Genomic DNA, 72,089 nt, shown 5'->3' with positions numbered 1-72,089 from the left:
ACTTTAAATAAAAGAGTACATAATTAGCATAATAGAAAGTATCTTGATGATAAATGTGTACTCCTAATGAGATTAGAATTTAAATATGACATGGTCAAATGGTTAAGCTATTTACAATTTTTCTTAACTCATACTAAAATTTAAAATCACATAACCATTTTTTTCTATTTCTTGAATATTTCACTAAGTTATTCTTTGTCTAAAACATAATCACAAAAGGGTTGTGTTTTTTTAATTTGCAAAGAACTAAAAAAAGATGTTTCTTACTTAGTTTCTTAGATTTTAATTTTAGTGGCAGAAATCTTAAACATTGATTTTGATTACTTTTTTTTAAAAGAGTAGGTTATTTTTTTAACATACAGATAGGATTTAAAATGACAGTGGGTGATATCTGGTGTTCTTTTCTCCCTCTGTTTCTGACACAAAATTCAAATTCATGTTTCGGCAGTACAGGATGTTCTTCAGTGCACATCCTTTGAGCCTTCAAAATTTGATTTGACTGTGTGGTCTGACGATAGCATGTTGAGATAAGTACATTGTGATAGTAATCTGTGCGTCTGAGCCCTAATGAACATCTGCTTTCTAGGGCGCCACAACAGCACCTTTCTTTGTTTTTTCTTCTTTGCTTCTTTGATTCGAACCTTGTTAAACCCTGCAAATGGGGTCTTTTTCGGGTTTGTTTTTCAGTATGCAAATGCTCCTTCCTCCCTTTATGGGAAAAAAAAAACAACCCTGTATTTTAAATATGAATGAATGCACTGGGAATTTAAAAGGAGTATGGAGGATGCACACGCTTACAGTTCTAATGTTAGCAACTCAGACATATACTGAAATCATATAGTTAAGATCATATAGATGGAACTACCTGACCAGTTTAATTGGATTCAGTAAACACTTACTGAGCAGGCATTGTATTAGGCCCTGGAAGGTACAAATATGTAATAAAGACATAGTTTGTGTCATTGTGGAACTCAGTGGGATAATTTTATTTGTTTATTTAAAATTTCTATTGAGGCAGAACATACATACAATATAGTACAGAAATTTTAAATATATAAATTGATATACTCAGGTAACAGCCACTCAGGTGACAATATAATGTGTCCAACATCTGGAAAGCACCCTCATTTTTACCTACCAAAGGTGACTAACTAGTCTGACTTCCATCTTTGTAGATTGGTTTTGCTTATTCTTGTTCTTTATAAAGATGAAATTATATACTTTGTATCCTTTTGTGTCTGGACTCTTTATCTGATCATTATTTTGGTTTGATTCATTGCTGTTGTTATGTGTGCAGTTGTTGGTTCTTTTTTTTAATGCTTTGTAGTATTCCATCACAGAATATACTGTATCACAATTTATTTATCTGTTCTATTATTAATGGGCATTTGGATTATTTCAATTTGGGGCTATTATGAATAAAATTGCTGTAATTATCTTATTAATATCATGTGTTCAACATATATACTTACTCCCAAGAGGGGAATTTGTAGGTCATAATGTATGTGTTTGTTCAGCTTTGGTAAATATTACCAGTTTTCTACTCCTGCCAGCAAATCATGAGAAATCTAATTGCTCTGTATCCTCACTAAAACTTGGTTATGATCAGTCTTTTAACTTTACCCCTTCTGGTGGGTGGTATCTCATATGGTTTTAACTTGCATTTTCCTGATGACTAATGATGTTGGGCACCTTTTCATATATTTATTGGCCAATTGGATATCCTCTTTTGAGAAATCTCTTTCAAGTTTTTTGCTCATGTTTTAAAAATCACAATTTTATTGAGATATAATTTACATCCCGTACAACTCAACTTTTTGCTCACTTTTTAAATTGGGTTGTCTTTTTCATTGATTTGTAGGCTTTTAAATATATTTTGGATACAGTCCTTCATCAGACATATGTGTGAGAGTATCCTCTAACTTTCAATTTTCCCTTTCATTCTTTTATTGAGATCTGTTAATAAATAGATGTTCTTAATTTTAATGAAGTCCATTTAGTCATCTTTTATGATCATTGCTTTTTGTGTCTGTTTAAGAAATCTTTGTTTATTTGAAGGTCATGAAGATATTTTTCAACATTTCCTCCTAGAAGCTGTATTTATCTTTCGCATTTAGGGCTGCAATCCATTTCTGATTAATTTTTGTGTTTGATGTGGATAGGGTCAAGATTTGTTGTTGTTTTATCCCCATATGGATATCTAATTGATCCAGTACCATTTATTGAAAAGACATTTTCCCCCTTTGAATTTCATTGTTGCCTTTGTTGAAAATCAGGTAATCACATTTGTGTGGTTCTTCTTTTGGATACTCGTTTGTTCCATATATATCCTTGTGCCAATGCTACTACTGTCTTACTTCCCGTAGCAATGCAGTAAGTATGTATTCTTCAAAGTGGTCTTCACTGTCTGGGTCCTTTGCTGTCTTAATTGCTGTAACAATACAGTAAATATGTATTCTTCAAAATGGTCTTAACTATTCTAGGTCCTTTGCATTTCCTTATAAATTTTAGCATCAGTTTGTCAATTTCCACAAAAAAGAAATTTATTAAGATTTTTATTGAAATGATATTAAATATATACATCAGTTTTGGGAGAATTGACAGTCTTAACACTGATGAGTCTTCCAGACTTTTAGTAGGGTATATCTCTTATTCATTTGTGAACTTACCACTTTTAAATAATTGATAATAAAACACAATGAAAAGTTACTATTGTTTTAAATACTTGTTTTGTAAATATATCCAGTGATTTCTTCAAGATCTGCAGTATGGTAGTTGGCATAGATTCTGTGAAGAAAATAATTCTTTTGAAGAGAGAGAATATTTATTATCAGAGATCAAAATTAATTTTGAAAAGTAACTTGCCCCTGAAACTTATTAGCCTTTAAGAACAGATGACATTCTTTTTGATTTTTCTTGAATGCATTTCAAGATATAAAACTGGTTCCCCTTGATACTCTTTATTCACTTTTTGAGGTTTTGTTTATTTGATGTTGTTGTGATACCCCATTGCCCTGTCTTATATATTTATAAACATAATAATAAATTGAAAATTAATTTTGTTTGGAGGATTTTCTGTCATCCCTTATGATTTTTTAATATGCCCCTGGTATTGTAAAAGCAAAGATTGAGAGTTGCTGCTTAGATACTAACTTCTAAGCAATAGAACATGCTGCTCTAAGGGCCTCAGTTCCTTCAAACTTTTTCTTAGATGTTCCAAAAATCTTATATATGTATTTTTTCATGCTTTATATTGAAGGTTTTAAGCTTTGATTATTGCCATATTCAGGCAGCCAAAAACAACTACATAGAACCTTCAAAGCTTATTAGTTCTGGCTAGGTTAGCCTAGGTTGAGTAGGAGGTTGAATAGATGACTTCTGAAGTTCCTTTCAACTCTAAATTTTATGATTCTGGGAATTTATAACATCCAAGAATCACAGAATGTTAGAATTGGAAGGAACTTTGAGATCATCTGGTCTAAGCCACTCGTGTTACAGATGAGGAAGGCTACCCAGAGTGAAGAGACAGAAGTAGAGCTCTGGAGAGGCAGAGTAAGGGGAAAGGGCAGGGGGCGGGAGCTGGAGAGGGCCGGGGCCTAACGTCACATGGCTGGTCAATGCCGTGGCCTGCAGAAGAACAGAGAAGGGAGACCACACAGGAGCCTCAACAGTCCTTCCAGGAAACGGATCACAGAGGTTGGATGGGATGTGAATGGGGCCTGTGGCACCAGCTGGTGTCTAAACAGGAATCAGTAGTGGTCACTCTGTCTGAGGTCACCCAGGAGTCAGGGCTGGCCAGGCTTCTGCGCTTCCTGCCACTAGCACGGCCGCTTCTCTTGATTTGCCAGAACAGTGTCCAGAGCTGATTCTGCTTTGCTCTCATGTTTCTAACCCGTTGGGGGTTAGCTACGTAGCCCATGGTTGGGCCCCACTCATCCTTCATACTCCTGGCCTATGCGTGGCCCTGTTCTGTTTCTGGATTCCTCCTTTACCACATTCCTGACCCTCTCCCTTTTTCAGCATGCCTGGAGCTTTCCTACATTGGCAGGATAGGCTCCAGACTACTTCATTCTTGCTAAACTTTCTCGATCCTGCCATGACTACCTGCTGTAACCTGTTTGGTCAACAACAACAATAACAAAACCCAGCAAGGTTCTGATTAAATACCACCTCTATCTGTTGATGCCAACCCTCTTGTTCACCATTCTGATGGGAACCACTTTCTCCCTAATGCCAAGCACTTCACACTGTCTCTGTTTTTTTTCCTGAGATATCTGAACACAGTTGGCAGGTGGGCAGCACTCAACATACAATTAGGATTTAGGAGCTCTGTTTTAGTCAATTATGTGGATAATCTTGGAAAAACAAAATGCACAGTAGGTGGCATCAACAAGCCTGTTGTACTATTTGGGCACAGCTTTTCTCTCATGCTGTTTAGATCATACACTCATTAAGTCCACTAGCTGAAAATGTCACAACTGGCTATGTGCCATGCATTAGGGAACTCAAATACAGGAGAAATGGGGATATATTAAGCAAATAAGAGAGAATGATTTTTCCACGATTTACAAAAAGATTCAACAGTGCAAATGCCTCCTTAGTTTATTTACATATTTTAAAGATTATTACAGATCACTAACTCTTTGACAGAAAGCATAATTTAAAGTTAAGCCATCATCCAAATGCTGGCAAGGATGTGGAGAAAGAGAAATCCTCGTATACTGCTGGCAGGAATATAAATTAGTGCAACCGCTATGGAGAACAGTATGGAAGTTCCTCAAAAAACTGAAAATAGAACTACCATATGACTCAGCAATCCCACTGCTGGGTATATATCTAAAGGAGGGGAAATCGATATATCAAAAAGATATATGTATTCCCATGTTTATTGTAGCACTATTCACAGTTGCCAAGATTTGAAATCAACCTAAGTGTCCATCGATGGATGAATGGATAAAGAAATTGTGATGTAAATATGCATAATGGAATATTATATAGCCACAAGAAAGAATGAAATCCTGCCATTTGCAACAACATGGATGGAAATGGAGAACATTATGTTAAGTGAAATAAGCCAAGCACAGAAAGATAAATCTCATATGTTCTCACTCCTATGTGGGAGTTAAATATTAAAACAATTGATCTCGTGGAGACAGAGAGTAGAATGATGGCTACCAGAAACTGGGAAGGGTAGTGGGCAGGGGATGGTGGAGATAAAGTGGAGATGGTTAAGGGGTACAAAAATATAGTTAAATAGATAGAATGAATAATATTTGATAGCACAACATAGTGACTATAATCAATAATAAGTTAGGGTATGCTTTAAAAATAAGTAAAAGAGTGGAATTGGAATGTTTCTAACCCAAAGAAATGATAAATGCCTGAGGTGATGGATATCTCAGTTACCCTGATTTAATTAATTCACATTGTATGCCTGTATCAAAACATATGTACTCTATAAAGATATACAGCTATTATGGACCTATAATACTTAAAAAGAAAAAGGAAAAAAAATGAAGTTAGGCCATCAGGAACCATAGCATATTAAAGATTAATTAGATATTAAGAGAAATGGTTTGCGAAGTTTCTTCAGTCCATTGGAACAAATGAGTTTATTTTATTATATTTGATTTACACCCAACTTCTTAGGATAGTGTGATTGAGTAAAAGCAAGGTGCAACTGTAGCTAGCTTTGTTTGTGTTTGTGTTTATTTATTTCTAACTGTTTCAAGGATCCTCTTTCCTGCTTGGCTCAAATCTTTCCCTTCTGTAAGTATGTGTGACCATAACTGGTGAACTCTGGAAGCTGTGGGATACACAGAAGGAAAGGACTATTGACAATTTAAAATCGTGTTATCTGTAAGAAAACCAAGTTGTGAGTGGACCATTATTATTTGACAAGTGTCATAGACTTGTGGGGAACCTTTTCATGTTGGAAGTCTGTGTTAATTTAGATATAATCAAATAAGGCCACATTCAAGAAACTTTAATTAGGTACACTTAAAAATGTACATTATTTTATAAAAATCTAACTACTATATACTTAATTTCAAAAAATGAAAACTATTAATTTTAAAGTTACTAACCTTTTAATGACTTCGTTATGTCTGCTTTTTGTTGGAAAGCATTTGAATATTTGGTTGTAACATGTAGGTCTGCAGTTTCAGTTGATCCTCTAGATGGGTATCAGTCATTTGTGACCCCAAGGGCGTCTTGATTTGGGTTAGATAGGAGAATGTAGATTCACAGCAATAAATGGTTGAAAAGCAAGAAAGCATTTTATGGGCATGTTGCTGAAGGTGCGGGTATTCTACTGCATTTTTCCGTATTTCAGTTGAACTTTCTTAGCATCAAACAATGACTTTAAAATGTCATCTACCGAGAGCTCAATCAATTCCATTTATAGTTCTTAGGGGCCTTGGTGAAATCAACTAGGTGAGGCTGAAATGCTAATTTGAGTGTGATGTCATGATGCTCAAAGTCAGTAAACATTTCATTGTATTCTCCAATTAATAAGTCTATAACAGCTGCATATTTTTCAAATGATTTGTATATATCATCCTGCTCATCAGTGACCTTTGCTAACTGGGGAAAATGTTTATCCAAAATTTCCTGTTGAAGAAGAAGTGTTTTGAAAAAAGATCTTGGATTTTTGCCACATACCATATATAGACCTTGCAAAGAGATATTCGAGATGTTTTGATTTGACATGGTATCACACAGAAATGCTGCATTCCTATAGAAATCTTTCAATAATTCACATTGCTCATTCTGTTCTTCATAAAATTTAACTATGTGTTCTCACAGAGATAAAATTTTGGCTAACACCTCTCCCTGTGATAGCCAATGCCTGTTAGAATGATACCTCATCTTTCAACTTTGGCATGTTATAAAACTGAAGATGCCGTGTTGCATTTGCATGAATATAGTTAACAATACTTACAACTTGTTGCAAAGTGTCACTTAAAATAGTAGCTTTTAGCACAGAGATTTTGCTGATGCAAGATACAGTGAAAAGAAATGAGAGCATCTGGATCTGTTAATACTGTGCAATAAACCCTTCATGTTTTCCTGTCTTGGAAGGTGCACTGTTTGTATATACACTCACTAAATTTACCAAATCCAGTCCAACTTCATGACATTTATATTGAAAGTTGTTGAAAACAATCTATTCCCCGTGTTCTGTTTGTAAGAGTTCCCAAAGCGAGTAACTCTTTACAGTAAAGACAATCTTCTGTTGTGACCCTAATGAAGTATAAAATCTGCGCCGAGTCGGTAGTATCAGTTGATTCATCCAAAGAGATTGAATAATATATATTTTCCTTTTGAAGTATTGCATGAAGTTGTTCTGTAAAGTTGAAGGCTAATTCATGCTGCTGATCAGTTATAGTACTGCTTGAAAGAGGCAGTTGTTGGTACTTTGAAACATTATCAGGGTCTCAGCATCCTACAACTTCAACAATGCATACTTTCACAATTTTCCTGGTCTTATTGCTGCCTAAAAGAATTGTCTTTGCTTTTCATCTTTTAATTTCTGCAATACAATCTTTTGCACCTCTCCCTCTAATTTAAAATATTTATGGTTCTTATGAGTGTTATAATGCTGATGAGCATTGAATTTCTTTAATGTTGATATTGCAATATCACAAAGCTAGCAAATCATTTTATCTTTACTAGAAACAACATAATATTGCAATTCCCAATCCTTATTAAAATATCTATTTTCTTCCTTCAGCATTCTCATGGTCTTCTTTGACATGATGGGCTGTTCAGCACACAGAATTTAAAAATACTGTCAAGCAGTGCAACTACTCACGAATTCCACTTCAAACAAAAACATAGTGCACCAATGTCAAAAGCTGATAACAGACTGGTGTTTTAGACCCCTTTAAACTCTCGCCAACCAGCCTCGTGTGGTAATGGCACCAGTCAGACAGGGGAAGTTAGAACTAAATCATGAGTGTAGCAGCCGTCAATTTAGGACCGATGGCTTACTAATGTTCTAATTGTGCCAGTCAATCTGGGATAATTATTTTGTTGAAACTTATTTTATTCTTTGGTATTTTACATACATTCATCTAAAAAAATGAAATAAAACTATAAAAGACAAATAAAAATGTGTTAATAAAAATAAAAAGATTTGTTCTGTAAAATTTGGATTCAGTCAAAAGGCTGCACTTAAGAACCTAGAAGGCTGCAGGTTCCCCACTCCTGGTCATAGTCAAGGGGGTTTTCAGTGAGGGGGTGTGGTAAAGAGTAGGGAGAGGCATGCCTTTGTAGACAATTTAGGGTGCCTTTTTTACAGAGCAATTGACTGCTTGGACCAGAAGTTTCTCTCTTTTGAGACAGAGGGAATCATTTTAAACAACATGTTGATTCAAAACATTTTGCTGTTAATAATATTTGTGTGTAAATAAATTGTTCCAAATCTCTTCCAAAATACAACAGTAGCCTTGTATTTGGATATCCTTTGCTTATTTAATTTTCAACAGGGAAAGATGGGTATGCTGGATACTTCAGAAGTCATATGCATTATTTGTCTAAGTTAAAAATGTACGTATCCAATCAGAAAGATTTAAAGTCCAAGAGGAAAGTGAGGGTTCAGATAAGCACATGAGCAATTATCATCCTTAGAAATACAAGGAACTTTCTTTCTGATACAAGTTTACTTCTTAAAATAAAAGTTTCTGGTTTTAGTACCTTTCATCTAACTTTCTCAACATATTATGAAGCTTTTGAGCATAGTTTACCTGCATTTTTAAGAATAGGCAGGCAAATCGAAGCCGATATAATATATAAAATTCTGTGTTGGTTGTGTACTCACTCTTAGGCAGCCTGTAAAATCTCATTCTTAGGATGTCTAAAAAATGGAGACATTAGAGTTTACTAATTTGATTTTTCTTTTTCTTATTATATTGTAACTTTCACTAAGTGGCATTTCATTTAGACTATAATGTATAATAAATTTACATTTAATGTTAGAGGGAAAAAGACTGAGAAAGAAAATATTAGGAAAGAAAAACCATAATCTAAAATTATATGTGTGTTTAGTATCATTTTAATAGAGCATTTTGTTACAGTAATTTGTGTACATGTGGGCCTCCTTCACAACAATATAAGATCCTTAAAGATAAGAAGTATATTTTGTTCAGTTTTGTGCCTATTATAATGCCTTGCACATAGTAGGGACTTAATATTTATGGAATTGAATCCATATCTTTTGTTTACTAAAATGATGAAGAGGAATCTGAGGCACAGACAGAATTCTTCAGGGATGAAATGTTTCTGCTTCAAATGCATACATGATCAGGATAAAAATGGGCTTTTGGTCTAAATTACCTCAGTAATGTTCTCAATTTTGATGTTTATTATTAGACTTGATCATAGTGTCCTCTAAGGTGATCACTACTATTAAGCTAATTTATCATTGCCATATAAGCACTAAGTGAAGTACAGAAGCAAAATAGCCAATGACTATCTTAAATTAAATGTGATGAATATAATGTGTATAGAAATGGGGGGCCCATTTCTACTTTATTAGTATAATTTCAAAAGTAACAGAGATGGGCATTATTACTGAAAAACAATTAAATTTTAAAAAGCAAAATAAAAGGCTACATTTCTAAAAATGGCATTTCTTAGGATTAGCTGGAGGTCTCTAAGGGCCTAGAACTGTGTGTAACAAGAATATGTGATTATATTGGTCAGGGTTCTGATAAGAAACACGTGGCACACTCAAGCTTGGTATTTAAGGAATGTTTACTAAAGAGGAGTGTTTACAAATGTGTTGATAGGACTTAGGGAAACCCAAAAGAGATAATGACATATTTTGAGGCCAGCAAACAATGGGGCACGTTCATTCCGAAAAGTCTGAAGTAGCAAAGGGTGGGAATACTTACCTGCCCTGGAGGGGAGCCCTGAGAAGGAGCAATGACTTTCAGCCAGGGACAGGGCCAGCCCACCTTGCCCAGACATCACTCACTCTCTTCCCACCCTTAGATCTCCTGCCAGTGCCCCCAAGTGGAGCCAGTAGGGACCCCAGGGAGGACGATCCCACTGGTGCAGGGCTCGGAGTTGGCCTCCCAGGACACAGAACCCAGTGGAGACATTGAGAGGCCCAGAGAGGTGTGGAGGAGAGAGGAGTCAACATTCTGTTGACTAAATGAATGGCTGCTTGCTACTTTTCTTAGTGGATAGTGTTGTTTCTTTCAGTTAACTGTGCTAGTCATTACATTCTTAAAAGTCTGCTATTATTATCCAAATGGATGAGATCAGCAGTATTTATTGAGTGTCTACTACATGCAAAGCATTTTAACAGGCCTGCTGCTATCAATGGTGGAAATTTTCTAAGAAAATTAGCTGCTGGTGGAGTTATACCTTGCTTTCCATAATAAACACCTGAAACAACCAAACAAGGGTTGACATTAAGTACTTTGAGGTGACATTATAAAGTAATCCAAAGCACCTCATTTTAAGTGAATTTGAAGCTTACTATATAAAGCAATCCTCTAATGGAGCTCTGTCCAGTAGAACTTTCTGGGATGATGGAAATGTTCTGTATTGATACCGTCTGATACAGTGGCCACTTGCCTCATGGGCCTATTAAACCCTGGAAATTTGGCTAGTGCAACTAAGAAACTGAATTTTTAGTTTTTAGCCACATGTTTCTAGTGGCTCTTACATTGGACAGTGTAGCTATAGTAATTTAAGTAAACATACGCTCCCTGATTTAATGGTTTTATTAATCCAATTTGATAGAAAAAGATAGGTCTTATAGTTCTCAATTTTCAGATTGCTTCCTTCATCTATAGGAACCCTGCAAATAATGGTGACCAGAACGTAAAGGAAAAAGAAATCAAAAGTGACTGGGGTGGGGCAGCTCCTAAGGTTTTGGCAAATGAAAACAAAGCAAAAAAACCCATACAAGAATGGTTTTATGTTATATGGTATATGCTTTACAAATGTAGGTTATACCTATTTGGGCTGAATTATAGTGAAAAATAGACCACTGTGTCCAGGTACATCACTTAAAAAGCTATTTCAATTAAAAAAAAACAAAAACAAATTCAGGCTGGTGTGGTGGCTCACCCCTGTAATCCTAGCACTCTGGGAGGCCGAGGCACCCAGGAGTTGGAGGTTGCAGTGAGCTATGATGACGCCACTGCTCTAGCCAGGGCGACAGAACGAGGCTCTGTCTCAAACAAACAAACAAATTTACTTCTATGATGTCATTATTCTAGATATGTGATCCTTAACACATTGACTGCCATGTGAGTTGTATTTAACTCAGGCTAATTTTGAGCCCGGAGCTTCATGAAGCAAAACACTGCAGTCGGTTCGTGAAAATCTTGCTGATGTTCTTATTGTTACAATTAATATTGACAATATCTAAAAATATGGATTGCGTTGCATATAACTCACACACAGAATACAATAAAAAGTAACAAATTAAAAAGGATTGTTTTGTTTTAATAAAACACAGTGGTCTCAGGGAAAAAAACTATTTTTTCTAGTGTGGCAGTCAATGTGTTAATTACCACACTAGTTGCTTCCCAGGGTAGGCAGTCGAATGCAAAGATGATATTCAAAGAATGAAGATAATTGGCCACAATTCTTGGGCTGGAAATTTAAAAAAAAACAAATGAAGATGAGAAATCTGCTATGTACACAGCTAGATGAAAATATGACTGATATATACTAAAGGTATATTTATCTTCCCTTCAAGGTTTTGATATTAAATGGCTTCATTTTATTTTTTATTTGATTTCTTGGGTTTATTGATGCATATATACACATATGTAGAAATATATTCAGCTTTATGATAACATGTCTTCAAGTCTTATCTGAGAGTTCTCTTGGTCCTTTTCATGACACTTTTTCTTCTTCATAGCTTGTCTGCAGAAATCTGCACTATCCTAAGTCCAGAATCCAAAAAAACCAATCACTTGAGGCTCATAATTATTCCATAAGGAGAAACAGATTATTACATCATAAATATGACATATTCCCTGCAATGCAACTGAAAATACTTTGTGGGACATTGAGTTCATGGATATTTATTTCCAGTTATTCTACGCAAGCCTACCTTTTGCCTGCCTCTTCTGCATCATGCCTTATTTGATCTATCTTTAGTAGGACATAAGAATTATATCTGAGACTTTGACTTTTAAAAGGAAAAAATTCTAAACTCATTATGACAAATTTTAAAAATGACCCTTGCTGTACACATTCAAGAATGTTTTTATTTTGTTTGTTGTGGTAAAATTTGCCATTTTAACCATTTTTGCATGTGCAATTCGGTAGCATTAAGTGCATGTACACTGTTATGCAACTATCACCATTCAAGAATGTTTTTTAATCCTTAATATTGAGAGATGATGTTTCTAGTTTCATGGAGATTTTTTTCTCTTCCAAAAAGAACAAAAAAATCCCATGAATCCCCATTTGTTTGTATCAGCAAAGAATCATCTGCTAAAAGCCTATCATGACATTGTAAAGTGGTATTAAATTAGTAGAGCTATTGTGAACTTGTTCATCAACATATATAAAAAAGAACTTGTTGAAAAGAATTTTTTTCTTTCTTTTCTTTTTCTTTTTAAAAGAGATGCGGTCTCGCTCTGTCACCCAGGCTGGAGTGCAGTGGCACAATCATAGCTCATTGCAGCCTCTGTCTCCTGGGCTCAAACTATTCTCCTGCCTCAGTCTCCCAAGTAGCTGGGACTACAGGGGCACACCACTACACCTGCTAAATTTTAAAAACTTTTTGTAGAGATGGGGTCTCAGTATGTTGTTCAAACTGGTCTCAAACTCCTGAGCTCAAGTGATCCTCCTACCTTGGCCTCCCAAAGTGCTGGGATTACAGACATGAGCCCCCTCACCCAGCCCCCAAATAGCTTTTAAAATGAAAATGTCACTGTAAATAGGAAAATGATATTATTTTGCTTCTTTCTATTTCAGTTCTGAGGGAGTTTTGTCAGAAATCCAACCAACACTATAGACCAACGATATGGTATGCTGAAGAAAGATTGTGGTTGTTAGTTTAGGGTATGTCACACTTTGCGACTCACCTTCCTTTAATGGATTTTTCAAGTTCATGTAATAATATCTAGACTTAAGCTTACATTCTTTTGTTCATTTAATTGAGTTCTTTAGATGATAATAACATAACAATGAAATTTTTAACTTTTATATGCTAAAATGTATAATTAGCTCATAATGCTTTATGAAAATAGAAAAGATAAAACCAGCTTTCTTCCACAACATAGATCCATCTTCCTGTTGTCATAGTAACCAGGTAAACACTAATAAAACCAAATGGGCACCAAAAAGTTTTTCACATAAATTGTTTTGAAAATTATTCATAGGACCTTTGAAAAAATAGATTATCTGAGTAGAGGAAGAAAACACTCCAGTAATGGAAGAGAAGTAGTCCAACTTCATTTGAACATAGAAAGAGAGTAGAGGGAGGGTGGAAATCTGTGTTGCTGAGAAAAAGAGTTTTCAGAGCAGACTGTTCTGGTATTTTATACCAATTATGTGCAGCTATTGCTTTGAATAAATTTTGCTGCCCTGCTGAGATTTCCTTTTTACAAATCCTGGAGCAATTATAAGATGGAAGTCTGGAATGTATAAACAATGTCCTTTGAACAATAAATGAGCCTCATTCTTATAAAACTCAAGGATAGGAATGTACTACTTTTTATCCTATGGTTCCTTGCCTTTCCTTCCCCTAATCACAGCACAGAAATTAGTGTCTAAGAGTGTAAAAAACATCAATTTTTGCCTAAAAATACTTCTAAATGATAAATTTCATCAAATTAACAAAATCTATGTGTTGCTGCAGGATAACCAATGTACTTAAAAACTGTTCAATACAGCTATTGATTATATATTCCCATCCTATTCTATTCTATTTCTAACCTTAACACAAGAATCTGTAATGCATTACCTTTTTCTATAGACCTGAAAACAGAACACTGAACCAAGTCACTGTGTGTAGAGAAAAACGAAACCCTTAGAGCATAACATTGGGCTGAGTTTCCAAATGCCAACTTGTTTTATGTGACAAAGCAATCTGCACTAATTAAGGCCAACACTATATGCAATCCTAAAGAGAAGTCAATTGTCACTTAGAGTTAACTGTAAAAGCCTGAACTCCATTATTTTGCTGAACTTACAGACCTTATACAATGTTTACAATATGGTTTGGAGAGTTGCCTAACATTGGAATATATGCAATTGAACAACATAGTTGCACGGCCCTTTTATGTCAGCACTGCTAAAAGACTGCCATTATACATACTCATGATAGTCATTCTTGGAACTCTTAACATAAACAGGAATAGAGAACATTCATTTGTAATTCTATCTAAGTACGTGTGGGATTTTATTTTATTTTATTCACATAAACCCCCCTGGAAACTCAAGATAGCAATAATAAAGGGATCACTGAATGAAAATTATTTCTTTGACTGTCAAAGAATATAACACTTTTGTTTGCAACTGAGCCTAAGCACTCAGCTTATTTGGACTTTTATTTAAGCTTGAATAAACATGGGAGATTATATTTAAATTAATTACAAAGTGAGTTTTGTTTGTTTGAAAATAGCACCAGAAATTAATACAAAATGCACTTCCCGGTTCCCTCTTTCGGACATTTTCTAGAAATAGCAAACGCAGAGGCGACAGAATATTATAGGTTAAAATGAAACAAAACAGAGGCTGAATTTTAAGTTCACATCGTGTTTTGGAAAAGTTTGATTAGGCCAACTTAATATTATAGCTAGATGAGAAAGGTTCAGCCTTCCGCACTGGTAACAACGAGATGGAATGACACACATCTGAAGCAATGTTTTTTTTTTTAGGAAAGTGGAAATATTTAAGAGATTGATTTATAGTTCTAGCATTCAGAAATATAAATACATATTTTTAGTATGCACATTGGGTTTTCCCTGAAGTATTTTTTCCTACCACTTTCCCAGAGAAGTTTGGCTTTATAATTCTGAAAAATAGCTTACATTGTCACCAAAATAAAGCATAGCTATATGGACTGACACAAAAAGATGTGACTCGATATGGGGAGGAAGATTTGAGCTTAATTTAGGTGCCTGGATTCATTGACTCCAGCTGTTTTTGCCTCCAATTTCTAGTCTGTTGTCTGAAATTTGGGAATTTGTTAAGCATGTCTCTAGAAAGGTTTGAACTACTCGACACAAGAGTACCTGTTATGGCAAAAAAATAAATAAAAGACTATCAGCCTGATAAATGAAACATTTGCAGCATGATATTTGAATGACTGAGTGCTAGAGCACCTTAAAATATTAAAAAGTTACCTGAAATGTAATTTTTTGATTTAAAATAAATGTTTTCCTCCCTCTAACACTGGCCTGTAACTTGTAGTTTAGACCCCTCAATACAGATTTTTGTCCATTACTTTCTCTTATATTATAAACCCATCTCCCCACTTTCAAAATACCTAATGGGCCCCTACCTCTAATCAGAATATATAAAAGGTTATATGGAATTAGACCAAAGAATTTCTCAAACATAGTTTGTCTCTTCTTTTGGAAATGAGGGAGGGGCTTTTTGGAGTGTTAGTTGTGAGTTACAAGAGATCAACCAGCTGCTCCAAATATCCTTTAAATAGCCAATGGATCAATTATCTGAGTGTGATTAGACCATTCTTGGACTTATTTTTGTGTTTAGGATACTGGGAGCAATGTGATCCATACACATTTATGAAGTACTACTGGCTTCCCCCCCATCCCCAAGAAAATACATATTTCAAACATTTTTCTCTATTCCTCATTTTTCCATCATTTGAGGAATAAGTTCAGTTATGATTTTGTAAACTTTAAAAATCTCTTTTAAGTTAATAATTTTCCAGATTGAAGAATCCTAGTTTTAAAATTTATACTTACATAGAAATCTGTCCATGCTTTAAATCATTTTAGTAGTTCTTCGTTTTGTTGTTCTGGAAGATTTACAACTTCTTAGAGTGACCAGTTTAGATGCACTTGAATTTTGTACGTTGGTAACACTATATTTTCAGTTTTATTTCCAATAAGTGTCTTTTTTTCTCCATGCCTAGTGTTTATTGCCTTTTCGAGTTATGGTTCACACTGGGCTCCTACCTTTCAGAAATAGTCCAAGCTCATTCCCAAACACTGTTCCCATTGTAGCTGGTTGTTTAGTGGGCTGTTTTAGTCTTTTATGGATATTGAAGATCATGTCACTTTTCTGACTCACTTTTCCCATAGCTCATCCCCATCGGCTCCGTGTATCACTGTGATGAAAGGATTGAGTGTTACATGCAGATGTGGAGATTTCATTGCGGACTGCTTCCTTCCAATGCTATATAAAAATGTTAAATTAAGTAGCCATGGGTCTGAGAGAGACCATTCTTGGAACTGAAGGCAAGAATTATATTGTGATTCCTATGCTGATTTCTTGTTAAATTTTCTTACGTAATAACATTCATTGCACAGATACTCTTAACCAGGTACATGGTGGATTCAAAGGTCGAAAGGCATATCCCCACTCTGAGAGAGTATAGTACAACCTACTAGAGGAAATAGAATATAGTTAATAGACATCGACAGTCTAATGTGAGGGCCATGGATGGCATCAGGCAAGATATCTACAGAAAAACTGGAGAAACAGACCTCACTTCTATTCAGGGAAGATCAAAAAAGCTCTGTGGATGAAGGGATGTCCATCCTACACAGCTGTAGGAATCTCCTGGCAGGTATAGACCATGATATAATTAGAATTCCTCATGATAAGGGACACTGTTATTATAATAACAGCAATAACAACAATAGTAATGATAATGATTGCAGCTAAAATTTGCTGAGTACTTACCATGTGACCAGCACTGTTCCAAGGAATTTATATGTATGCAAATCATCATTGTTAAAATATACACTATTGTTAAGCATGAATGTATCTTATGTTAGAGTAAATAATAGGAAAAAAGGAAAAGGATAACAAATTGATGTGGTTGATAAAGAGGATAAATTTGTTCTATAAATATTGTCCCTTTTCATATAATCAGAAAAATACCTATGTACTATGCATTGTGGGAAATGAAAATGTTTTTTAATGACAACAATTGAAAAACTCTGTAATATGGTTAATCAACATATGCTAGAAAGTAAAGATAAATTGGGTTTACAGAATAATATTTGGGGTGTGTGATGTGGCGTTATTTCAAGCAGACTAACAGCTTGAATTTGGTTTTCTTTTACATCTACACTCGAACAACAGCCTCGTGGATTTAAAAATGTATCTGTGCAGTTTTGCCATCTTGACTATGGAGTATCATACTCAATGAAAATCCTGGTTATCAGCATTAGGCTTCAAATATTGTCAATGCAGGCCAAGCATCTTTTATTAAGAATCTTCCATATTGGTTGGGCACGGTGGCCCATGCCTGTAATCCTAGCACTCTGGGAGGCCAAGGGGGAGGATCGCTTGAACTCAGGAGTTCAAGACCAGTCTGAGCAAGAGCAAGACCCCGTCTCTATAAAAATAATAAATAAATTAATAAAAATTAAAAAAAAGGAATCTTCCATATCATCCCTCCTTTCAGAAATTTATAGCCCCCATTTTCATTGTTTTACATATTCACTATGAAGTGAACTTTTCATCTCTTTTATTTTATTTTTTTGTAATCTGTTAATCACTTGTGAAGTTACTTTCCTGAATGTGTATGTCCTGTAATTATATATGTTATCTTATGATAACTCTCTGGATCCCCAGAATAATTTCTGAGTTGATGTGCTTGTGTGGGAGTTAGTTATAGGGATACTGGTAATGTCGTGAGAGGAAACAGAAGGTCTGGATATAAATGCTGAGATTAGTGACTCCCTGAAGAAAAGGGTCTGTGTGGAGGAAGGCACCAAGAGGGACAACTAGAAACCTTTGAATAGTGATCTGGTGGAGTGTTGTCCAACAGTGAAGAAACTAGAACCTACTAGAGAAGCAATGAGTTTAGAAAACAGCTGGAAGCTCTCAAGGCCCTGCAACCCTGAGTTGGCCATGAGGGCAGGGGCCTTGGTGTTCAGACACCTTTTGTGGACAGAGTCCAAGGAAGCCTGGAGTCAAGCCTGTGGTGGCAGCAAGAACCCAAGGGGTGGGAAACAGGCCCAGGCAAGAAGCTCTGGGTCCTGTCCTGCCTTTCTGGCAGAGGACACTGGTTCGAGTCAAGTTTGAAAGGGAGGGTGAACTTGGAAAAGAGACTACAAATGCAGGGAAACAATGATCTAATGTGTAAACAAGAGCCAGGCCATGTGGAATTTGAGAGTGTTCCTATATTATGTCTAATTTGTGTGTAGTTTACTCCCTAAGATTCTTTTTTTTGCTTGTAAATAGTTACCAAGTCAACATTTTGTACTTTCTAAATGACTTTCTGAACCTGTGGTGCTGAAGGATCCAAGGTGAGGATAAGGATCTACAAGAAAGGTTCAAAGGCGTGAATTCAAATGGCTCTGTCTTGGGAGGAAAAACCTGTATTCTTTTAGATGATGGTGACAGAACATTTCCCAAGAAATGATATTACAGACTTTGTGTTCAAGGGTCCCCTGGGGCTGGCTTTTGGCATATGTGTATGTAGTACTTCTAAGACAGATAAATACTGACTCTGTCATAGGTACTAGCAGAACTAATGCTAACAAATAACTTTTTCAGTGAGCTGTTATTAAACTAGCTCCTGATAGTTTATGCAAGAGTTTGAATCTCTCTTGACCAAGAAAGAAATTAGATGTTCACTTTTCAAAGCTGAATTAATGGATAAAAGTTGCTTTAATGATGCCTTATATTATAGGGTTTTTCAAAAAAGCCTTAAAGATGAAGGTCCCTCAGACTTTCCTGCCTCAAATAGAAGTTAATCATATCTACTTAATCTATACATTTTATTATAACCAAATGGTCAAAATTACATATCCCATGTGCTGTATGTAATACTGTTAATTTGAACGAAAGCTAATCGAAATGATCAGAAAGTAGCTTGTATGTTTTTTGTTGAAATTAGAGGAATAAAGATAGATTTACTTCTATTAGAGCTAACGTCAATGCTAGACCATAAAAAAGCAGACCCAACATTGGGGCAGAGTGCATTTACCCATCTAACCATTTTGTAACTACTATACCCATATTGGCAAAAAGTTAAAAAACTAAGTCAGATAAAAGCATCAATCTATGTTCCCAGAGAGATTGTTTGTAAGCCACTTGTGAGCAGGGGTTATGCCTTCAGTTGACATGCAACCTCTGTTACTCATATGATGGATGTATACTAATACATACTTATTAAGTAAGCCAAACTCATATATAATATCAGCTTATTCTTTTAAGAAAACAACTGCTGCATTTCTTTAATTTTAATGCACACATTTCCCCCTATACTTTAGTATCCTCGAAATTGGGGTGCATGTTACAGTTGATGGCATGTTTCAGTGGGTCATCAGCCTGGATTAAAGTCGAATTCTTACAGAGGGGATTTGTGGCTTTGTGTTTGCTTGTGATAGCCACCTGGGGACACTACCAATCTAAGACCACTTGAAATTAAATTCTCTGCTTGTGGTTTTCTTGTGCCACACTGGTTGTGTGGATGCATTACCAGCTGGTAGTTGAAATTCTCAAGGGAGATTTTTTTTTCTTCAGCTGGTCACAAACTTGAGACACGCCTGTTTCCTTGCTATCTCTTTCAAGCGTAGTAAGTTTGTTTCTCATTAGCCCTTCCCCAGCAAATGTGACCCTTTGGTATCTCAGTTTTCTGTAGCAGTCTTCCATCAGATTACTCAGTTTGGAGCCTTTTTTATTTATTAGTGGTACATAGAATAGTGGTGTGTCCTACTGTTGGTGGCATTTTAGATTTGATGAAATAGAGTACTTGTTTGGGTTGCTGTTAACCGGTTGATCCATCACATTTGAAAGTCCAGACAGGTTACACTTGGTTGGCTGCTAGTGGGACCAGAAAGCTGATTTTGTATAGAAGATGATTATGGTGCCCTCATGGATTCAAAATTATGGGTAAGTCCAGGTGACAAATAATGTCTTAGCAATGCTATTTCTGCTAAACCCATTTGGAGTTTGGGAAACAAAGCCCACTGTAGTTCCTTTCATCACTGTTCCTTGCTGTGCCTGAGGTTCACTTTGAGATGGGACTCAAGTGATAAGCTTAGGAATCCAAGTGGTTAATCAAAAGTTCTGATTCTTACTGGCTCTCACTAAATATCCTTTCTTCTCCTTTATGGCTAGACTTCCACTTTGTACACCTACTGGTCAGCTGAGTCTGTTTTGCATTCTTCATAGTAATTAGCCCTCACCCATCTTTTTGATGTCACCTGCAAAGGAATGTCTTCCTGAATCACAGCCTTTATTGCTTACCATCCTGTGCATTTCTCTCCATCCACACTTTCGTAATGCTCTGTCCCCGGGTGACTCTCATCTTCTTAAGGAAAAGAGAGTGGAGGAGGAGAATTAACATTTATTACCCACTATTGTCAGGCACTTTATGAAATTGTTTTATCTAATCCTCACAACAACCTGTGGCAGATAATTATTATTATCCCATTTTTCATAAGAGGAGGCTGAGGTTCACGGAGGTGAAGCACCTGCCCAAGGCCATACCGCAGGTAAGGAGTCGAGCCAGGATTTGAAACCTCTGTCAGACTTCAAAGTCAAACTATTTTCACTCTACCTCACTGCTTGCCTTCAGGCAGAGCTTTGCCTAGCTTTTTGAGGTTTTTCTTTTTCTTTTTCTTTTTTTTTTTTTTAGCTTGTTTTAGGCACATTTAAGTGACTTAGTCACAATAAAGATTCAAAACACATAAAGAAGTCAACTAAAAGCAGATGCTGCATCCAGTTGCATCATAGGTATAGGCTCCGGAGCTTGAAATTTGGGCTTTAATTTTGTTTTGTTTGTATGTGTGTGTTGTATACATGTTGGCTTTTGGTCGTTGAGAAATGAGTACTTCAGATAAAAACAAAAGCTGAGGCCCTCCACTGTTCCAGTTCTGAAATTTAAAAATCTTAAAATTAGCCTGACATCTGCTTTGATGTCTCATTTTCACACGAACGTCTAATTTAGAGGGTTTTTTTCCTCTTTAACTAGAGTTTGGCAAAGCATTGATTGAAAGCAAACAATATTTTGTATTTACATTTAGTTATATTCTGAGGAGTCTCTAGAATGAAACACTACAATATAACTCATTGAATAAATTTAATGTCATAAAATAAAATGATTTTAGAAGCTTTGGTTTTTACAGGTATGCTAGACACAATGTACCTCACTTGGGATGGCAATAAATTGCAATAAAAGTATAATGAAACCCTTTGCGTGCGTATGTACCATAAGATAGTAATGATAGTAAGGCATAAACACATTTGAAGCTAACGAACATTTTCCTGGTAAGCGTTAGTATTATCACAACAAAGAGGCTTTGTGGAAACTAGATGACATTCATAATTACTATGTAAAGATTGAAATTCTAGAAACGTGTGTGTGAGAGAGAGAGGAGAGAGAGAGAGATGTGTGTGTCTATGGGGGTGTAGCCCTGCCAAGGCCGAATTTGTTTACCCAGGCTTTTGTTCCCTGTTACTTGATCACCCCTAAGCATATGCTTGGATTATCTGAATCAATTTTGTAATCTGATGGGCTCTACTAAGAGCTTTGATGACTGATGAGCACACTCAGGAAAAGGCACTAGAGAAATGAGAGGGTTTGGCCCCACAGTCCTCAGTCTTGGTTCCTGAGCCATGCTTGCTTAGAGTCTATGCTTGGATTCCTTACTCCTGATGTTGGTTGTAATCTGGTTCATATCTGACTTTTTCTTATCCACAGATCTGGTCCTTCTTTGAGAATGATACTCAGGGTAGCCTGCCTGCAGGGCTGAGGGCTGACACATGATGATTGACAAAACTGGAGCTTCTCTCACCTTCATCAAATAAAAAACTTGAACGAAAAATGTAGGATTGAATTCACAGTAGCCAAGATTTGGAATCAACTTAAGTGTCCATCAACAGATGCATGAGTAAAGAAACTGTGGTACATATACACAATGGAATATTATGCAGCCATAAAAAAGAATGAAATCCTGCCATTGGTAACACTATGGATGGAACTGGAGAACATTATGTTAAATAAAATAAGCCAAGCACATAAAGAAAAATCTCACATGTTCTCACTCGTATGTGGGAGCTGAACATTAAAACAATTGATCTCGTGGAGACAGAGTGGAATGATGATTACTAGAGGTTGGGAAGGGTAGCGGTGGGTGGGGGGGATAAAGTAAAGATGGTTAATGGGTGCAAAAAATATAGTGAGATAGAATGAATGACATTTGATAGCACAACAAAGTGACTATAATCAATGATAAGTTAGGGTATACTTTAAAATAAGTAAAAGAGTGGAATTGGAATGTTCCTAACACAAAGAAATGATAAATGCCTGAAGTGATGGATACCCCAATTACCCTGATTTAATTCACATTGTATGTATGTATTAAAACATCACAGGTATCCTATAAAGATATACAACTATTATGTACTCATAGTAATTAAAAGTTTAAAAAAATAAAAAAATTTAAAAAGCGGCAACAGCCTAAAAAACTCAAAAAAAAAAAAAAAAGCGGGATTGAGTTGGGAAGAAGCAATAATGTTGGAGTTAGCCAACGATACTGGGGACTGATGTTTTTCAGTAAAGCCGGCAATGTGTGTTTGTTGTGCAAAGATTAAACATGGCTACCTTAGAGAAAAAGAGGATGGACAAGAGTTTTAGTCTTGAATTTCTAGAGAACTGAGTCACAAAATGTTGGAAGTGCTGTTGAATTATAGTGACTATGCCAAAATCATGTTTCACTGTATGACATACTATTGTCGTTAATAGTGACAGGTTGGCCAATTAATCTGTCTGTTTGGAAAACTTTCAAAGAAAGATTAGCTTATTTGACTTTTTGTCATTATGATTATTTGATGATAATTCACTTTGGAACATCTTCAAAACTCATTTACATATATGCCCTTTAAAAAACTTTTGGCAAGAAGACAGTTAAAGACAAATATTGACAATTATGTTTTTGGAAGTACAGTAGCCTACTATTCAGTAAATAAGCACATTGCAGTTACTCTTGGGCAGTTTCAAACCTAATGAAAATCCTTATTTACTATATACAGAAACCTATATTGTGGAATATGAAAGGATTCCTAAATAGAAATTAGTCCATTTAGTGTGGGCCTTGGAAGTACAAGGATATTTTCTTACTCTTCGTATCCCAGGATTAATGACATGCTCAACGAATATTCATTGAATGCATAGGTACATGGGCAATTGAATAAATTTAAGAAAATGTGTGATAAATAAATAAAAATGTACTCAAATCTATACTATATTAATGAAAATGTAACATCCAAAAAGCTGCAGAGAATGATATAAAAGGTACCCCTATATCCACCTGAAAGTACGAGCAGATTAAAGCATTGGCCATATGTGCTTTACCTCCTTTTTTTCTTTTTAATAAAAGAAATAAAATACCTCCTTCCACAGAGGCACCTCTCATCATGAATTTCGAATCTACTCTTCATAGTCATACTTTTCCTATGTTTATGCATATTAATAAAACAATATGTAGCACTGTATTTTGTTTTTAGATTTACATTTATGATGGCATAATCTGTATCCTTCTGCAGTTCTGTTCACTCAATAGTTTTTGAGATATGTCTGTTGATATTAATAATATATATAAATCTATTTCATTTTATTCTTAGTTTTCTGTTTTTTAAATATATCATGATTTATCTGTCTGTTCATTTGTTGATGCATATGTAGGTTGCTGTTGGTTTTTTCAGTTACAGAAAGAAATGTTGAGGTGACCCTCCCTGCATGGGTCTCTTTGTGCACATGTGCGGGAGCCTCTTGGAGGCACGTGTCTGCAAGTGGCGTGGAGAGTCCTAGCACGGTGTGTGCTTCCTGAGGGGCTGTCATGATTTATCCTTTCACTAGTGTGCAGAATAGTACCTTTACTCCATATTTCTTATAAAGCGGCTTCAGTGTTAATAAAATAGGCAAAGTGGTATTTTTTTTTTTTAAGTTCTTAGTGGGTGGCTAACTGCTATTTAATTTTGCAAAATTCAGATTCTTTTCATAATGTTAGAGAAAGACAACACAATAAACAAAACACTTGCGAGTGAAAAAAGGGAACAGCCATGGAATAAAATAGGAGACAAAGTTAAAAAGGTTTTTTTGCCCTCCTTCGAGGTTGCTGTTGAACTCTCCAAAGTGCGTCTCATTCTGAAAGGGGTGGTGGCTAAACCTCCAGATGACAGTACTTGCTGAAAAGACTACATAATAATCATTTTTCAGCCCTAAATACTTAGTCTTGTATCTACTTGAACTGCTGTTTTTTGAGGAGGTATATTACAAAGTGAAAGTAGATATCTATTGAAAGGTTCTGGATTAAATAGTTTAAGTGATTAAGAATCAGCTTTTAGCCGGGCGCGGTGGCTCACGCCTGTAATCCTAGCTCTCTGGGAGGCTGTGGCGGGCGGATTGTTTGAGCTCAGGAGTTCGAGACCAGCCTGAGCAAGAGCGAGACCCCGTCTCTACTAAAATTAGAAAGAAATTAATTGGACAACTAAAAATATATAGAAAAAATTAGCCGGGCATGGTGGCACATGCCTGTAGTCCCAGCTACTCGGGAGGCTGAGGCAGGAGGATCGCTTGAGCCCAGGAGTTTGAGGTTGCTGTGAGCTAGGCTGACACCACGGCACTCTAGCCCGGGCAACACAGTGAGACTCTGTCTCAAAAAAAAAAAAAAAAAGAATCAGCTTTTACAGTTATTGGATTAACCATCCTGACCACTCTGAACATCCTTTTGAACCTCTTTTTTCTAGAACACATGTCATTTATTTTATGTGAAAACTACTGTTAGCAGAAATGAAACTCTGGTTTTGTTGTATGGGGGAAAAAAAGCATTATGACTAATTTTATGGATCACATTTTTTTCTTTCTTCTCCTGACGGGTTCCATTTTCTTCTCAGATCTGCAGGAAGAGCCCATTTTCCTTGCCATGCTTTTCCTTTAGTGTATAATATAAATAACAGATGTTATACTGCTTCTTTAACCTCATATCTCTTTCATTCATCTTACAGTTTGATTCTTCAACAGAAATACCCATCTAAATTTAGAAGTGATCTTGGCTAATATGATGTTGCATATCTTTAGCCCAAAGTCTATTTCTCTTGCCAAATATTCTTATTGTTGAGAGTATCTTTTCTACTTACTCAGTACTAGAATCTCCAAAAACAACTAGTTTTAAAGTCTTCCACCTGGGTACCACCCACTGCCCTTGTCATCAAAGTATCACCTTTTCCTCTTCCTTCAGCCCCTTCCTTTCTGCCCTAATCTGACCAACGTGGTATGTTAAGTTATAAGCCAAGAGAAGGTCTGCTGAGGGCTGCTACCTAGAAATCCAGGCAAAAGTCATATATGGGAGCAAAGGGCAGGGATCATGTTTTTGTTAGTTCATTATAGTACTTAGCACATTTGTGAACTCAGCAAACACTAAGCACAAACTCTTGTGTGTTCACTTGCCAGTTATCTGTGATAAATGGCACAAAACAGATTGGTTTTCCTCAGAACACATCATGCTGTCAGGCCACTTAAATACCATCCCCAGATTAATATAATGCACATCCAAGCTTAGGGCCCACTGGGCTAAGCAGAAGAGCTTAGAAAGTGAGTTGGTGGGGGAAGAGCATGTAAGGCTTCCCCTAGCTAAAAAGAGTAATAATGTTTGTGTTATCTGTTGTTCTTGGTCATCTGCTTAGCCACTTGCCTTCCGTTGTCATAGAAAACTGAATATTGATTGAAATTATTGAAACAAGAAAATGGCAATAATGATTCCATTCAGCTTCCTGCAAGCCTGAGGGATTCTTTATAGCTAAACAAACAGCCTCATGGCTAATGCCTAAAAGAAAAGAACTAGCAGGTCCAAGGGAAATTAAACTCTTTCTATGATCCCCTTTCTATCATTGTCTACTGGAAATTTGTATTTGTGAAAAATTTCTGAGTTGTTTGCTGTAGGCAAATACTTGTGCGAGCCTAATGGAGTATAGAGCAGTGAGAGTGGAGATGATTGCTCAGGGAGGAAGGCAGTGAGTGGCAGTGATGGATGTGAGCCAGGCTGGGGTGTCTCCTGCACACACTAAGCCAGACGGCCACCGTGGCTTTCCTTCCAGAGGTGATGAAGGTGCAGGCTGTGGCCCTCAGGGACTATTGGGCTGACTTTACAGAAATAAAGTGAAAGGGACAGGAAGTAACATCCTGACCCTCCACTTACTTGAATTGGAGTGAAATAAGTTCCAGAACTTCAGGCAAAGCCACAGCTGCACTGCCTCTCACTCTGATGCTTGTAATGCCAGCATTTACACTTTATTCTTTTTATCAGTGCATTATTAGCGATTTTTTAAAACACATTTTCTAAAACGGGTAATGTTAAGCTTTATTGCTTATTTAATTCTTATCGTAGTAGACTAGATGAAGAACAAAGAGGACAAGAGGATGCTGTGTGTCTTTAGAGGAGTTCCAACAGGGGCATGGGAGGGGGAAGGGGAGGGGGGGACAGTCATTCCTTAGGGAGCCTAGTGACCAGGGAGGAATGGAAGAAAAAACACCTCCCTCCTCCCTGCCTCACATATCCACTCAATGTGGTTGTTGAGTTAGTGAAATCAGAGTAAGTTGAGTAAAGGGCAGCATTAAAAGGGAACAAAGCAGCCAAAGAAGAAAATATGAAGAAGCAGCAGGTTATCTAATGTCCTATGTTGGAAACAGGAGCAGGCACAGCTGCGTAGTGGCAGTTCCAGAACCCCCTTTCCCTGGTAACTAGCTGGCAGTGGCCACACCCCACTGACTTGCGGCCATACCCCAGTACTCCTAAAGTGACTTTAGGTGAGACTGCTAGTCTCTCAGAACCACAGTGTCCTTATCTGCAAAACCGGGGAAACAATGCCTACTAACTGTTGCCAGGATTCAATAAATTGTCATTTGCAAAGCCCCTGGTTCGAGGCATGTGTGTGATCTGTGTTGATTCCCTTGCCTCATGGTGACATGCTAAGAGCTGAAGGCTCCCAGATCTGGCCACCACCCCTTCTCTTCCTGCTCCCTGACCTGGTGCCTTTTAGCATCATTAAGTGCCCTCAGCTTCCTATTCCTCACAGAAAAGTAGATGTCGCCCCAAATTTATGACCAGAAGCAGGGCATTCACCTTGATTGCCTGGCTTTAGATAAGGACAGAACAGTTGGGGGAGGATGGGCTCATCACCTGCTTCGGGGAGTGTCTACCTGCTGTGGGCTCAGAGGCTTGTTTTAACTTATCTACAAAGTTAATGGATTTAATTGTGTGTTAGGTTGTAATTAAGAATTCTTCCCAATTAAGGATGCTGGTGCAGGAAAAGCCATAAATCCTCCCATGGCTCAGCAAGCTTAGGCTTGAAGTAATGTGATGTGTAGAGGAAGTTCCTCTATCCTAATATATACTTTTGTGCACATTGGGTTCAATCAATATTGACAAACTGATCTCTTAGAAAGAAGATGTGTGCATTAGACCTCAGCTCATCTATTAAGTAAATCAGTGGCTATGTTGGAGTATTAGTGTCCGACACTATTCTGAAACATTACTTTCCAAATAATGGAAAAGCGCAATAAATTATTTATTGAGAACTTTGGTCATAAAATACCCCTGATCACAGGAGGCAATAAGATTAACCATGGAACTTGTGAAATAATATGTAATAGGTTAATAAGTGACTAGAAGAGGAAAACGTTTTTTAAATAGGTCAGAAACATAATGCTTATGTTGGTTCATAGTTCCGTTTGAAATTTTAAAAGATTAGCATATGTATCATTTTCAGTTATTTGAAATATGCTATTAAGAATTAAGGATTTAAAAGTTTCCCAAAACATATTTAATCTTTTAAGCATTTGTGCTATTAAAAAGATCATGGAGGATCAAGTAAAAGCATTTGAAATGTAAATCTTAGAAGCAGAAAGAATGGCAGTACTTTGTGTGGTGTCCTGTTTATTTTTCTAAGATGAAATTAAATGTCATGTACGTGGGAAGCCAACTAGAGTTTTTTCTAAAGGAAACAACAACTTAGTAACCCTAAGAAATAGTAGATACTTACAGGAAGTAGGAATAAATATGCCTGTGTTAGAAAGGAGACAAAGAAAGCTTGAATCTACATGAATAAGAACCATCTAAAGTGCCATAGACACACTATTAACAGGATTATTTGGAACATAAATGTGGACCAGCCCTAGGCCAATCTCAAAGCATAACTGTATCATAAAAAACAATTAGACCACATGGTGGGTATTAGGTCTTGTCTCCAAAGCAGTATCTTCAAGGTGCTGAACTAAGGAGCTGTTAGCTCCTTAGTTAGCTGATGCAGTTTTTGCTTGGCAATTGTGAATTGTGTCAAAAAGAAGTCAAGGCAGCATGTAAAGGCTATGTGAGTCTAAAGTGAATGCCATGTAAGGGCCTGCCCCATCCCATAAACCATTTCTCCACGGCTCTGCATGTAGTATACATTAATGGCCTTTGCATTTGAAAAGTTTTATAGAGATTTGTCTGTCTGTGTGTTCCGAAACCCAGGAGCCTAAGATGTGATGAACAATTCTTTTTATAGATCTAAGGAAGTCTTTTGGGGTGTGGTTGCCAGATGAAGACCTCTCTGGAGCCACTTTTTTTTTTTTTTTAAGAGACAGGATCTTGCTCTGTCACCCAGACTGGAGTGCAGTGGCGCAATCAGAGCTTACCGTAACCTCAAATTCCTGGGCTCAAGCCATCCTCCTGTTTCAGCATCATGAGTAGCTGAAACCACAGGCATGTGCCACCATACCTGGCTAATTTCTAAATTTTTTGTAGAGATGGGGGTCTCACTGTGTTGCCCAGGCTGCTCTCAAAGTCCTGACCTTCAGCTAACCTCTTGCCTTGACCTCCCAGAGTGCTGGGATTACATACATGAGCCAACATGTCTGGCCTGGATCCACTTTTTAAATATTGACAGTTCTAATGATCATTGTGAATGAATGAAGGTACATGTTAATCCAATTACAATCACCCAACCCAAGTAAATATCCAGGGTTGTATACTATCAAAAGACTTACCTCGGCCAGGTGTGGTGGCTCACGCCTGTAATCCTAGTGCTCTGGGAGGCCAAAGGCGAGCGGATTGTTTGAGTTCAGGAGTTCGAAACCAGCCTGAACAAGAGCGAGACCCCGTCTCTACCAAAAATAGAAAGAAATTAATCGGACAACTAAAAATATATAGAAAAAATTCGCTGGGCATGGTGGTGCATGCTTGTAGTCCCAGCTACTTGGGAGGCTGAGGCAGTAGGATTGCTTGAGCCCAGGAGTTTGAGGTTGCTGTGAGCTAGGCTGACGCCACGGCACTCTAGCCTGGGCAAAAGAGTGAGACTCTGTCTCGGGAAAAAAAAAAAAAAAGACTTACCTCTATCCCTGCCATTTAGCATAATATGTAGCACAGAGTATCTGTAATACAGACTATCTACTTAATAAATATTGGTTAAATAAATGGATGATTTCAGACAATCAGGCTGAAATAAAATTAAATTTCAATGGGAGCGATAAATGGATTTCTGAATAAAGTGATCATTAAAGCTTTTGTATAATAATATGTAAGAATTGATGCTAGCAATGTTTTTATTTAAAAAATTTTATGTTAATGAAACCAGTATTTCTTTGGATATTTATTTTATTCCTATGCACTAATCTGCCTTGAAAGTGGTTAGCTGTATGTACCCAAGAATGCCAGGACATCACCAAGAAGGGCACATAATGTATGACAGTGTGACATTCAGGCTGGCACCTATTAATGCATAGGCAGCACTGCCCAGCTGGTCACATATCATACGTTGCCTGTTTAGCAGTCTCTGGTCTATGCTTTAGATCCTTATAATATTATAAGACCATCTTCATGGTATTATAATTTCAATATGGATTTATGATATTATTTGATACTTACCACATAGTAAATACATAAAACAAATTGTGGCTATTTCTTGAAGCCATTAATTTTGCAAGAAATGGTTGTGTTTCCCTTCCCCCACCCCAACTGTGGCAGTGATGCTGAGGAATCAGAAAGACCATGTTCAAATCCCAGCTCTGCTACTTACCAGCTGTGAGAACCTAAGTTGCTTATTATTAATATTTCTGAACCTCAGTTTACTCCTCTGTAAAATGAGGCTACTACTGCTAACTCACAGAACTGTCAGTTGTCTAACCCTCTGGGATGCTACACAAAGTCTCTCGGATCTGGCTAGCTCAGGGTTGCTGGAAAGAAGCGCAAGCTTTTTTCGTTTTGCACAGTATCTCTGCTATCACTGTTGAGAAAATAGCCCACAGAGAAGAAGTATGGGTCAAAGTAGACTTTATACAATTGCGTTGAATTGCACTGATTGGAATTCAGCGGGCAGTGGGTGGCGCAAGAGGTGGTTGGAAATGCAGCTGAATTGGAGGAGGGGAGAGCAGACTGCTGCTGGAGCCCAGCACTCTGTCAGCGGCAAGTCAGAGTTGACAGCCTGGCAGTGAGGGAATAGACAGTCAAAAGTCAAAATGTAAGAAACAGGAGCAACTCAAAGAGCATTCCGCTTCCATGTGGTGTAGGAGCAAATCGTCCTTCCATATCTGAGTAGCTCTTGAGGCTGTTTTAAGGCAGAACATGATAGCTAATGTTTAAATTATGCTCAGTCTATTGTGAATTATTAAGAGAACTTTAAATTGTGCTCTAGATACTGTGTTTAAGAAAGAAGGAAAATCTAAAATGTGATTTAGGAAACTTTCCATTAAAAGGGGTAAGATAATCTATGTTGTATTTTATTTAAGGCTTGGATATCCAGATTAAAAATAAAAACAACAAAAAAACCTGCCTGCTATTCATTTGCAAAAGCTTCAGTCAGACAAAGCTGACCTCACATTCACATTCTAGCTTCCTGATACTGGATTTAGCAGCAGTTTCCTCATTTTTCAAATGGAAACAAAAATACTACTCACCCTGGAGCTGCTAAGAGGTTTAAATCAGGTAAACCATGGCAAGCACTTAGCACAGTACCTAACATGTAGTATGTGCTAAATACATTAGCTTTTATTATTGATGCTGTTGTGATCAATGCCACAACTACTGTTTTACCTTTTTAAGTTTTTGTTTTTGTTTTTGTTTTTCCCTGAAACCATTAGGTATGACTGCTTTTACATTGCCTGTAGATCCTTGTTCTCTATGCTTTGTTTGATCTCTATTTCCTTTTCTTTCACTGGTTGTCCAAACATTGTTTTTATAATGGGCAAGTCACTACCCATAAAAAGCTTGGGAAAGGAGTTTATATTACATTATATGTGATAGTTATAATTTTTCCCCACTCTCTTTTCTTGGCTTGGCTAGATGTTGGATATTTCCTTGGTGTCCTCTCCGTGCATGTTCACAATTTTCCTTCCCAAGTGGTAAATACCATCCATGTAGCCTTACTGCTTGCCAGCCGCAGTTGATAAACTCAAGTGTGCAAATATGTGCCTGTTAGTCTTTGTTCAATCTGCAACTGTATTTCTCTTCTTTCCTCTCACCCTTTCTGGTTGTAACATTTCTTTTGATTTAACAAAATATTACAAGAACATTGTTAAAAATGATACTACATTTTATCTACTATTTTTGTGACATAACTATAATGAGTGAATTTGTTCTCAACAAAGAAAAGGATTGTGACATTTCTAAACAAACAAAAATAACAACCTTTCCTGTGTTGTATATGCCATTCATAAAACATCAGCTCAGGAACAAAAGGCCAGATTTTCAGCTGAAGTTAGAATGAAAAATTTGAGTTTCAATCAACATCAGATACTTGTCTTTATTTTGACAAGAGGCTTTAAACTCTTTGGAATGACAGCTCTGGTTAAACATTTGATGTCACGTACAATGTGGCATTCTAGGAACCAGGATCTATACTATGTCTACCTGAAGTATACTTTTCAGAGAAACAAGAGCTACAGAGGTGGTTTGGGTTTAACTTTTAAGAATGATCAGAGACAAATATTTGACTGATGAATATAATATTTGACTGATGGATGTTCAAGTAACTGTCATTCTAAATATACTGAAAAATCAAATAAACAGAGAACTTTTCCATCTCACTGGTAATTTGACCTAAAAGAAATTTTAATTCTTCACTTCAGGGTGATATTTAAAAAATGTAATTCTGATCCTGTCACCCCTCTCCTCCTACATCCCACGTTGCCTAAAAGCTTTAATGGTTTACAGTTGCAGTCTCCACCACCTAGACTGCAGATCAGTCCCTGTGTTAGGGACCCTGCCAGAGCTCTGCTGCCCCTCCCCTTCCATGAAACTTGGGTGGGGGGAGGGGCACACAGCGGGAGGTGAGTGACAGGTGAGCAAGAGAAGCTTCATCTATGTTTACAGCCTACAGCTGCTCCCCATCACTTGCATCACCGCCTGAGCTCCAGTGCCCCCCACCCCCACCCTGTCTGTGGAAAAATTGTCTTCCATGAAACCAATCCCTGGTGCCAAAAAGGTTGGGGACCATTGGTTTACAGGGCCCTTAGAGGCAAGTGCAGTTTCTTTCAGAGAACCAGCACACCTTAGAGGAGCTGCAAGTTGACTCACCATGCCCCTCTTCCTCACCAGGTTCCAGACATACCGACCATCCTTCAGTTTCGCAAACACGCCCAGCTCCCTCCTGCCTCACGACCTTGCAGGACATTCTCCTTCCTTGGGAATGCTCTTTCTCTCATGCTTTACATGGCTAATTCCTCCTCAGCCTTCGCTTCTCATTGTCAGAGTTGCTTCCTTAGACAGGCTTTCTCTGGTTCCCCGATTTAAATCGGGACTTCAAAATTATCATCTTCCATGGTCCCTTTTTCTTTGCTATGTGTTACTTACTACAGTTTGTAACTATGCATCTCTTTGTGTGTTTCTTTAGTATCTTTGTCATCTTATTCATTGTATACCCAGTGCCTAGCACAGTGCAAATAAGCAAAATAAGCAATCAGTAACTGTGTTGACTTGATAAATACTCATGCAGCACTGCAAGAAATGAGTACATAATTGGAATGGTGTGTTGTTCTTGTGTCTTTTCCATGTCGAGTTTAAACAATCTATCTCTCATGAAATTTCCTGAAGGAAACCATTATATTATTATATTAATTTGAATGGCAACAACACAGACATTTATCGAGTTATGAGCTGGATGTAGCAACAAACAAAGGTAAAGTAGATAGAACTTCTACTTTGACAGAAGTCAATATAAGCAGAGAGATTAACATTTATCTGACTCTTTGAAGGGCGATACGAATAGTCCTGTGTAAGAGGTAGTTCCCAAAGGCTTGTGTTTTGGGGAGAGGCAGAGAGAATAGGAGGAATCTTCATAGAGGAGATAACATTGAAGCTCAGTGGGATGGGAAGGAGGAGTGAATCTTGCTAGGTGGAGGTTGGAAGGCTGCTCTTGGCATAAGAACGAAAATGAGCTAAGGCAGAGAGGCATCAAAGGATATGCTGTGTTCGGGAGATTGGTGAGAAGTTCTGTGAGGCTAGGGCAAGAGGAGTGGCAGGAAATGACACTGGAAAGATAGACTGGGCCTGGGTCCTGGATCATTTGGGTGATTTTGCCGAGGAACTTGCGTGTTATTTGGTAGGGATGGGAGGCCATGGAATGTTTCAAGCATGTGAGTGAGAGAGATCTGTGTTTAAGAAACACGATGCCGGAGTGGTGGAGAGGAGTCGTGAACTGAGTGGGAAGTGACGTAAGTGGGCAGTGACGAACAGCCAGACCTTGCAGACGTTAGGTGCTTATGGGGAGGGAAATGAGAGAATTTGGGCTATGCAGAAAATTATGAAAAAGAAAATAAAGATCATAATGTGGTATCCGGAAGGAAAAGCAGAGTCAAGGGGAAATGCTTTTGGGATGGTTAGGATGACGGGGGACTCGTAGAAAGGATCCAGAAGGATATTTTCTTATGGAGATCCCTTAGTTTCTTTCTTTTTTGCAGGCCCTAATTCTGTCCACTGAGAGTTGCCACAACCCTTTTGGCCTCAAGCCTTTTGCATGTATTTTTTCCTGGAATAGTTCCTCCTGCTCTTCCCCTCCCCTCCTTTTACCTGGCTAACTTTTATTCCTCATTCAGGCCAATAGTAACAGTAATAATAAGCATCACGATCATAATAATAACAGTAATTGCAGAAACACGTATTGATCCCTTACCTGATGTCTGTCACTGTGGTTAGTGCTTTCATTTGTTATCTATTTAGTTAATCCTTACGTGAGTCCCATGTGGTAGGTACGATTGTTACCTCATTCTACAGATGAAGATACTAGGGCATTACAAGGTTAAGTGACTTCAGCGAATGTAAATATCACAACTTATCACTTTCTTAGGGAAGCCTTCCCTGACCACTCATAGCCCCTGAGCAAGTTAGGAACCCCTGCAGGGTGATCTCATAGTTCCTAATTTCCCCTGGGAGACTTTAATCACATTAGTACTTGTTTGATGAAAGCTGATCTTCCCTGCTAGACTATAAGCCCCACAAGGGCAGCTGCTATGTCTGTCTTGTTCCCTGTTATATCCTCCAAGGAGTAGCTTTGTGATTACCTGGCACATAGTAGGGTGCTCAGTTAACTGACTACTTGACACTCGTGCTCACCACTCTTGTAGTGAGGTTGGTCTAGGCCTGCGACGCACTGACTTGTCAAAAGTACCCACAATGGAAGGGAATACAGTTTTGAGGTCCACATGCAAGGATTTGACAAACAAAGATTGAAAATATCTTTTAAAATAAATGAAAAATACCAATACAACAATAAAAAAATACAAATTAAAAACAATATAGCACAACAACTATTTACATAGCACTTACATTGTATTAGGCTCTGTAAGCAATCTAAAGATGATTTAAAGTATACAGGAGGATGTGCCTAGTATTAATACAAATACAATGCCATTTTATATAAGGAACTTGAGCATCTGCAGATTTTGGTGTCTTGGTAGGGGGCGGGGGTGGGTGGGTCCTGGAACCAATCTCCCACAGTTACCAAGGGACAGCTTTACTTGTTAGCCCGCTGTGACAGCCCTGGGACCTGGAGATGAGGACTGTGGGATTTCCTGGGGCTCAGAGGCCTCCAGATCAAACTGTATCTCTCTCTTTTCCATCACTTCTCAGTACCTGTAATTCCACAGAGACTTCTCATAACTGATCTGATTTTCTAGGCCTCAAACTAGATCACATCCCCATGGAGGTCTAGATGACAAGGACTCATGGTTGATACTCAAATTCTCTGAGCACTCTCCTTTAAGGGTTTCACGTTTGCTTTTATTCAGGTTCTATCCATCTACTTTTCACTGAACTTTTAAAGCTTTATAATTTGAAAAAAAATAGAGATTATAGAAGATGATTTTTCAAGATAATGCTGCATTAACAGTTTTATTTTTTTCTGCTTGGGTTGCATTTGGTAAAAAAAAAATTAATTATGCAAAAAACAAAAGTTTTATTTTTGTATTTTGTCTGATGCATTGGGTTTAAGTAGATTTGAAAATTACTAAAAAAGAACATAGGTTACTTTACTACCAAAATGATAAGTTATTGATGTTTACATTTTATCTCAAGTGTAGGTTACACTTGTACATTCTAAAACAGATATTTTTTGGATTAGTTTTGGACCTGTTGTTCCTTTATTCCATTTATCGAAGAAAATAAAAACTGTAAAGGAACTAGAAGGTGAACACTCTGATTTCATTAGGTTAAACTGGGGTATTTTGAATAACCAACATCCAAAGAGCAAAAATTAAAATTAGTTTAACATAAATAAATAGATTTAAGGATCCTGACTATTTTGTAACAGTTCATACAAAGAATCAAGAAAAGAGGCACATTATGATTTTTTTTCTGGTTTTAGAGATTTTAGTGTTTTAGCTTTTTTTCTTAAAAAATATCAGTCACAGTATTAAGATTTTTAAGTCAGGTCAACCCAACTTTCAAACTATTGGCTTGGGAGCTACTTCAGTCTTTATCTTTGTTTTCCTGTTTATTTATAGACTGGGAAAGGAAGACAGGCTTTCCTGCTTTTTCAGTTTCCTAATGATGATATCTCAGCTTGTAATGATTTAGTCCAAAGGAAGGAGGCATTCTATCTACATCTGCAACACAAACTGCTGCTGTTAAAAGCTGGATTAATGGTTTTCAAATCCAAGTAAAGTGATTTTCACCATTTCACTTTATTTAAAAATTAAGACAACTTTCTATAAAAAAATTCTTAGCCTAGAATGTATTAGAGCTGGTATTATGAAAAGAGTATAAGAATAGACAATATCATAAAAGGCTGTAAAGATAATTATTGTAAGCTTTAATAAAACTGTTGGCATTTTATGGCTAGTCCTGTTATCAAATTGTGTTACTTTTGGCATGCAATTAAAGTTAATACAGGCTATGACCTGATTAACCTATTTATAAAAATATTTTCCAGCATTTTACATTCATTCATTCAACAGACACTTTCTAAGAGTGCTGAGTGCTAAGGATTCAGTGACGAGTAAGACCCAGCTCATAGTTTCGGGAAAAGGAGATGGCTTCATTTTCTCCGTGCTTATCAAGGGCATCATTGAATTCACGGTAAGAGCTTCTGTAGCATCTCTTGACCCCCAGCGCTCAGAGGAGCCATGCTGCAGTGTCTCCTGATCTTCGGATCTTCAAGTACCATTTTAGCAATCTAGTTAGGAACAGTAGAAAAAAATGGACTGCGACTAATTCATTAATCCATTCATTCCCAAATATGAACAGACATTTGTGGCAGGAATGTCCTGTACTACATGCCAACTGTATAAAAATAAAAGCCACATTGTTGGCCTCTAGGAGTTTACAGTTCAGCTGGGGAAACAAGTAAGCTTATAGAATTTCATCATCCAATGTAGCAACTACTTTTATCCCTTTATAATTTATATTTTTCCAATACTGTCTATTCTTATTTTTTTTAATAATACCAGCTCTAATGGTATCAGTAAGCATAGACTTTGATGGAGGTCAAAATAGAATCCTCTAGAGGCAGTGCTGTGGATTCAGCAACACTGTTTCATTTTCCTCTCGAAGCTACATTTCCCAGCTTCTTTTCAGTAGGTTGGGAGCCCTGTCACTGAGTTGCGGCAAGTGGAATGTGGGTAGAGGTGATGTACACCACATCTTGGCCTGGATATAAAATCCTCTGCACAAGTCTTCATGATCTTCCCTTTCTGAGAGGACCTTGGAGGCCAGGTGCAGAAGATGGCAGTGTTCTCCTATACCTGGCAGCCTGGGTCCTTGAAGGATTGTGTGCAGCTCACTCACCCACCCATACATACTGCCTTCTGCCCTGGCAATATTGGACTGTAATATAAATGAAAAGCAAACTTCCATTGTGTCCCTAAGATTCGAAGGTGATTTCTTATAGCAGTTAGTCTGTGTGCTCACCTGTGCACTCTCAGGCTACCTGCCAGGAGTAAGCATTAGTACTTGAAGAAGAGGGGAGGGTGTTCCGGGAGCAGAGCAGCATCAGGCAGGAAGAAAGCTTGGTACTTTCAGGTACAGTAAGTAGTCTGGTGCGGCCAGCATGCAGTGGGGGTGGAGGGCAGTGTTCAGGGGTGGCATGGGGGAAGAAAGTAAGGGTGAGAACATGGAAAGTTTTGTGGGTCAACCTATGGGAAGAGAGCCATGCAGACCTAAGGGGAAAGCAGTCTAAGGGATGGAGAAAATAATAGTGGTGGACAAGCTTTAAAGAAAAGGAGCTAACCCGGATCTGGTAATTGGTTTAGAATAGAAACGATTTCTTATACTAGAGGTAACTTTTAATAATGGATATACCCAGTGGGTTTTCTCACATACATGATCTCCAGAAGTATAGGTTAACAACTGTAGACCTTTACATCAATGCTAACATGTACATGGACACTGACAGAGCCTGGGAGAAGAGAAGGTGCTGGAAGTGCTTGGCTTAAAGAAGAGGAAACTCAGAAAAAGGCCATAATCATTACCTTCAAGTGTCAGAAGGATGGCAGGTACGAGGAGGTTCCTCTTGACCAAGTGGCCCCAGAAGGAGAGTTGGGACAAATAGGTAGGAGGACAGGGAGACAGGTTTGGGCTCAGCATAAGGAAGAACTTTCTATCTCAAGAGCAATTGGTCTGTCCTCGAGAAGACGGAAAGTTTTATCAGGAAGAACGCAAATAGACTGCAGTCAGAACTTGGAGGGGTTGTCATGGAGAGTGTTCAAGTATTGGATGAGGCTAGAACTAGGTAATGTCAGGGACCTTTGCTTATAGTTCCATATTCTTTGATGCTTGTCTGAAATTTAAAACTTTTTGAAGGCTGATATTACTTAAATAAACTCTGATTTCAATGCCAGGGAAATATATGATACAATGTTGAAAATAACTTTCAAAAAGAAAGAAAACTATTCTTGCCCAAATATCTATACCCAGAGTTACCTATTTGGCACTTAATACACATTTTTGGGTGGGCTAATGAATATGCATTTAGTGCAGTTAACATAGGTAAATGGCCTTGCAATAATATCACCGAATGGTATCTCTAAAAGAATGTTAAACCTCAACAGCAAGGCAGTGGGGTGAACAAAAAGGCAGATATTATCTTCCTCTGAGAAACTGGGGGAAGAAACTTTCCCTTAACTTCCTTATTTATAAAAGCCAGATAGCCCAGCTGTTCCTCTGAAACTGTCAGAATTTCTCTCATCACTGCCTCTGAACTGATGGATGGGGATTGGTCTTTCTTACTAAATGTGCATCGTAGCAAGACACAACTTTATTTAAAATACCATTAGGATGCAAACACATTATGGCTACTCTGAAGGCCTTCACTTACAGCATGAATTATTCACATAGCTTCGTAATAATTGCATTGATTTCCACAGTTAAAAGCAGATCAGATTATGGAATCTGCTCAATACCACTTAAATGTTTATAGATGTTAGACCTGACAAAGACCTTTTAGACACTGATAATTCCTTTCACTTGATCAGAATGCTAGAGATTTGGCATTACTAGTAATGCTTTGTGATTGTTTTTAATAAATCAGGTAATACTATAACAGTAACCATTTAAAGTCTTCATTCTTATTCCATTTTAGTCCCAGAGTCATTGCCTGAAAATCTAGTTATGCTAAAACTCTCACCACAAACTTTTACATTTACATTGATCAGAAGCTTTTATGTTTCTTTTGCAAAGATCAATGCATTAAACATGTCTTAACCTGCATGTATTGATGTGTATATTTAAAAATATTTATGAATATTTATAATAAAATTCAATAGGATTTCAGTTTCTCAGTTGCTTTTAGCCCTGTAAAAGGCTATAAATGGGGCACATTTACAAGTATGAGAAGAAATTATAGGTGAAGCAGAAAATTAGATCATATGTTCTTTCTGATTCTTTTCTTACTTGGAAGTCTCTGGGAAGAGTAATTTCCATATAAGGCTGCTTAGGCTGCTACAATGAAATACCATAGACCGGGTGGCTTAAAAACAGAAATTTATTTTTTCACAGTTGTGGAGGCCGAAGTCCAAGATCTGGGTGCCAGCATGGGCTGTTCCTGGCTTGTGGATGTAACCTTCTTGCTCTGTGCTCACATGCCCTCCTCAGTACATGTGTGTGGGGGTGGGAGGAGAGGGAAGGGTGGGGGAAAGAGCAAAAGAGATCTCTTCCTCTTCTTATAAGGCCACCAGTCCTGTAGGATTAGGACCCCACCCTTATGACCTCATTTAATTCTAATTACCTCCTTATAGGCCTGTCTCCAAAGATAGTCACATTGTGGGTGTGGGCTTCAACATACTAATTTTGAGGAGGCACTCACTATTCAGGCCTGTGGAGCCCTTTGGGTTCGTAAGTAACCTGGGGCATGTTAGCCTCTCTGTTTCTTGGTTTTCTGTAAACTGAGAGTAGGGATAGTTAGTTCACAGCTTTATCATGTTGAATAAATGAGTTAAGATATGCCAAGTACTCAGAATAGTGCATGGCATTTATAAAGTGCTCAATAAATGACAGTTATTATTATTAAATATCTAGACATTTGTGCCTTTAGCTGAGACTTTCATGATTTTATATATATGGTCTCCAAGTACTTTATGTTTACATATCAATTGATTATCGGCATCAGAAATTCATAGTATGCCTTGAAAAATTTCCTCCTGAATTTTTTTTTTTTTGAAATGGAGTCTCCCTCTGTTGCCTGGGCTAGAGTGCTGTGGCGTCAGCCCAGCTCACAGCAACCTCAAACTCCTGGGCTCAGGCGATCCTCCTGCCTCAGCCTCCCAAGTAGCTGGAACTACAGGTGCGCACCACTATGCCTGGCTAATTTTTTCTCTTTTTAGTAAAGACGAGATCTTGCTCTTGTTCAGGCTGGTCTCAAACTCCTTAGCTCGAGCTATCCTCCCGCCTCGGCCTTCCAGAGTGCTAGGATTACAGGTGTGAGCCACCGTGCCTGGCCTCCTCCTGAATCTTGATAGATGCTTAAATATAAGGGAGTAAAGTATATTTTATTTTATAAAATGTATTTTATACAATTTTTAGAGAAGTTGTTTCATATTTCCACTTGGCTCTTACACACACACACATACACACACTGATTTCCTACTTGTACAATAAAAAATAGAACACATGATTGTACACCTTATTACTGTGGAAATCAAGGTACTTCATTCATTATAAGAAATTCTGTAGTCTTTGGACTCTTTGTGTAGAGAGTTTGGGGTCAAATGATATCCCCATTTAGTTAGTGTCTTTGAAAGCTAAATAGAAGGCAGTTGACAACTTACTGGAGGCTCTGCAGGTAAGGTACAGTGGCCTAATTCATTGGCCAGTGTTCTATTTCCTGTGTTAAATTGAACACTAAATGGAATTCTAATTGTATTAAAAAGGTGAAGAAAGTGCACTTAACTGATTCTCAAATAATAAATTATTTTTCATAATTTGCATCACACTCTCAGGCTGTCTGCAGTCCTAGGCTCCTTCTAAGTCTAGAGGAGGAGCCATATTCTCTTTCTGCATAAATCAAGGTCATTTCTATTTGGCAGACAAGGTTTAAAAAGAAAAAGAAAAGAAGAAAAAGCAAGAAAGAAGCTGTCCACGAGTTCTCTTAGTGCCCTTCCTAGCAAGCAGTTGTTTCTTCTTGCTTTCTCAATCCGTGCTGCCTCAGCTGGGCCTCCCTGTTCCATTCTGAGTACATGAACAAGTCATGGATAGTTTACACTTACAAACATTTCATTCTAAGTAGTTGTACTTATGAGTCAAATTATAAGACTTTCACTAAAATTAGAAACCTAAGAGTCTTTTTACATCGGAGCTCCTGCTTTAAAAATATCAAAGTGAAATATTTATATAATGCAAAGGCTCTAGCTGCTGTAGGATGTGCAGTTTAAAAGATCTATCCTTGTAATACTCCGTGGTATTAGGATGGCTAGTTCTACAAGAATACTGAATACAGTAGAAAATCAAATCAGCATGGTTTTGGCACATACAACTTACATGTAAACTAGGGTGTTTAAATTACATTTCAAATATAGTAGGATACCACTATTTCCCAAATTATGGGCAAATACAGTATTAAGAAACAGTCTCTCTAGGGAAAAAAAAATGAAACTTTACACCTATCTTCATACTAAACTTAATTTGAATTGGAACATAAACCCAAGTGTAAACTCAGAACTATAAATCTAGAAGACGACATCATTGTGACTTCAGGTTAGGCAAATATTTCTTTTCTTGCACATGACACAAAAAGCACAAGTCACAAACTTAAACAATTGATAAATTGGACATCATCAAAATCAAACATCTCTGCTTGCCAAAATATACCACCTTTAAGAAAATGAATAGACAAGTGCCAACTGGGAAAATGTTCACAGCACATATATCTGACAAAGGACGTGGATGCAGAGTACCTGAAGAATTTCTGTAAATCTGTCATAAAGAGACAACCCAATTAAAAACTCGAACAGGCACTGCATAAAAGAAGATATATGAATTGCCAGTGACCTCAAAAAAGAAATGCACATTATGAGATGCCATTTCATATCCACTAGGATAGCTAAAATAAAAAAGACTGCCAACACCAAATTTCTGGAATTCTTAATCATTGTGGGATAAAATAATCTAACCACATTGGAGAATTGTTCAACAGTTTCTTATAAAGTGAAACATACATTTATCTTGTATGATCCAGCAATTCCACTCATAGGTCTTTATCAACAGGAAAGAAAAACATAGATTCATAAAAAGACGCATAAAAATGTTGCTAGCAGCCCTATTTTTAAGGCCCTATACTGGAAACAATCCAAATGTCCATTAACAGGACAATGGATAAACAAATTATCTTTTAATGGAATACTACTCAGCAATAAAAAAGAACAAACAACTTATTCAAGCAACAACATTGATGAATCTCAAAAACATGCTGAGTGAAAGAAGCCAGTTGCAGAAAGGTCCTTATTCTATGATTTCATTTACATGAAATCCAGATACAGGCAAAACTCCTCTATGGTGATAGACATTAGGCAGTGGTTGGAGAGGGAGGTGACAGGAAAGGAGAATGAGGAAACCATCTCATGGATGGAAATGTCCCATATCTTGTTTTGAGTGGTGGTTACACAACTGTATGTAATTGTCAAAACTCATGAACTGAACACATGATCTATGTATTTTATTCTATGTTAATTATATCTTAATTTTTTAAAAAAGTAAAAAGAGTCTGTCTTCTGCTAAAATGATTGCAGGCTGATGAATAACCTAAGGAGGAAACCTAAAGGATGTGAGAAGATGTTGTATGTGAGATTTCTCAGAAGAAGGTGATGGCTGCCTACAATATGCACAAATATGTCTGTGCTCAAAAGAGTCTTAGAGAGAGTGACCTGGAGTCAACAACCTGCTGAGGAAATGGAAAGTATAGCTTCTATACCAGACAATCTAGGGACATCGCTGGAGGCCATTTTGGTGAAGGGGAGAGGGATGGGTCCAGGCTTTGCCAGCAGTAAAGATGGCAACTCACGTGCTTCATCCAGAGAAGGTGGTACATGGAAATCTTTCTCGGGATGCTTCAGGTGCTCTTTGGCTTGGGAGTCAACTGGCTGATGAAAAATCAGTTAGTGAGTGTATACTGAAGGTAGAGCTGAGGTGAAAGCATCCTGAAATCAGAGATACTGGATTAGTTTTAGGTGTCAGAATTGTTCCTTGTACCTTGTTTCTTGAAACCAGGGAAGTTGGGTTCTGCCTCAGACACGAGGCAGACTCCATGTGGTCAGGCTTCCTGATACAGAAGAAAAACTCCTTTATGTTCACAGTTATGGGAAAGCATTGATCCTCCAAAGACTGCCTTTCATCTGCATAAACGATGGACTTTATATAACTTGATTCCCCAGTGCAGTCTCATATAATGATCTCAAAGAGTATTCTTGACTCCCAAATGCCTTCAATGCTGCTGAAAAGCAAAAGGGATTTGATGAGCGGTCAGAGAAGCTGTCAACATTAAAGTGACTTCTTCCCTTCCAGCAATGGTAGGAACAGCAGGACCCTAAGGCATTTCTTATTTTTTGTCCAGGTCCTGTCAAAAATTGCAGCTAGTATCCCTGATGACAGAAGTAAAAGTGGTATGAACAGTGTCATTCTCCTGCATTTTAGGAGTCAGGCTCTTGGAAACTGTTTCAGAGAGTTTTACTTGTATATCCTTAATCCCTTGAATGGGGTAGTATCTAATATGGCTAGAGTTTGAACTTGGTTTTAGGAAAACTGAGATATCACTTGAGTCCTTTAATAATCAGTGCCTCTGATTATTCCTGATTGACAGCTATGTGTATTACATGTGATATGGACCATTCTTTTGTACCTGTAGCCCTCACAATTTGAATGTTTCCTGTTATACATTCTAAAGATACAAAAATGTTGCGAGATAGTGTCCATCAAACCCTCAGGAAGTTGATCTAGAAGGAAACATCATATTCATGGACTGCCTTTGTTCATATTGTTAAAGACATTTCAAGATTCATTTGTCAGCCACAAAATTGGTCATATTTCAACGTCTCTTACTCCTGCGCATACTGATGGAAAGATGAAGATTTTTGTGTAGTGAATACTTGATTGGAGTGTTGGCATTTCTAACAGTACGGGCAATTTTTGAAATTGACTGAGGCATTAGGAAGACTTTGCTTTATGGATTATATATCACTTTCTTATGGATTATATACCATTCTTGCTAATTGTACTAAACTAGGAAGACTGCAAGAGAAATGAGAACAGTTTATGCTTTGCACTTCTGCCTCCCCCAGGGAAACTTCAGAAGGGCTCTAGTAGGAACAACAAACTAGACAAAAAATGAAGAAAGGGGCAATGGCGGAGCTAAGTTAGATGTTACTAAGGAAAACCATGAAATTCTGGGATGGTGGCCTTTAGGATAGTAGTTGTCAACTTGCTGTCCTATATCTATGTGCATTTTTTCCCCTTTCACATAACTGTTTCAGGGTTCAATTTAAATGAATTGGGAGCTCTAATGCAGGTTTTCCCTTGCAGAGTAACCCCTCTTAGCATTTTAGACTTCTAGCTATTCCATTCTCTCCTCTTTTAAAATACTATTCATGTTTATTTTGTTTATTAAAGATATTTTCCCAGCATAATATCATTGCATGGAAACAAAAGAGTTTCCTCCACAGAGAACAAGATTAATGTGCAAACCTAGCACCTGTTTACTTATGTTTTATAATAATTTAAAAGTCTTATCCCATCATTGAATTAAATATTCATGATAAAAAAGAAAAAGCAAGAAATAGTGTGGGGGAGGGGCAAGATTCTGCGATGTACTCTGGAGATAGACAGGCTGGCCACTTGATTTCAGTTTTATAGGTTTATCTGATTATTTTTCTCCATCACCCTTCAAATTTCAGTATAAATGCTTTCACTGATGATTCTTTTGCTAAACACATTGTTTCTAAATAGTATAAAAATGTATGCTGTGCTTTTCCAGGAACCCATTACTCTGTTAGCTCCTTTTTTACTTTATTTTATTTTTAGTTGGTGGTGGCAATAAGAATGAGACTGATGTAGCAGGAAACCTCAAGGATGAGTTTTCTGTTTGGGTGGGCCTTTTCCATAACAGTAACACCCTCAGAAATATTTGTGTTCAGCCGTATTTAAACTTGAGTGAAAACGGACAACCGAAAGTTACTTCTGTTGTTTAGAAGAAGTAGAAATTATTTCTTTTAAAGTTACTTCTTTTATTCAGAATAAAAAGTAGAGTAACACGCTTGGTAATCAAGTATGGAAAGAGATAGCCTAACAAGTCAACCCAAAACTTAGTGGCTTCGAACAATAATAATTTATTATTTTTCATGATTCTGTGGCTCAGGAATTTAGAGAGGGTTTGTCTGCTCCACATGTCCGCTAGGGTAGGGCTGTGGGCTGCATTCAGCTGGCAGCTTGGATGAACTAGAAGGCTGTGAAGGTTTCACTTTTATAGCTGGTGCCTCTTGCTTTGCTAGTTGCCTTTTTCTCTCCACATGGGTAGCTTGGCCTTTCTCACAAGACAGCACTCTCAGGATAGTTGGACTTCTTACTTGGTGGCTGGCTTCCGAAGGGAAAGGAGGAAGCTGCCAGGCACAGAATCAATTCCACCACATTTTATTGGTTAAAGCAAGTCACCATGTCAGCCCACATCCAAGCTGAGCCAAGGTAGATTCCACCTTCTGATGGGAGGAGTGGCAGGTGGGTACCCAAAGGGAAGGAATTGGCAGTGGTTCTTTGGAGATTATCTGTCACACTTATTTACACATGTTACTTAAATTGGAAGGGACCATTTTAGAAAACCTGCCAATGTCAACTTGTTCCAGTCAGGTGGACTGCTATAGTGAAGCTTATGAAACTTTTATTGGTAGATTGTCTCATGACTTTACGAATCAAGTAATGTTGACCAAAACTCCTTCCCCATCCTACAACACCCCCAACACACACACATACTCAAAATTATCTACTCTTATTAAACAATAACTTGGCTGTCTCATGAACACATTGTAGCTAAGTCCTTAGGATAGTATCATAAGTGCATTCTTGATTATTAGGAAATTTGGATCAAGAAGATTAATTTAGTCTAGACCTAAAAATAATTCTAGATTTTCCATCATTCTGTTTTAATTGACCATGTAATTCATCTTGCTTTTTCTCCTGCTTCCTAGAGGAGTACTATAGGTTCCTTTTCTCATAGCCAGAGATGATCTTGAAAATAAGTACCTTTTTTGACAGGAAAAATAAGGCTGGAATTCTAATGTAAAAAGAGCCCCCCATTACAAAGATGACTCCAACGCTTGTTGAATATAAAAATCTGCTGTCCCTATTGCATCTCAAGTATTAAACAATAAAATATATTGCATGATTGTTGTGTAGTAAATACTCTGAAGAAAGAGCCACAGAATAGGGATCAGAGGCCTGATGTGCTGGTCACCTTTGGCAAATAGCTTTACTTCAAGCCTTTCCTTTAATCTATAAAATGAGAATTATTCCTTCCTGTCTACCTCTGTTTGTGAAGCTTAAATAAATAAAAGTATTCAGGACCACATATTACGTATGATAATTGGACCTCAAAAGAAGTGTTTGGATAACCAAAAAAAAAAAAAAAAAAAGAGAAAGAACCCAACTAAAAAATATATGTGTATATATACATATATATATGTATAAATATATATATATACACACACATATATATATCCTCCAAGGGGCTTATGGTCTCATTAGAATATATTTCCAGTTGGATATTTAGTTAAGACATAGCTATAGTTTAAAATAACCTCACTTATTTCCAGAGAGAGTTAGCAAGACCTTTTTTTTCAGTTCTGCTTGATTCTGCCAATTTTGCAGAAAGTTTGAGTTAGATCCCCTTTAATTGTCTAATTCTAATTCCTGGAAAAGCTGAGTAATATAGCGTGGCAGTAACCATAGGACTCAAAATTGGGCCTGTCTTTTGTGCAATGGGATTTTTCCCACTTCTGGCCTTCCTTGGCAGTACTTTTGTTTATTTGTAGTCAGAGCTTCTTTTCATGACTGATTTATTAAGAATTTTAAAAGATCACCAGATAACCATCAGATAAAAATAATCATATATTTTGCTGGCCATAAAATAATTGCCATATTTAACTGATCATATACAATACTTTCTTCACTTTTCAGGGAATCAGTTATAGGCCAGTGCTAATACCATAGATATGAGCTAGGTCTGACTATTTAAATTTAAATGAATTAAAATTAAAAATTCAGTTCCTTAGTCATGCTAGCCATATTTCGAGTGCTCATTAGCTACATGTGTCTAGTGGCCACAATATTGAACATTGCAGATGTAGAAAATTTTCATCGTCACAGAAAATTTTAATGGATAGCATTATTATAGATTGTTTTCCAACCTGTGTTGGCTGTATTTCTTTCCTGCTATCTCCCTCAAAAGCTCTTTCTTTCGTGTTTGTTTGTTTTGGGTGAGCCATGGGGAAAAAAAGGAGATCAAACTCATGCCCTATTTTTTAGTCGTGTTGATGAAATAGTTGGTAATTGGATGGATTGAAACTAGTGGCTAGAGTAACATTTTTGAAATATCTTTAATTTGTATCTATTACCCAAAGCAGTGGTTGTAGAGATTTTTATATGTTTTTTTAGTGGACTAGAAACATATCAGCTAAACACTGCTCATGAGCTAGTGACTATACTTTTCCTATTGAATGTTGTTTCGTTACTTCTAAAAATGTTACTTTATGACAAGCTCCTTTATTACAGTGAAAATTAGGCTAGTGTGCTCATATCAAAGTCATTTGAAGTATTATGTGCCCTTTTCTCAGTTCAAACAAAATTTCTGATCCAAGATCTGTTCAGATCTTGATATATGCCAATTAAAATATTGACTTTAAACAAAGGGGTCATAAAAAATGTGAGATTAAAACGAATAGGAGCTGAGTCCTTATCACATAATCCAAAGTAAACGAGGATTGCACAATGCCATACTTAAGCAGCATAGTTCAGTTGCACAGACATGTTCCTAGATATTCCAAACTACTTTTAAATTATAGTTCTTTGTGTTGAGAGATTGATATTTAAATATGCTTGGGAATTAAAATTCACTTTGTGATGAATAGTTGCTAAAAGGCTTTAAGATAGCACTGTGAAGATGTGGTATGAAAAAGAACAGTCTCCAAAGCCAAGCCACGTTTCTTCAGATCAGAATCAGAAGATTTTATGTAAGCAGTGGGGTTTACCAAAGGTTTCCTCCATAATGGATGCTTGTTTTTCACTTTAACATTGACATAATTTATGCAAAGCCAGAAAACAAAATATACCTTAATATCATTTAATGTTTGTTACTTGGACCAAATTTCAGTAAATTTAATGGGGAAACTAAAAATGAAGTTTTGTTGCTGAAAACTTCAATGCGGTGAACTCCAGTTCTCATAATTGTGAACAGACGTGTTTTAAGAATACTTTTCTATCTTCATATCAAAACCAGTGAGACTAGGTGCTCACCCAAAAGATGCAACCAGTTAGCTAGGAGCCAGGAACCTCAGAAGAGAACAGTAGCTCATGGTTTATCTTGTTGGATCCCACGTGATGAGAATTACTTGAGAATTGGGTAACTAGGGTAATTTCCCATGTCTAATTCTTCTTTTTGCTGGGTAGTTGGACAGACTATTTAGTATATCCATCCAGAATTTCAAACCATTAAATAAAATGCTTGTCATTAATGTTACCCAGTCACTGTGTCATGACACACTAATGCGTCACAGAGATTTCCTACATTGTTGCAGCAAGTCTAGCTTTCCCCAAAGCTCTGGCTCCTTCTCTGACACATTGCCACTAGGCTACCTACCTCAAACATTTTACTATCTGGATTTAGCCAAGGATGTTTCTTGAACAGGGTTGGTTTGTAGTTCCTAATCTGAGTTCCCTCACAGATACCAAGCTGTTATTGCTGCAAGAAGTTAAATCAATGTTTATGCAATAGGGCTAACAGTTTATTATTAAAATGCCATTTCTTTGACTTACGCATTGCCAATGCCCCATTTAACCACTATTTCTTTTATTTCCTGGAGTTTGGAAGGCATTTGGGATACCAGGTGAAAAGGAATAATGAAGAACAGAAAATTGTTAGTGGAATGGCAAATACTTTTGAACTTTATTGTTTCTAGTGGGCCAGAAAAATGTACGTATGGATCTGTCCATTATTACAGGCACTTTCGGATTCTTCTCCACAAAGCTTTGTGTGGTCACCAATTGGACTCAATCTCCCTTTCCCCTTTCTCCTACTGTATGTCATTTAGATCTCTATAATGTTACTGATCAGAGTCCGCTTTGCCACTTGGTCATTTGTGCATGTCTTTTTCTTATTGAAATTGTCAGATTCTTTTTTGTATCTTTAGAAGTACATATAATATTATATAACAATATATAAATTTATATGTAGATATATATTTTTAAGTTCCTTATACATAATAGATTCATCTTCAATAAATAGTATTGTGTACCTATTCTGTATTGTACAGGATGCTGGTGATAAAACAATGAACAAAACATATACAACCTCTTCTCTCAAGGAGCTTTCATAATGAAGCAGAGAGGATGGACGTTAAATCATAATTTAAATTGCAGTTTGATGAGTTCAGAAAAGGAGATATGTATAGTATGCTATGTTAAGACTATATAAGAGGAAGACCGAGCCTCTTCTGGGGAACGAGAGGGAAGATTTTCTGGTAGAAGGGGTTTGTTTAAGCTGAGACTTGAAGAATAAGGAGTTAACCAGGCAAAGAGGTAAGGAAAGACCATTCCATACAGAGAGAACAGCATGTGTGAAGTACAGTGCTGGGTTGGTTGCCTTGCAGGTATGAGGAGCTGAAAGACCAGAATGCTTGGATCTTAGCGGGTGAGGAAGAAAATGGTGCAAGATGGTGCTGGAGAAGTATGAGTCAAATCTTGCAGGGATTTGTGGGCCATGTGAAGGATTTGGTTCTCTAGCCTAAGATGAAGAAGCAGCCATTGAAAGGTATAAAGTAGATGATGCTTAACCTACATTTATCCTAACAGCCTGCCAGTGCATTCCTGGCTTCCAGCTTCTATAACTTACATTTACATTCATAGTTCTCATGTGCATAGTGACTGCTGTAGGAAAGGAGGAAGTAGCATGTCTTATGCAGGTAATTAGAACCTCTCTACCAAAAGGTAGTGAGATGCTTCCTCAGAAAAGAAACTGACTAGTAGGTTGATAAACTACCAGTCTGGATCCAAAGCTTTCACAACTTGAATTTTATCCTGTCATGGATGTGAAACACTTAGTTTATTCTGAAAACCTGGTTTCTAACAATCATCTTCCTCCCAATTTATTAGTGGAATATTGCCTACGTAACACAGAATTCTGAGATCATTCCCCCTGCCATACAAAATTCTCCCAAGAACACTTAGCTATCAATGAGGAAAATGCAATGTCTTTTCTCTTGCTGGAGGTGTGTGCCTCTGTGAATCATACGCAATCTCTCAGGTAACCCTAGGGAAGGGAAAAGGGGAGGAGGAACCAAAATGCAAAGGACCTGATGCTAGGTGCTCAATCATTCACTATTTGTTGAACTGGAAGTTAAACAGATAGGAGAGTTTTAAAAATTATGGATACAATGAGAATAAACAAGGAAAGAATGTTTAAGGATCATTTCAAATTTAAAAATCTAGTTTATAATATTGCTTGAAGATGCCAATGCTTTGTGTGTATAAAACTTTTAAATGACTAACATTTCTCAAATGCTAAAACAAAACTAGAGATGTGCATAAAGAAAAAGGCACAGGTCCAGAAAGGGTATTTTTACTTTTTGAACTCGTACAAGTAATAGAAATATAAATGAATGTATTTGTTTAGATTAACCAATTCTTACTGAAAAGAAGCACTGAAGAGAGTAGTTTTTAGTCAATACATGATTATTTGATATCACTACTATGCTAAGTACAAAATAGAAAAATAGGGATATAGTATTTACTTATGAGAAACACTTCTTTTATATGTAAACTTTATATTTGTTTTTAAGCATTCTGAAATCTTGGACAGGGTATTTAACCTTTGACCTAGTTTTCTACTACATAGTATGGCTGTAGGAGGCAGTGGATGCAGAAGAGCTTTTAAAAACATAGAGCATCATACAAATGTATTTACTAGTATTCTTGTTCCAATTATCTATTACTGAGTAACAAACCACCTCATACTGAAAACAATGACTTACCATTTTGCACAGTTCTCTGGGTTGGCTGGGATCAGCTGTGTGGCTCTTCTGTTCCATTTGCCTTTAATGAGGCACTCAGGCAGCTTCATGCAGTTGGGAGCTCAGCTGGGGATAGAATGTCCAAGATGGGCTCATTCACATGCCTCACAGCTGTCTGGCTGTTGGCCAGAGTGCATCCGTGCTCCTCTGTGTGGCATCTTATTCTGCGGGGCATTTCTCTCCATGAGTCTGGATGGCAGACTAGCCCAGATGTCTTTACGTGGCAGTTGGCTGAAAGCCTTTTCAGGCCTAGATCTGAAAGTCACTCAGCAATACTTCTGCATTCATCTGGTCCAGTCACAGGGACATCCCACATTCCAGGGGAGGTAAAATGGGTTCCAACCCTTGACTTACGAGGGCAGAGTCACACTGGGAAAATACGCAGAATGGGAGGGATTGTGGCAGCCATCTTTGGAACATTCTACCACAATTATTATTAAATAAAGCTTGAAAGATTAAAAGATTCCATTCCCAATGAATAAGCAATTCCAACCAAACTCAACCCATACTGCTACCAGATATTAAAATTTTAAAGTTACTTTTAATATAAATTTGCTGCACCTAATAACCATCACATATATTCACAGAAGTTATTCTAGTTGAAGGGGAAGATATATCCCTTTAAAAACTTAATTCTTCATTTAGTCTTATTGTTTAATAAAAAAGAAGTATACTACAATCATACTTTTTATTGTTTCAGACGTTAAATTTACTCTACATGTTTATTGATACAAAAGAAATTTTGAACTCCCTCTAGTGGCAAAAGGTTTTCTTTTATTTTTTTCAAAGAGCTTGCTCAAAATAATAAGATGGCTGACTTACGTATAACAGAACGTAGTTTCAGAAATGACTGGTTCTTAGGTGATGCCAACTTTCTCTTGTGTGAGTTATGATAGGTTCTTTCATCTCTTATGAGAAAAGTTCACTGTTTAGGAAACATTGAGCATACTATATGAAAAAAAACACGAAAGGAGACTCCCTGTTAACTTTTAAAGTGTAAAAACTGCTAACTGCTCCCTTAAATCAAGGCGTTAAATAAAAAATTATTCTATTTTGACAATTAAAATTTCCTTATCCCTGGCTGAAAAGTAAATTGAATTTTTAATTTTTGCCTAAAGAACTATTCTGTTAACAGAAGAATGTATTTAATTGAAAAAATCTTTAGAGAACAGTAGGTAACTATTGAAACGTAAAGCTTGGAAAGCATTGATAGCCAAACTGGGGGGTGGGGGGGATAGAGATGCCATAGTCTTATGCTTTCCTTTTAAAAAAAAGTTCAAATTTGGATTTTCATAGCCAATGAGGAAACAATATTCATCATAGCTATCATCATCACTCTTTATAAAAGGAATCACAACATCAAAGGGTGGGAATAGAAAAACAGCTACTATAGGCTTTGTAAATTTTCATATCCTCACCCCACTGCCAAAGAGAATTAATAATAATACTCTTTAGCTTACTCTGTTACCTATCCATTTATAGATAGGTTTGGTTCTTTAAAAAGGACATTTTTGGTAATGCTATTAGAAAAGACATTCTTATAAAATGCTTTTTTCCCCAACTATTTGTGGAAGCTAATCCAATTTACTTGTTCTGTATTGTCTGGGAGGTTGACACCCACGTTCCTCTGTTCTCCTGCCCACAAAGGTAGAAACGTGGCCAGGGATGGTAAGAATCCATAGGGGTTTTTTTGTTTTTTGGGGGGTTTTTTTCTTTTAAATCTCCAGAAAGTGGAGGAAAGTGGATAATCCTAGGATTATCAAAATAATTCCCAAGGATTTGTTTTGTTTGGGAGTAAACTATGAACTAGTAAGATTTTACTAAAATAATTAATCCATCCAATAAAAAGTTAGACTTTGTTTCTTTCCAATACCTCTTTTTAGTTCAACATTTATAACTGAGTATGTGTCTCTTGTGGTCTTGATTACATCCGGTGTTTTTAGCTGGCAGCATTTCCTCTGTCGAGGCCACCCCATGTTATTTGCCAGGCTACACTTCTGTGAATATAAAGAGAGAAAACCAAGTTGCATTAGAGAATGAAATTTAAGCAAAAATCAAGTATAAGTATAACTTTAATTTCTGAAACAAGAAACAAAGCACTGTATTTGTTATAAACAAATGTGATCTATAGGCTACAAAAGTACATGGAAAATCTTCTAGCCATTTCGTAAGCATCCTGAATGTTTTCTCTTGAATATTTATAAGAACCTAATTTGACTAACAAACAAATAGAGACCAGAGATTCCCTTCCAGCTTTGGTTGCACAGATTTGAAATAATGAAAGTGAATTTGCATTTCTTAAAATGGTGTTTTCTTCCAGCTCTCATAGAAATGTTTTTGGAACAGTGATCTGTGCTAACAGCTGTATTCAATCTTGAGTAAAAGTCACTTCCTGAAGAGAATGAAATTCAACTTAACATTCGAATTTGTCTGGAACATAATCCTGTAGGGTGAGTGTACTATGTGATTATGAAACTGGACACAGGCTCCCTGCTGAGGTGATTTCTTGTAAAGAGTACCCAATAGAAACCATTAATCAGTGTCAAGTGTTTTAACTGAAGATTTACCATTCTAAAAGTGTTGCTTACTCATACACATAACTGTCTTAATTTTCAAGAATTTTACTCCTTAGTATTTTAAAAATTGTAATCACCTTGTGGAATTATACCTGTATGGAATCTCTATCCCTAAATATCTATCTATATAATCAGATAGACAGAAATAGATATAGACAGAAAGACAGATAAACTCGTGTTTTTATATTTAGACTTTTTTGAAATTTTTAATTGTGTCACTCTTGATTTACAGGCAAAATTTACTTTTGATTTAGTTTTATTCACTTATTTATTCATTCATTTGTTACAGTAAGCCCAATTTAAATAGAATGTTGTTCCTGGTCTCCTAAGTTTAGCTGAGTAGGCATAAATATGGGAGGTACAGTTTTAACTATTTAATATGGATTTTTAAAATATCTTTTAGATATTATTGACTTTTACTCTCCTGCATATTGTACTTCTTTATTTTAAAGAAAGAAAATGTATTAATGTAACTTGGACATTGGTAAACCATAATGGAATCATGGCTTAGATGGGAAAGTTTTGACTGAATCATCTGTTTTCTTTATGAATACTTCTTTTGATGTCTAAATAATAAATGCAGGGTTTTCAATCATAGGCTATCAGATTGAAATAGAGATAAAGTCTAACACATTCAGGCAGAATTAACAAACAAACATACATAAAAATTCCCATCTTCTCAACTTGTAGGAATCAAAACCATTTCCGGCCTTACTCTGGTCACAAAGGAGCCAGGCTTTTTTCCATGCCTTGACCAAACCATTCAGTTGCCGTGAAGACCTTTGTTTATAATGTCTTCTTGCATTCTTTTCCTCTTGACATGCTCCCCTCTCTCCAGCAGTGAGATACTAATTAAAGAGAGGCCACCTCGACCCTAGGTTGTTTAGAAGTCACCCGGAATGAGGTGGCGGCACAAATCTGGAGAGGAAGTGCTCATTCCTAAAATATAACACACTCCTTAAGACCATCTTATCAAACATCTGTTGGCTTCTAGTAACAAAAAACATACCTCCTTTGACTTAAAATATGTGCAGTTCAAACTCAAACTAAAATAGAACCCCTAAAACTCATTTAAACAACACATCATATGTACATTCTTTATAAGCATTTATAACAAATAACATTAACTTGTACATATCAAATGTTAGTTTCTTTTAGGGACATTGAAATAGAAACATTAAAGATATTTTAAATTTGATGAAGGATAGTCTAATTTGTATGTATTTTTTTAAGGTGGGAGCATTTATCTTGTCATTGCTTCTAAAGACTCAGGGACAGCTCAGATTGAGGATGAGAAGCTTTCTTTCTTTCTTTTCTTTGACACCAGGCAACACTTTGAGATGATAAAATGAATGTGGTGCCTGCCAATCACATAAGTGCAAGTACTGCAATTTTTTAAAAATAACATGTGTTTTGAAAGAAATGAAAATAATTTAATAACTTGCCTTAAATAAGCAGGTGGTACTACCTGACATTAAATGATTTCCCTCTTACAATGATTTGCTGTCGCTAAGTACTAACTTACAAGAAGCAATCTCTTACACAGCTTTGTTAGTATTTGTTTACCAGGGTACTTTTGATTCCAAGTACGGTAATAGAGACCCACTACTGTTGGCAGTAAGTAGTAGGGTGGGATTGTTCTAGGAATATATAAGGGAATAAGACTCTCAGTTATGAAACCAGACCTCAATGGGACCTGGGAAAGCAGCCTTCCTAGGTCTCAGATTGATAGTGACCATCGTGGACATGGGCCTGTAGAGACCAAGACCAACTGGATGAGTATTCTCAGTTCACGGCACAAGAGCAGGAGTTTTGAATTTTTCCTTTTTTTTTTTTTTTTTGACTTACAAACTGAGATTTATTTTCTCACAGTTTTGATGTCCAGAGGTCCAAGATCAAGGGGTCAGCAGGTGTTAGTTTCTTCTGAGGCCTCTCTCATTGGCTTGCAGAGGGCTGCCTTCTCACTGTATCCTCACATGGTCATCTGTTGGTCCGTGTGGTTGTGAATTTTTCCTCTTGAACTTCTGCCATTTCTGCAACTCAGTTGCTCTTTGTTTAGCTGGTTTCAGGGCCTAGCTACTTTACTTCTTTCTGTCTATCTACTGGCTTCTCATTCCTCTACTCCTCTGAGTCTTAATGCTGTTGAAAATCACTGCCCTGTGAGTCACTTTGCAAGTGATGTTTCCTGTCTCATTGCTTCTCTTTCCTCCCAGCGGCAGATTACTCATGTCCCTGCAGCTACCTCTGGCCTCCCTGTCTATGCCCGGGACCCTACAGTTCAGCCACCATAGGCTCCCTGTAAACACGGGTTGAATGAACAGATGAGCAACATTGTTAGGGAATTCGAAAAAGTAAACGTTGTATATTCTCTTTCAATCAACCTTTAAAAGAACTGATAAAATATAAAATAACTAAAAGGCAACTGGTTATGTTGTAAGCTCTGGTTCTGGTAGAAAGTTTAAAAATTAAAAAGATAAAATAAAAGGCATCTGGAAGAGAAAAGATATTTTGAAAATGTTAAGAGATCTAATCATCTTTCTTTGGGTTAAAAAGAATTCATTCACTTTAATAGTAGTGAGAGACTATTTGTTTATAGAGGCAATGAAGAAATGAGAAGTGTATATATTTAAACTTGAGAGTTTGATCTCACTAAAATATAGTAGTGCTTTTAAGTCCTCACACTTCATGCTGCCCCATTTAAGAAGCTATACTGTCAGGAATGGAGATGATAATTTAACTTTAGATGCCAGGAAGTGTAACAGTCATTTTGTTGCCCATATTCCATTGAGGAGCCAAAATTAAGGTCTAATAAGGATCTGAAGACTCCTTCTTCTTCTTCTTCTTCTTTTTTCTTTTTTTTTGACCTTCAGATCTTAATCTTAGTAATTTGTCTGTGAATAGATTATATAACACATTCCTGATTATCTTAAGGCAACCTTTTTTGTTTTGTTTTGTTTTTTATTTTTTAACCGCCCCCCCCCTCCTATTCCTTCCTTTTTTAGCTTCTAGTTGCTCAGGGTATAAAAATAAATACCAGGACAGAGTTCTCAATTCATCATTCCTATGCTTGCTTTTATTTTTTTAATATGAAAGAAAGGTTTTAAAGTTCATTCTGTAAAATCTTTCCTGGTTTCCGCCATTTGTATTTATGAGTGAATAGACGGGGGGAATAATTAGACACGAATGTGTAATTATTTTTTCATTTAAAAGTTTTCTAAAAGTTGGGTTGAAGAAGAACCCAAAAAACAATTTAAAATTCAGGTGCTCAGCTTCCCCTCTGAGAGCATGAATGTCCAGAAGTTGCCAGTTAATGGGGCTTTCATTCCCCCTGCACTTTGGAAATGATCAGCATTCCGAAATGCATTGAAGAGTATTTTCACTCATTAGAGAAAAAGTGCTTCCCGGATTCTGAAGGCTTTCTGTGTGAAAACAAAACCAGACAGACAACAAGAGTGCTAATGAATGTGAGGACAATTTTCTCCTTAATTTTATGAAATGGTACTTTCTTCTTGGACTTAGAAGTCAATACATTTAAAATAATTTTTGTTTTTAGAGTTGCAGTGTTGTATAAGGCATTGAGGTAGAGCCCTTGCTGTTGACAATCTTATCCTGCAGCGAAATGGGCAGATAGACATAATCAAAGTACAGTATAAGTGGCCTCGGTGGGGGAGCCTGCCAATTTCAGTGGTGGCATAGGAGAGAGACAGAGAGAGAGGAATGAATGCTGACCAGGGGACATAGAGGCTCAAGGAAGTTTGAATCAGGGGCTGGATCCCAAGAGAAAAGCCATGATTGGAGTTCTGGCTGTGAGATTCTTTTGTTCAGCAGTGATTACTGAAGTGCTAGTTATGGGTGAGATCATATATGGAAAAGAATCTAGAGCAGAATAAAAAAAAAAGAGGGCAAAGGAGGACACCAAAAGGGTCGATAACTTGGAATCTCACGAAGGTGAGTGGTGCCTGGCCCTGCCACAGAACTGCACCGTGTCGGGAGGGGACGGAGAGGCAGTGGTGGATGAGTGGGGTGTCCAAGCCAGGTCGCAGAGGTCTATAACTAGAATGGGAAGTGAAGTGCAAACAGCCACTGAACCCAGGCAGTGAAGGAGCGAAGGAATGAAATGGCATAAGAAGCGAGGAAAGCATTCCCTCATCCCTTTTTTATAGGATAGAGAAGACTTGAGCAAGTTAGTTTACTGGAAAAAAGCCATTGCATCTGCTGTTCATATTTCTAAAAGGAAAATAGATTAATGTATTGCTTTTATGGTAAAAAAAAAAAGAATTAAGTTGCCAAGAAAAATTGAAAGGAAAGGTGGCAGACAGGGAAGCTAGCAAGCAAGCAAACTGGTACAAAAGTTAGGGTTGGGGAAAATCAAGTGAAGGTGGGGGTGAGGGAGGATTATAGAGAAATTCATTTGAAATCAAGGATACAGATGGAAACCTGCCTCTTAAAAAGAACTAGGAACATCTCTATTACTAGGATAGAGAAGAATGCCAAGAAGATGTGCGAACATGTAAACATATATTTGAGAAAGAACTGAGGCAATTTCATGTAAATAATAAATGATCTCTACCTTATCATTTGGCAGTGAAGGTGGGATTGGGGGTTTGAGGAAATAAAAAAAGGCTTAGAGTTAATTCTGTGTGGGAGGGCATAGGGAAGCCCTTGGAAATGAGTAAAATGAATGCTATACTGCATTGAAGTAATGTAAAATTTAGTGAATTTTTAGTGAAGCCAATGAACATAATTATGATTCACCTGGGAGGTTGTCAGCAGCTCAGGAGGAGGAATAGAAAAACCTGGTCAAAAATGCTCATTTGAAAGACAGGATAAAAGGGCTGTGAATACCGGGCCCTGGAAATAACAAACCAGAATTGGCTGATCTGGGGATTTAGGTTAGTTAAGTAAATGAAATGTAGTGGGAGGGGGAGGGATGGGGGTGGGCGTTGGTGGTGACAGTGGTGATGCTGGTGACCTTACAGAACAGAGGGATGGGAGAACGGAGAGAACGAATGGGAAGCTTAAGTTTCCACATCTGAAAATGGGAAGAATAATGTGTGGTGTGAGGACTAATGAAATAATGCCTGTAAGATACAACAATGTCTGGTACATACTAAGCACTCAAAAAATGTTGTCCAATGATATAATTTTTATTCGTAAGAGTGAAAAATAGATGGAAGAATGGGAATTTCAGAACTTGTTGACCTACAATGATGTCAGTCACTGGAAGGAAGTGGGTGCGTAGGTTTTCTTAAAGTGGAAGTGGAAGGCTTGGGTTTAGATGAAATGATACTATCTCTCAGGAAAAGTGCTTAGCTATGTGCTAAATTTATCTGAAGAAGGTGGGCACTTGCAGAAGGCAAAGAAATGATGGTAACTAATTTTCGTCATTTCACAAACGGAAGTGTCTTCTTTGCTTCTTGCAAAAACTCCATAAGGAAGCTATTTTTGTCCTTTCTCTTTTTACAGTTAGATGAAGGTGGCTAATAGGTAGTACAATTGTCTTTTGAACACAGTAGTTTTTCTTGAAAGCCATGCCTTATCCACTGTTCCATACTATAAATGGCAATGGATAGAATAAGATGGAGAGGATCTCAAGGGCTGCGCTATTTTGCCAGGAAGAGGAACAAGGAAGAGGCCCCTTGGTGTGAGGAAGACGGACAATCGACCACTAGAGTTTCAAGACAAGTTATGTCATCAGGGGAGAGTAATTTTTGGTTGCTTTAGTAGTTCGAAAATACATTTTGCTACCATCTAGTGTTTTAATAAATAACAAATGCTCACCTGAGAAAACATTTAATCATTTCCAAACTTTCATAGGTTGAGAGGCTATAATTTTTATGTACCTTACAGTAAAGCTCTTCTTATAGCAAAGCAAGATGGGGGGGGCGGGCAATGGGCTGAGGTTGATCTTACCTTTTCTGGGTTCCTGTAACCACCTTCTCACTCATTCTTTATAACAGTAATTTTCAGATAAGGATGGGAGTGTGTGTCCTCATCATTTCTGGCTCAAAATCATGTAGCAGTGAGCTGCAGCAATTGATAGGAGTACATAGTAAGCCTCAGGTGTGCTGGGCTGGAAAGGAGGCTGAGCACTATTGATTTACAGTGAAGCCAGGTCAGCAAGTACTTGCCGGGCTGTCCCAGGCTGCATTTCAGTAGAGTACATGTGGAGAGAACATGCTAAATCTTAGCCACAGTTTCTTTAGCAGGGGGGTTTATAATGTAAAGATACTAAGTTGGCCTAATTTAGGCATTAATATAGTCCTTAGAAAATGTAGCAAGAAGTCTTGGAAAATACATGAGAGGAGGAAAAACTCAGAGGGGGTAGACCATGAGCTGTGATTTCAACAGAGTAAACAGAGGGAGGGATGAGTGTGGTTTGGCTGATGGAAAAACAGAGGCTGTTTCCTGGCAAAGCTCAGAGCCAAAAAAAAGTGAGTTCATGAGCAGCCAATACACAAATAGTAGCTGGAATAGAGGTAAAGGGATGAAGGGGTTAGAAAGTGGAGTGCTTTACAAGTGTTGTTCAGAGATTTGCATTTGATGTGGGAGTTTTAGGAAGTAGAATGATATGGTCAAAGAGGCCATAAAAAATTATTTTGGAAGCACGGTGCACAACAATTTGGAATAAATAAGGACCGGTCACAGGGAAAAACAGAAGAGGTTCCAGCAGTGCTAGCTTGAGGAAACTAATGGATAAAGGATATGGTGAAAGAAAAGAGAGTCAGTATGAACTGCAGAATTGCTGCTGGTTTAGAAATAGTGTATTTTCACTGGCAGAAGTGTAGAAATTAACTGAATCCTATCTGTTTAATCGCTTAGGTTTGTAGCATTTCCTAATGGATTTGCTGACACCTTTGTACTGTCCAGACTATAGTCTCATATTTCAACTTTTTAAATGTTTTTTTCTTTTTCTTTTTTTCTTTTTTATGAGAGATTCATGAGAAAAAGGTAAAATGGACAGGTAAAGTAGTTATTTAAAATAAAACTTATAACCAACTATGTAGTCATTTCCCAGGTGTTTGTAGCACCAGGCATCACTGTGCCTTGGTTGTGTGGAATCCTCCGAGAGTCAAGCTCTCAAGGCTTTTAGTACACTGCTATCAACTAAAACACTTCGATTGTGGAAATTTTTAAACATATGCTAAAGTAGAAAGAATAGCTTCAACAGTTGCCAACAATCTGCCGATTCTTATTTACTGATAGGATTTTTAAAAATGTTATATGATAGAATGTATACTTACTTTTAAAAATCTGCTGGTCACTAAAAACTTAAATTGTGTTTTTTTTTTTTTAACACATTGACTGCCACACTAGAAAAAAATTTTTTTCCCCTGAGGTCACTGTGTTTTATTACAAAAATAGAATAAAACCCTCAAAAATAAAATGATCCTTTCTAATTTAGTGAACACTTTGTTATTTTTTATTGTTTTCTGTGCGCGAGTTATATGCAACTTGAAAAATAGTTCACGTGGCTCCCAAGGTGAAGAGACATGTGAGTTACATACGCTTCATGAGGCCCTGAGCTCAAAACTAGCGTGAGTTAAATACAACTCATATGACAGTTAATGTGTTAAAGGGAACAGATATAGAAAAAGGAGGGCAACAGTGATTCCTACAGTGATTTTCAATATTTTGTAGCCTGATATATTTAATGATGTTCATGGTAAATAGCTTAAGTGAATTCTAAGACTTCTTAAAAGAGCCCCCCTAAAATAGAATCTATTTTCAAATCACTCAGGAGATCATGCATTACAGACATGAAATGATATTCTTTAATATTGAGGAAGTTTGGCTAATAAATTGGAATTTAAAATTTATATCGGAATTACCAAATATCTCAAAATCATAAGCTTGTTCTACTTTTATAAAATAATAACATCTTTTGAAGAGGAGTTGCATACCTTTTGAAGATATTGTTCATTTATTCATTCATACAGTGATGAACCAATATTTGAATGCTTATATGTGCCAAGCCCCTGAGTTAGAGGCTTGGGATATATCAGTAGTTTGGTATGTTAATAATTCCTATAAGATGATTTTCAAGGTGAGATAAATTATAATTTTCTTTTATAATAAAGGAAACATTATAGATAAATGAAATGAATAAATAATTCCCAAGCTTCAGTTTAACCAACCTATGATCAGTAAATAAATTAACCAGTTTTTTCACTTTTTCATATGAATTTTATCACCATACCAGCAGTGAAATTACTCAAAGGAAAGCTGCATAAGGAAGAGGAGGAAATGCAAGAAACTACTCAGTTCCTGAGCAAATGTGAATTCTCAGATACTAATAGTCATTACTCTAAGTGTGAGTCATTTACATCTTTTTCTATACCTGGGTCATCTTACCTGTTATTTCTTTTGATTCACTTTGTAATTTCACATCAAATTTAAGGACTGTGATAATCATTTCAGATAAATGTCTTTTTATCCGATTTACCTGATCTGCACAAAAATTATTTTTCCAATCTGAAGCCCTAGGAAGATTGAGAACTGGCACTCTAGCTCCTCTAAAAGGATGGAAATTTGTTTGTAAGCCTTGTAGGTTGGAATGGATGCCATGTGCCAGAACAGTGCTGATAGCTGAAATCTTTTGAATATATGTGTGTCCATGTATGTGCATGTGTTTGACCAGAACCTGTCAAAGAAGTAACACTGCAGGATTAATGTTCTCAAGTTATGTTTCCAACTAACAACTTTATATTTTTATTTTATTTAAAAAATTTTTTTAAAAATTTTTCTGTAGAGACAGAGTCTTGCTATGTTGCCTAAGCTGATCTCAAACTCCTGAGCTCAGGTGATCCTCCCACCTTGGTCTCTCAAAGTGCTAGGATTATAGGTATAAGCCACTGCGCCTGGCCCTTACAACTGACAACTTTAAAGCACTAATAGCAAGAAGCATAGACTGGAGAAGTCTGATAAATATCTAGAGATTTAGGTTCATCTCCCTTTAATCTTATTATATAAATGCACTGTGCATGTAAAACATCACAGGCGTAACTTGACATGATTGTGGAGAGAAGGCTGAGGAGGGAAACAGACAGCTCAGCTTGTTCCTTTGTGATGGATGTCTCTGTGAGATTAGGGTACAGTTTCTCATTCTGACGTGTGAAGACTGTGCCCACTACTTGTAAGACACACTACCAGATCTCCTTGAAAAAACTGAATGTGTGAGTCATGTACTTGTAACCTCTTAGTAGCTCTGTGTTCTTAAGAAGGTTACAAATGAGTGTTTGACAAAATATATTTCTAGAGCCTTAGTTATGAATAAAAAGGACGTGTGCATTTGTATGCAGTGTGTATGTGCACCTGTATGCCCTACTTTGCTAAATTCTAAGATTCACCTTTTTCACATTTCAACATCTCTGAAATTGGAATGCATCTTATAATTTATGATATCTTATAGCAACTGCCATCTACTCTTTTCAGATGTTCTCATCTAAGTCAGTGGTCCCCAATCCCAGGGTCCTGAGGCCCAGTACTGGTCAGTGGCCTGTTAGGAACCAGGCTGAGCATCACTGCCTCAGCTCTGCCTCCCTCCCCGCATCACCCCGTCCATGGAAAAATTGTCTTCCATGAAACTGGTCCCTGGTGCCAAAAAAGTTGGCACCACTTAGACTGCCGATCTAAGTGATTGCCAGGCAGCTTATAGTCAGTGACGTCTTAGATTGCATGACATGCAGTTTATATCCAAATATTTGTAGGACATTGATCACAGAGAGATGAGTAGGACACGTCTCTTTTATCCAAAACGTAAAGTGAGAAGATTTATTCTGACAGTAACAGTTGAGGTCAAGAGAAACCATTTGGTCATGGAATTTCATTTCCTTAATAAGTCACATACAGATGCAGAATACAATATTTATTTGTGATCCCAAGTGATGTAAAGATTAGGATGCAAATCCACTATGTTCAATATAATTTGTAAAGCATTTTCTTTAAGATTTGATCACTACATCTCTTACATTCATCTCTTTCTAACTCAGCTATTCACAGTTTTCAAAAGAGGGTACAAATCATCATTCCTGCCATTTGTGTGTGTGTGTGTGTGTGTGTGTGTGTGTGTGTGTGTGTGTGTGTTAGAAAGCTAGCTTGCCTCATCCATTCATGCATCAAAAAAAGCCCATCATGTGCATGACAGTAGGTTCAGTAAATCATTAGAGATTTACATACTATTTAAGCAATCTGGTAAGATTGGTAAAGCTTAACAAAAGATGACTCAGCCCTCACTTTTGTGGGTAGATCAGTATAGAATACGTAGACAAGCACTGCAATCTACAGAAGACACAGATTCTAGTCCTGGGGTAGAACTATGATGGATGGTTTCAAATTTCAAGGCTGTTTCACAAAGAATTTTCTAGTAGATATGACTAAAAATATGGATAGATAGAATGCATTTATTATTGGTCAGAGTGTCCAAGGATAGACACCAGCATTCATCCAATTATTGAAATATGTACTGAATAATGATTTTCTGCCAGACATAAGGATTGGCCCTTAATAATTCTTTCCAACCCGAAATTCAATATTTCTGGGCTTCATGCCTTAGGGCAAGCTGCCTAACCTACTTGAGGCTATCTACCTGTTCAAAAAAAGGATGGGTGGGGGGTTACCAGCTCTGTCTCCTTCCCTGACACTTTAATGAGATAATACATAATAAAGCATTTTGTAAATTGTAACATTTTTATACATTGATTATGTTTATATGTGTGAAAAATGTAAATGGCTCTGAAAAATGTAAACATCTTTAGAAGTTATCTACTTCCTCCTGGCACTTTCTCTAACTTAGAAGAGTATAGCAGGATTTTAACACTTGATAATATTAGATTGGGAGGTGAAGGAAGGGTGATTCTGGGAGTATCTGTTTAATGTGTTGTCAGTGTTCTGGGAGTGTTCTTTACAGTTTGGAATTAGGAATTGCTGATGTCATGATCAGTCATATTGTCATGACAACATCAGAATTTCCTCATTTGTCTTCTTTTCGCTAGGGGAGTATCAATTTGCAACAGGTCTGTCATCAGTTCACCCCATGTGTTAAGTGTATTAGATAACCTAGAACTAGTCATTCTTAAAGAGACTTCGGTGGGGAATTTTTATAAGCTCCTTATGTATCCTATTTTAGTACTCTTAACGATATATCCTGATGTTGGAAAGTTTGCCTTCATACATATTCAATTGAACAGAAATTCATTTGTAATTCTATATCTTCTTGTTTGAACCTTTATAATTCAGTAGAGAATGAAAAGCTTTTCAGCATTCTCATTTACATAAAGGACGTCATTAGTTATTCTAACATCCTCCTCTTCAGGTGAAAGAGACCTAACTTAATAGTAATTTTAGCAACTTAAGAGAAAAGAAACTAACTAGGTTTTGGATAGACATTGGTTACGTGCCACTTACCCCCGGACATTTGGGAATTTCTTATTACAAACCTTTTGCCATTCTTAGCTTACATGAAGGTTTTGTTTGTCCCAGGTACAGTTTGCTGTATACTGCTAAAGTTGTCATTTGTACAGCTGACTTTTGACATGGAAAGGAGATGGTCATTCCAGGTTTGCATTCATTTTGTTTTCCATGATTTAATGATTTTTTTTTTTTTTTTTTGAGACAGAGTCTCACTGTGTTGCCCGGGCTAGAGTGCCGTGGCGTCAGCCTAGCTCACAGCAACCTCAAACTCCTGGGCTCGACCGATCCTCCTGCCTCAGCCTCCCGAGTAGCTGGGACTACAGGCATGCACCACCATGCCCGGCTCATTTTTTCTGTATATTTTTAGTTGTCCAGTTAATTTCTTTCTAATTTTAGTAGAGACGGGGTCTCGCTCTTGCTCAGGCTGGTTTTGAACTCCTGAGCTCAAACAATCCGCCCGCCTCGGCCTCCCAGAGAGCCAGGATTACAGGCGTGAGCCACCGTGCCCAGCCATGATTTAATGGTTTTGTCTCTAGTTTTCCACAAATTCTGTTGATTTGTAAGTGCTTTCTATCTCTTCCCAGGTCATATAGCAAGAGGTGGATGTGATTAGCATTCTTCCCAGCATACCAGTTCCTTCCTTCCTCACCTCAGCATTTACCCTTTAACCATAGTTTGCTCACATGCATAGATGATGTTACTTCCATCTCTTTAGGTAAACAAATTTCAGAGATTACCTAGTAATCGCTTTCTGTCATAATTTATAAGTTTTACTATAATTCATGGAAAATTCATTGAATTGTCTTGAAATAGTCTGAAAATCTTGAAATAGCACTTACAGTTTTATAGGCTTGCAACAGGCATGGAGAATAACAGCTCCAATTCTAGATTTCCACAGTCAAAGAGTGTAGAGGATTGAGACATCCATCTAGGAAAATAGAAATTCATATTATATGAAAAATGGATCTTCTCTTTGTCCTGGATTCCCAAATAGTTGATTTTATTTTGCTATGGAATTTGAGGTACACATACAAATTCATGGTGATATAAATAAAACAAAGTCTTGACTTTTTAACTCATATAGCCTATTTTTCAGATTTTGTATTTTTGAAAAGGATTAAGAATCTATGTACCTGTTTTTGTAGAAAAAATTTAGGGAAAGAAATTTATCTTATAGAGGACACAAGTCAAAAATTTGAGTCAGACTTGAAAGTTTATTAGTTATTCTACAAGAGCAGGGCAATAACTAATTTATGAACAGAGTATATCTAACAATTTTTTGTGTCCAAATTATTTGTTTCAAATTTAGAGGATGTTTCCCCAGAGGTAGAAATGTCTTAAGTGGTGATTAGGACTTCAGTTGACCTGTAAGTATCTATGAATCCCATAATGAATCTAATCTCTAATATGATCTCTCAATATTTTTTGAGGGGGAAAAAACCTCAGTTCCAGTTCAGGATTCTAGAAATATCTTTTACCTTAACACCATCCCAGCTTCTAGAAGATAGTTCTCTCTGCCCCTCTCCCAACTCTGTCCCACTAATGATCCCAGAAAATAAAACTGACTGCAAGGGGGGAGTTACACCTTAGCAACCATCAGTTAAGTGAGATTTAAATGCTAGGTTGGTGCCAGAATATATATCTGTAGTATTCAGTATATATTCTAATATTGGAAAGTTTGTATTCATATTCAACTGAATAGAAATTCAGTGTAATTCCATATGCTTTTATAAATGAGCAAACTGAGGCTTCTAGTGGGGATAGATTACTTGCCTACGGTTACACAGATGGTAAATGGTGAAGTCAAGATGCAGGGCCAGGTGCTCTGATGCCCAAGCTTTGGCTCTTAATGCCATGTAAGTTTTTCCCTATGGGTCTTGGATTTGATCCACAACTAATAGTAATAACAACCATTATTAGTATTATTGGAGGCAGGGGACTTTGGAGTCAGAGAGACCCAATATCAAACCCCAGCTCCAAAATGTATTGGATCTGTGACCTCGGGCAAGTTACTTAAATCCCCGAGACTCAGTTTTCTCTTTGATAAAATGGAATCATCATTCTTCTGTCATGTGTGTGTGTGTATGAGAGAGAGAGAGACAGAGAGAGAGAGAGAGAGAGAGGTGCTTAGAAAGTACCTGGAATGTAGTAGTTACTCACTAAATGACAGCCATTATTATTTAATAACACATGCTGAGAAGCAGCAGTAGGGCAAAATTCATTTCTTCTGTTTTGTTAGCCAGGGTAGATTCAGGAATCATCAGACTATGGCTTCTGGTAAGACTCATCAGAATATGGCTATGTTTATGTTCTGTATACCTGCTGGGATTATAGCTATAGTTTTATTTTATTATAGTGGTTTCATTTTTATACATATGTGATTTTATGTGTGTCTAGGGAGACTTTAAGTCTGGAATAAGAATTGCAGATTTTTTAAAAAGCAAAACAGTAAATAATACAAAATATTGCTGCTCCTTTAGAAATAGGGTACTTTATCAACTCTATTTTGTACCAGGAAGCAACAGAAATTTAAAGAATCTGCTGACCCCATATTTTTTTACCTTTTTTTTTTTCTTTTCTGGCGAGAGCCAGAGGCTTTGTGAGCTTTTAAACATAGACTCTCAAATGTAAATAGCTGTTTAGTGTGAACTGCTTTGACTAATCAATACTGTGAGGTATATTTTATGCATTAAAGGTTGTAATTTGAAATAATGTTGACTGAATTTTTCCTCTTAATTCCATTCAGCTTTCAGTTTGACCCACATAAAAATGGGTGCTGGAAATACTTTAGCGGTGATGGAAGGACAGAATCTGCTGTAGGTCAGTTCTTTTTTTGATAGACGTGTTCTATTCTTATCTCTTTGGACATCTTCTTTGCCCCCATTTTCTTCTTCTTTCAAAGCTTAGCTTCACTGCTGTATTTTCTTTATAGTAATTTCATTCAAAGCCTCCTATTTTACATGGGGCTCAGTAATATATGTATTAGTGTGGTTGGTCCCTTACGCTTTTGGAAGTTCATCGATTAGCAATGATTTCAGCAGGGATTACCCCAAATACACACCCTCTCTCATGCCAGCCTTCTTTCTCTAGTTCTGTTTTTCAGGTCATCTGCACAGTGTTTCTTTCTGAGTGTCCCTTAAACAAAACATTTATATAGCTGAGCTTCTGACACCCATATGATATCCTGTATTGATCTCTCCCTCCTGTGGACTCCCATAGCAATGATTGTCTAGACCACTTGCCTGGCACTTACCACGTAATGACTTGCATTATTAGTGTACAGTAAGCAATTTGGGTGCTCTATGGGTTACAAGTACTCACCTAAGAACTGGAGCATTATTTATAAACTTTTTTTGAGATGCAGCATTACAGAGTTTAAAGGATCACAGAACTAAATAAATCTTTTAAACCTAGCTAGCTGTAGATTTGAGCCCTAGTTTGCTACTTACTTATTAGCTCTGTGGGTAGGTCGATGTCATTTAACTTTTTTTCTTTCATCTGTACATTGAGCCTAATAACCATTCCAACCTCATACGGTTGTTGTGAAAGTGAAATGAGACGTGAAAGAGTCAAAAATGAAATTCCCATTTTAAAGTTGCTTCTTTGGGACAATGTCTTCTAAATTCAGATTCTCAAATTCCAGTCATACAGGCTTTTCTAAGTGGCAGGTGACATCATTACCTATATGTCTCATCTCCTGTACTAGATTGCAGGCTTCTGCATGTACTGGTGGCTCTGTCCTTATTATCCTTGTTTGTATACTCCTGCCTTACAGAGTGTGAACTCTGATATTGCTCACAGTCTTCCCATTCACACAAAAATGGCTCTGCTCCAACACATGACTTCTTTTTTAAAAAAACTGGACAGAAACAAATGAAAAACTTCAGTGCACCTAGGCTCCTAAAACAGATCTTTGCCAGAGTTTTTTTTAACCTTTTAAAATTACGTCTGTAGTATACACAGCCTTAGAAAGCATATTCATTCAGCCATTCAACAAACATGTTTTGAAAAAGTGACCTCCCCTAACCTAAATTTGCTTGTCATCGATTCCTGCTATAGCCTTGCTCCTGTTCTTCGACATTCAGCATCAGCTATTTTACACAGTGCACCCATTAAAATCTACAAACCACCAGGATAAAACCTGGAAGAACAATAATAACAGCCACCATTTATTGAGTTTCGCACTTTTGTTGTACTGTACTCAAGACAATCTTGTGAGGAGTCTGGGGCTCAGAGAGGTTAACAAACTCACTCAAAGCTTTGGGCAAGTTGGGAAGCTGCAATATAGAGCCAGATCTGCTTGGATCTGTTTTAATTTTGTTCCTTGGACTGCAAAGTCTGGATTCCTTTAAGCTATCTGAAGAAGGGTTGGGGGGGTGGTGAGTATACACATGGAGGGGCTGTTGTAAGTCTTAGGAGCCAAAGCAGCTCTAGGGACTGCAGCTCCCTGCATCAGCTCACCGCCAAGTGCTCACCCCCGCTCCTGGCGTCTGCTCTCCTCTCTGCTTGCTGCCAGTCAGCTTCCTGTTTACTCATAGTTTCTGCTTCCTCATAACCTTGGCTTGTATATGGTTTTGGCTTGTTGTGGGCTCAACTCTACCCCCTGGCACTCTTGTAGTTTCTGCCCCTTTTCTAACTGGTTCGGCTCTTGGCGTTTTCTGAATCAGATTCCCAAGAATGAGAATTGGATTGGCCCTGCTCATTTTTTCAGTCCCAGCCAGGTCATAGGTCACTGGCCAGTCTGTGGATTGACTGCCCTTGGGTCAGATTCCCACAGCTTCTTTACCTACCAACTGAGGTGGGGGAGGAGGATGTTGTAGGGCAGCCCAGACAGCAAAGTCTCAGTTTCCTTTAAAGATGATGAGCATCTCCAGGACAGGTTCTTATGGTGGTAATTTGTAGCTCCTCTGGACTGTTTCTTACTTTCTCTGTCTCAAAACATTCTTGTTTCAAAGGTCAAGAAACTTTTCTAGATGAACATCACCAGCATCTATCCCTGTAATCACTCTTACAAGTAAGCACTTGTGAATATCTGTAATTGACCGTGTATGTTATACACATGGTTTCATATTTTTGTTACTTATGTTAGATTCTTATGTTAGATTCTTGAGCTATCTTGACTTTATATTTTATAGGTTTTGAGGGTGGACAATCTGTCTTCTCTTTTTATAATGCTTTATTTAGTTAAGAATATAACACCCACTTAGGTTTGGAACTTTTGAACCGTGGTGGGCGTTCGTTTTTAAAAATAAGCCTTATATTCTCTGCTTTTATGCCATTTACTATTATAGAACATACTAAATTTTGTTGATTTTTAGATATCCGTTTTAGTCTTAGAGTCTTTTACATTTTAATATTTAGTATTAGAAGACCTTTAATATTCCAATTTAGTCTTTCATATTTTAGTATTTAGTATTAGAAGACCTGTAATATTCCAATTTAAATTTTATTATCACTTAAAACTTTTCTTATCTCAGTAAAACTGTTGCAAGGTATCCAATCAAGTTTTAGCATTCTGGTTAGCACGCATCCAAAGTATCATTGCCTTAGAATAGAGCCATAGAAAAATTAATCTATGCTGTTCTTTTGTGGTTTAGATGGTGGTTTCCTAAGAGACCTGTCATGACAACTGAGGTTTTACATGGAATTTTTTCCATAGATGACAGATCTGAACTGCTGCGGTCTTGAGGGAAAAGGTACCTATGAGTTGAACAGTTCTAACTAAAACCTTCTATTTTATACCTGTGCCCTATAAGTTGCAGTAACGGGTCCTAGTGAGAGGAGAAAGCAAAAGGACATCCAAAACAATCGTCAATGCATGGAGTGACAGGACTGGTTCTAGCATACATATTAACTCTCAGTGAATGCTAGTTGTGCCATGTTTGATATTTAATCACTTTCAAGGACAGATATTTTACTGTGAATTTTATCTGGCAAGTTTTTACTTGCCTATTGTGCACCTACTACCATGCCCAGAATAAGTTCCTTTGCTGCTGTTTTTAACACCTTGACTGCCACACTAGAAAAAAAATTTTTTTTTCCTTTGGGGTCATGGTGTTTTATTACCGAAAACAAAACGATCCTTTCTAATTTAATGAAAATTTGTTATTTTTTATTGTTTTTTGTGTGTGCGTTACATGCAACTTGAAAAATAGTTCACAGGGCTCCCAAGGTGAAGAGACATGTAAGTTACATGCGCTTCAGGAGGCCCTGAGCTCAAAACTAGCGTCAGTTAAATACAATTCACATGGCAGTTAATGTGTTAAATGAAAGAATTAGGGATTATATGTGTATTTTGTGTATATAGTTTTTAGTAGGTGAGACTTTCTAATTATCATCACTTTTGCTGGAGAATGTTGGGGAGCTCCTGAGAGTACGAAAGTGGCTAAGTCACCAGCAGGATACGTAGGATGAATATTTTTCCAATTCCTTGCTGCTGGAAAAGCCTTTGAATGGGCACAGCTTTGTTTGCTAGAAGACTCAATTTCCATAGGAGACAGTTTGTTTTCCTTATGGCAGGAAAGTTGTCTGCCTTCACTTTTTAGACAAGTTAGGAGTTTTCATTGTCATGGCAGATGAGCCTTTCCAGGAAGGTGTTAAGAGTCCAGAGACCCAGGAGGAACTCGGTACTATTTACCGCGACGATAATACTCTGCAGTACTCGCTGTGGAACAAGCCAACTTGAAAGATGGCAAGCCTGTCCCAGTGGCCTATCCAGAGGCAGCAGGCTCTGCCTGTGG

This window comes from Propithecus coquereli, unplaced genomic scaffold, assembly GCF_000956105.1.
Source record: "Propithecus coquereli isolate 6110/MARCELLA unplaced genomic scaffold, Pcoq_1.0 Scaffold49, whole genome shotgun sequence".
Lineage (NCBI taxonomy): Eukaryota > Metazoa > Chordata > Mammalia > Primates > Indriidae > Propithecus > Propithecus coquereli.
The sequence above is the reverse complement of the archived record's forward strand: the minus strand, read 5'-3'. Positions refer to the sequence as shown.